Source organism: Hydra vulgaris, chromosome 08, assembly GCF_038396675.1.
Source record: "Hydra vulgaris chromosome 08, alternate assembly HydraT2T_AEP".
Taxonomy (NCBI): Eukaryota; Metazoa; Cnidaria; class Hydrozoa; order Anthoathecata; family Hydridae; genus Hydra; species Hydra vulgaris.
The window spans coordinates 54209371-54281459 of NC_088927.1; the positions used below are offsets into that span (position 1 = coordinate 54209371).

The 72089-nt window shown below is 27.9% G+C and overlaps 4 protein-coding genes across 4 annotated transcripts; 2 read left to right on the forward strand and 2 right to left on the reverse strand.

Annotated features, from left to right (window-relative positions):
- Positions 1–10495: 10495 nt before the first annotated feature.
- On the reverse strand, positions 10496–17952 carry LOC136083446 (intraflagellar transport protein 140 homolog). The gene is made up of 6 exons (XM_065802846.1): positions 17689–17952; positions 13652–13799; positions 13153–13274; positions 12744–12828; positions 10823–10866; positions 10496–10690 (listed from the first exon to the last, which is right to left on the reverse strand). Exons 1-6 carry the CDS (start codon positions 17950–17952, stop codon positions 10496–10498), a joined length of 858 nt encoding a protein of 285 aa, XP_065658918.1.
- A 5068-nt stretch (positions 17953–23020) lies between these two features.
- On the forward strand, positions 23021–30958 carry LOC136083979 (intraflagellar transport protein 140 homolog). Its single transcript, XM_065803954.1, has 7 exons — positions 23021–23069; positions 25884–26066; positions 26141–26341; positions 26419–26629; positions 29308–29474; positions 30089–30230; positions 30498–30958. Exons 1-4 carry the CDS (start codon positions 23037–23039, stop codon positions 26554–26556), a joined length of 555 nt encoding a protein of 184 aa, XP_065660026.1. The 5' UTR covers positions 23021–23036; the 3' UTR covers positions 26557–26629; positions 29308–29474; positions 30089–30230; positions 30498–30958.
- A 3828-nt stretch (positions 30959–34786) lies between these two features.
- On the reverse strand, positions 34787–36145 carry LOC136083447 (52 kDa repressor of the inhibitor of the protein kinase-like). Its single transcript, XM_065802847.1, has one exon. It carries the CDS (start codon positions 36143–36145, stop codon positions 34787–34789), a length of 1359 nt encoding a protein of 452 aa, XP_065658919.1.
- Positions 36146–46620: 10475 nt separating this feature from the next.
- Positions 46621–46971, forward strand: LOC136083448 (histone H2A-beta, sperm-like). The gene has a single exon (XM_065802848.1). The coding sequence runs from the start codon at positions 46621–46623 to the stop codon at positions 46969–46971; it is 351 nt and encodes a 116-aa protein (XP_065658920.1).
- Positions 46972–72089: the final 25118 nt, after the last annotated feature.

The following is a 72089-nucleotide window of genomic DNA, read 5'->3' on the forward strand; positions in this document are numbered from 1 at the left end:
GCTTCCATATCACCTAAGCTTTCAAGATACCACCATTTCATTAACTCCCTTTCAAGATACCACCATTTCATTAACTCCCTTCAAAAAATTTACAAAAATGTTAATTTTTAACATTGATAACTAGCTAAAACAACATTAAAAGCTAAACCATAGCAAGTCAGTAGGGAGAGGAGATAAAAATTTTATAAGTCAATAAGATGATATAAAAAATCATAAAGATATTTATAAAAAAATCGTTGTAATAATGTAAAAAGAAAACCTAGAATTATAATAATAGGAAAAAGATGTCATGTTTAAGAAATGATTTATTATTTAGCTGCCAAAACAAATCTATTTTTTTTCACATTAATGATGACATTAATCTAATATTTGATCAATTGCACTAGTGGTCTTGCGTTTTTGTTCTCTACCACACTAGCAACAGTTCCAATAAGATTATGCTTCTTAACAATTGAGAAAATGAAGTTATGATTTGACACAAATAACATCAGTCTTTTAGAATGGCCATCTCAAAGTCCGGACTTGAATCCAATAGAAAATTGGTGGTATTTTTTGGACAGAAAAATTGGCAAACAAGCATTTAGACGTAAGACAACTTGAAAGAAGCTATAATGAAGGCATGGGATAAAATAACAATAGAATAACGTAACGCTTGATATATACAGGCCTTGTTAAGAAGCGTTATGCAGCTCGCATTTTGCTTGCGAAAAGGCAATTAGCCTATGCCTTCAGCAGTTTTGCGCTATGCAAAAACCTTTATTTTTAAAAATATTTAAATTATCTTTTGATGTCGTTAACGTGACGTTTATTCAGAATAAATAAAGTCGTAAGTAAAAGCATTTAACTGCAATTGTAAACTAATAGATTTTTTGTTAAAGAAACAGTTTGTTTAACAATTTTTTTTTTGTTGTTAAAAATTAGTTAAAAAAAAACAAAGTGTTTTAAGTTTCATCTTAAGGAATTAAATATATAAATTACTTTTAAATATAAAAATTATTTTTTGACATAATAGTTTAAAAATTCCACAATTTATTTTGATTTAAATATTTTATTAATAAGATATTTTGTTTATTGTTAATTCAATAACGTAAAGTTTTAATGACGTTCGTTTAATTTATGAAAATAAATTATGATCACGAATATGTTATCGGTAACTGATAAATAACAAAAAAAACTCTTTATTGTTTAAAAATATTATTAAAAAGAGTTCACAAAATAAATAAGAAAAAATTTATTAACAGTTCATAAAATAACCAAAAACCAACTGTAAAATTATAAGAAAATAAATGAATATCATTTTACATTTTATGAAAAAAATATATTTTTTAAAATAAAATTTAGTTCATATTTGAAAAAAATAATAAAAATGATTTTTCAAATAGGAACTTAGATTTTATTTGTAAATTTTGTTATAGTGAGAAAAAAAAAAACTGTTTGATTTTTAACGTGTTAATAAAATAACTTTAATTACAATGTGATACTTGAAAAGACGCAAGTGACGCAGTATAACTTCTAACAATACAAAATATATTTGCAAAGTTGAGTTACTTAGAAATGCGTTACCTGTTTGCGTTACGCAGCGAAATCTTATAACAAGGCCTGATATATATATATATATATATATATATATATATATATATATATATATATATATATATATATATATATATATATATATATATATATATATATATATAAATATATATATATATATATGTATATATATATGTATATATATGTATATATATATGTATACATATAGCCTTCTTTAAATACCAATCTAATAAGTAATTGAACCTTTGAAAAGTTACAAAAAGAAAACTATTGTATTAATAGTTTCATAGATCTATTGAAGTATTTAGAATCAGTGTTTCTAATTATATCAAATCTTAAAGCTTTTATTTCTTTCAATTCTCCTCTGGGAATTAGGGTTTAACACCCAAATATATTTGAGCAATAAAATGTAGTAATAACATTTCTTCTCACGTACATAATTTATAGATAGATCAGAGATTACCAGATACCAGGTCTATTTGCAAAGACCTTTTCTGATACTTGAATCCAATGATCACACTCATTGTGTTATTTCAGAGAAACAAGTGTTTTCCAGGATTCTTTTTAATACTCTCTGAACAAATTATTTTCTCTCTAAGCTAAATAAATTAAGTTAATCACTGAATCTTACTTTTTCGCCTGCTGAAAAATGGCTCTTGTGGTTGTAATTTTTAAAAAATCTAAAGATTGCTCTGATCTCTCTAGCTACTGCCCAATTCCGTCTTTTTTTAATATAACACAATGTAACGAATTTTTGTTTTTGTTTTTTCCTTTTAATTTTTTCAATTCGATAATTTAATATAATGGAGATAACTTTAATCTTTACACAAAATTTCAAATTTATAAAGCCATTAAAATAGAATTTAGAAATATGTGGATTTATTATATAATCCTGTTTTTACAATAAAACTAATGTCAATCAAAGGTATTTTCAACATTTAGATTCGTGGCATCAAAAAAAAAAAAAAAAAATCAAGAATGAAACACAAATCTATGAACAGTTTTATAATTGAAAAGAGTTAGTTTCAGACTTTTTTTTATAACATTTTTTTTTAGCATGCTGTTAAACTATATGATTTATTTGAAAATTTAAAAAATTGTTATTTGTATTAATAATGTTCAACTGGCAATTTTAATTAAATAATATTAATAATGTTCAACAGAATTAGACAGTTAACAATGTTGATTAATTCTATTTATTAGATATCATGTTGTCTTATTCTCAGGTTAAAAGTAACTGGTAATAACAAAAGAAACATTATTAACAGATTAAAATCTTTAATAACTAAAACTCATACCTGTCTTTTCTTTTGAGAATATATGCTTGTAGTTCATCCACATCATCCATCATCATTCTTGGTACTTCAAAGCGAAAAGTACCAGATTTTTCAAAACTAAACATGTTAATAATTTTATTAAACTTTTAATATGTTTAACATGAATATTTGTACACTGAAAAAAAAAAATCATACTTTTCAACGGCACCTTCTTTATTACCCAGATCTTCAAGGTATTGTCCATAATAGTAGAAAGTGGTTCTTAAATGAATTCTATCATGCTTTTCAGCACATTCAATAGCCTATTACATAAATATTTTATCATGACGTTGTATTTGAATACAAGAAAATTACAAGAACAAACTAAAAGTACAAATTACAAGAAAAAACTGAAAGTACAGAATACAAGAACTAATTGAAAGTACAGAATACAAGAATAAACTAAAAGTACAGAATAAAAGAACAAAATGAAAGTTTAAGTTACAAAATCAAACTGAAAGTACAGAATACAATTACTAATTGAAAGTCAAGTTACAAGAACTACTTGAAAGTACAGAATACAAGAACAAATTGAAATTACAGAATACAAGAACAAACTTAAAGTACAGAATACAAGAACTAATTGAAAGTAAAAGTTTCAAGAACTAATTAAAAACAGATAGCAAGAATAAAATGAAATTACAGAATACAAGAATAAATTAAAATAAAATGTTACAACAACAAACTAAAAACTTTTATATTATAAATTGACTTTAATAATTAAAAAAACAACGTCCAATTAAGAGTCCAATTGTTTGAAGCTTGATAAAAGATATTAAGAAGATCATATCGATGACAATTCTTGTACAACTGCTCTGCTTCTTCCTAATTTAACACACATAATATAACTGTTATTTTAGTAATTACTAATATAACATTTATAATTATGTTATCCTCACCAATAGGAGAAACAGAAATTAGACCCATCAAATCCATGGAAGTATTTTAAACTTGTTTCTCTTTGTAGCCGCCTTGCTCAGTAAAGTTTCAGGGTTATGGAGTTAAGAAAGAGGTATATAACAACAAGTATAAATAAAAATTAAAACCCTCTGGGCCATAAGGAGGTAAATATATTTTTAAAATATTAATTATGCAATAACATAAAATCAACTAAGTTCATTCACCATATATGGTGATAGTTATTACTGTAGCCATTAAAAAATAAATTGTAAAAAAGCATAAATCTTTTTTAGCAATAATAATAATTTTGCAACATCATGTATATGAAACTTTAAATAAAGACCTTTATTTGTTATCTGCTTAATTAACTGATTAGAAAAATAACAGTTTTTAAACCATGGATTATATTGAAATCTAAAACAAGCAAAGTATTAAGCAAAATGATCAAGTTTAGTATTGTTAAGGTTAATGAAAATAATTACATTTTCAAGAAAAATATATTTTGATTTTCAATTGTTACAATATTTCATTTAAAAATTAGTGAAATTCAATCATTTATGTATTATGTGCCTATAGCTGTTGTTATCAAACAAAAAAATCAACAGTTTGCAAAAAAAAAAAAATTAATAACAATATAAGTTTTGGTTTCATTAATACATCGATTGAAAAAAATGTTTATTATGGCTGATATTAGTCTGTAATAATGTTTTTAATAAATGTAATAAAGTAATCATTTTTTCATTCTAAAAATAATATTTTTGACAAAAAAAAAAACAAACATTTCATAAGGTCACTAAACATATGAGATGATATAAAAAGTTCGAGCATTTTAAAGTATACAACAATTATAAACAGTATTTTGCAATACTAAACAACTTTTCTTTTAAGTACGAATATATCTTCAAACTGAAATTAACTAGGCATGAAAAATTACTGCTGACAGCATACTGTATGTCACATAGGCAGGGACATTCAATACTGCAGCAAATGTTAATTTAATGCCCCTGCATTAAATAAGCATTAACATTTAAAATGCTAATTTTTATCTAAACAGATTCTAAGACAAAGAAGAAAAAAATAATGAAAAAATCAAACTTTTATTGCCATAATAAATGTTTTCCATATTGTCGTCTCTCAGGTAATACTTCCTATGAGTAAAAAACACTTTTTTTTTTTAAAGGAGAAGTTTAAACTCATTAAGCTTAAACAACTACAAAAAATAATCAACAGAAAAAAGATAAATCTTGTTACAAGAAACATAATTTTATTAATTTTTGAAAATTTTTAAATTTAATGGAATAGAACAGAATTTGCATAAAAAATATTACTGAATTTTTGCAATAACTCTTAATTGAAGCGCACTGCTAATACCAGTACTTACAGTGAGTCAGCACAAGCCATACTTTACTAATTGGCGACATGCTCATCATTTAGCAAAATAACAAGCGTTTAAAATTACCTGACAGACAATGGTATGTAGATTTCAGTATTACACTATGAGTGACATTTTATGCACAGCTATATCTGGATTGATACGCAAGTGTGTGTGTGTATATATAAAAGAAATCCTTTTGCAATGTCAAAAAAAAATAAAAACTACTCTTGACCTGCAAATTGATGCTTTACCAGTTAGAAAAAAGCTTACTTAACAACATGTTAAAGCAAAGGTACCAAAGAAGTGTCCATTTTTATCACTAAATAATATTAAAAATAGGAAAGATTTTGCTAGAGAGCATGTGGGCATGCCATTTTCAGAATGGCAAAATATTTTTTGGTCATATGAGACCAAAATTAACTTGTTTGGGTCAGATCAGCAAGACCAAAAAAAAAAAGAACATGATTCTAGATATACTGTAAAAACGGTCAAACATGGTGGTGGAAGTATTAAAATATGGGGTTGCTTTTCATATTATGGAGTAGGCCTCCTTTTTTGGATTAATGAAAATATGACCAAAGAAATATACTTAAATATACTGGAGAATGTTATGCTACCATTTGCAGAAGAAAATCTACCTTTGATTTGGTCTATCAACAAGATAATGACCCAAAGCATACAGCGAAGGTAGTAAAAATTTGGTTCCATAATGAGATAATTTGGATTTTGAAGTGGCCAGCCCAATTACCGAACATTAACTCAATAGAAAATCTCTGAGCACACGTAAAAAATAAATTAGGAAAACTTATTAAGACCCAAAATAAAAATGAATGTTGGAAAAACATTTCAATAAGTACATTCCAAAAATTAGTTGATACTATGGCAAAAAGATGTGCAGCAATAATTGCAAATAACGGGTATACACCCAAATATTAATAAATTATGAGTAAATTAAATTTTTAATTATCATTGTTCATTATTTTTAACAAAATATGTATTTAATTTTAATTTACCTCTTTTTTTGCATAATAGATAATCGTAAAAATAAAATATAGTAAATAAATTTTGCTTTGTAATTGCTTCATTACATTAAAAATATTAGTTTATAGTTAAATTAATTATATTATAACTAATTAAATAAATAAGATATATATATATATATTAATTATATTATAACTAATTAAATAAATAAAATATATATATATATATATATATATATATATATATATATATATATATATATATATATATATATATATATATATGAGCACATTTATATATGTGTGTGTAAAGATGCATATTGCATATACTTTTTAAAATATATCTTACATGCATTCCCACTTGTATGGCAAGCATTGCAACATGGGCATCAACTTCAACTTCTGATAACTGAGCATCACGAATTGCTTTCACTGCTGCTGCATTACCCATGTTACCTAAGCACACAAATGCAACATCCAGACGCTTTGTCTTAACGCACATTCGTGCCATATTTTCCCAAACCGATGGACTTAAAAAAAAATAATCATAATTACTCATTTTTATCCATTTTTAAACTTTTTCTTAATCATTAACGCAAAACTTTATTTTTTTATAACTGAAAATACTATTTTATTTCTGGTAATTTGCACAAAACATTTAAACTTCCATTTTTTACAAAAATTAATTGACAAAAAAGATTGCTTCATATTTAGAAGACAATTTACAAGCGCCATACTGAATGAATGATCTTGTTAAGTAGATAAGGAAATTTTTATTTTTAAAATCTATGTTATTAGTAAGAGTCAAATTTAAATTATCTGTCATCAGTACTAAGTAGAAATCTTTTGAAAAAGTAAGTAAAATCTATTTCAAACATTTATTATTTCATTCACATACTTTGTATGTAGTTTTATATACTTTTTATTTTATATTTATTATTCCATTCACATATATTGTAGATAGCATTATATATTTAATATAAAATACAGTAAAATGGGATAAAATATAATAAAGGAAACTACCGATAATTCAAACCTCTTGGGGTGAAAAAAAAAGGGTTCAAGTAAATGTTTGGATTCAACAGGACTTTGAAAATACTTAAGTAGAATTTTGAGTTAAGAGAGAGGATTCCAGTTATCACGAGTTTACTATAGTTTTATTGATCTTTTTTACATAAAAAAAAAAAAACAATTTTTTTTGAAACTGTGCAAACATTAAAATATATTTGAATCTAGTCAAATATATTTTAATGTTTGCTACAGAAACTTTATTTAATTGAAATAAAAAACATTTTATTATATTCCTACATCATAGGAGAATGAAATATGCAAGTCAAAAAACAATTTAAAGAATGCCTAATTAAAAAAAGCAACCAATAATAACAAATTTAAAAAAATACAAGTAATTATCAAAACAAAAAACTTATTCCTGTGATGTCGAGTCATTGAGAGGGTCTAGAGGATGTATTGAGCTATCCCTTGTTCACTTTTTGGTGTAATAAAACCTTTCGTCTTTTACAATTACTTTTGGTATGCATGTTTGACAAAGCCAAATAAAGCATTTTCATTTTTTGCATTTTTACCATTCCCTATTTTGGCTTGTTGCAGCTTTGCCCAAAACTAATTTTACACTAGACTTGTTTTGTTGCTGTTGGAGTCACTGTTGTTCTTGATTTATTTGCTGCTCTTTATCAAAATTAAACTTACGCTGTTTTCAAGCATTCTTTGGCGCTTTTTTGCTATCAGCATCATTCAATCTCTTGAGCATTTTAAGTTTGTTAAGACACCTCCTTTTAAGTCTTCGTACCCCTACATTTTTTCATTTTTTTGTGTGGACATGTTGGATGCATAACATTTGTTGCATAAGCTGTGGCAAACAATTAGGCCAGTTGCAATCACCTATCAACTTCTTTTAAACAGCTTAAAATGCAATACTGAAGATTAGTTGCAGACGAGTTGACTTTAGGCTGATGCTATACAACTTTATGCTGATGTTGGATGTTTTTGATTTTGACGGTTGAGATAATGGTGTTTCAAATAAATTAGCAATTTGTAATTTTGATTTAATGGATTTTATAGATGTTGAGTGAAAATAAATCATTATTTTAAAATCTAATGACTACTTGCATGCATGTAAAAACTTCTCAAGAGATGAAAATTATGTTTGGAGCTGACTAATGCATTCTTTTGATAAATTGCAAAACTTTGTCTCTACAATTTACACTTTGCAGACTAAACTGCAATTTGCACTTAACTCTAATGATATGGCAACATCTAGTGGCTGTAGAATGTGTAACAACTGAACTAGAGAGCAAATTAACAAGATATTATTTTTAATGCTAATAAGTATGACATGAAAGGTAACATGTGTCAAGTGTCCATCTAAAACTAAAATAATAATACATGGATGTATATCTAGATGTTCTCAATATGGTTAGAGTTACCCCAATCTTTAAAAGAGGGGAATTAACAAAACTCAACTCAAAAATTTTAGAAAGATTTTTGTATAATAGAACGTATTACCATCTAACTATAAATAAGATATTATATATTAATAAATGTAAATTTAAAAAAAATAATTTGGCTGAACATGCAATACTTCAACTAACTAGAAGTATTTCAAATTTGTTTAAAAAACCACAATATGGTGGAGAATAACAATATGGTGGAGAATAACAATATGCTGGAGAATTCCAGAAAGATTAAATCCTTTAGATTTTACTAGATACTTTGCTTTTATTTACAATAACGTTCTTTATAAAGCATCAAATTTAACAACAAATGTTTAGTCATTCCACAAACCTTTTTTTAACTGACAATAATTTATCATATTATTTGAAAAAAATGAATAGTGAACTCCATGAAATAGATCCTCTTTTATCCAGTTTTAGAAAAAAAAATCTACTTCAGAATATTCCTTTTCTGTTTATTGATAATACTGAAATAAAGAGAGTCAATGTTAGAAATAATTTAGATGTTTATTTTGATGAAACTCTCATGTGGAAAAATTGAATTAACAATTTAAATAATAAAATAGCTAGAGGTATAAGAATGATATACAAGTCAAGAAATCTCTTAAGTAAAAATGATTTAACAGAATTTTACTACTCATTTGTTCATTGACATATTAATTATGCTAATACTGCATGGGGTGGTGTAAACAAAAGTATACTAGAACCTCTTTATCATTAAAAGAAGCTGCATGCCTTATAAACTTCAAAGACCATTTTAATCATACCAATCCTCTCTTACTTCAAATGAATCTTCTTAATGTAAACAAGCCTAAGGTTTATAATGTTCTTTGCTTTAAAGATAAATGCAAAACCAACACCTCTCGTTCTTCTTCTTACAATTTATACTCACATAAAGAAAAAAAACAAATACTATCTTTGAAATAAAAAGTTTATCTAACAACCTTTTTTGCACAAAAAATTTTTCTAGATCTTTGTATTTCTTATCAAAGAACTTTTTTATGGAACAAAAAAGTTTCGAAACATTTTAATTTTTCTCAATAATGGAATTACAACACATTTAAAACTTAAACAAATATTTTTATCTACTAATAAAATACTTTTATATTTTTAATTTTCATTAAGTAAAATCTTTTTAACTCGCTTCTAAATATTTATATATATGAATTTTGACATTCCACAAAAAAATATAGATTCAACACTATAAACGTGACAAATGTAATTAAAAAACAAAGCTAAGGGTCTTGTTGTCAATACCCTTAGGTTCTTGACAACAAGACCCTTAGGACTTCTATGAGTTTTTCTTTTTTTTATAAACCTATATTATACTTTTATTAACCTATATAATATATTATTGAATTGATTATAATTTTAAACGACAATATTGTACAACATTTAAAGTTTCTTTGATGGCTATTTTTATTCAGTTAAAAATTTAACAATTTATCAAAAAAATTATTTATTTTGTATAAAAATGTTACATCATTTTACTCAGAAAATGATTCTCAACAAAAAATTCAAAAAATATTTGTAAAAAGTTTATTCAATAAATCAATTAAAAGCAACAAATAAACAATGTCATAACTACTTCATTATATTCTTTATCTCATTCTATTCTGTTCTACTTTAATTAATTAAAAAAAGGTTAAATATTAACCTTTTTAAAGAAAAAAAATTATAAAAACTATAAACTGACAAAAATTTAATCTAACAATGTAACAATTACCGAGTTTTTACATCATGTCTAACCTGCATATTATCTTTAGAAGGAAAAACAAAAGCTTCTAATGTTGTGCTATCTAAACTACATAATACTTAAGAATATAAAAAATACTATTGAGCAAAAAGATATTTTACAAATCAAATTTCTGCATGCTTTTATGGGATCTTTATTTAAATTTAAAAAAAAATGTCAGCATAAATAAAAAAGTATATTTTGATAGACTTGATAGCTTTAAAAGCTTCATCCATATTACCAATTGCAGATAAATAGCTGTAACTCATCATGGCTGCTTTAGTTACCAGGTCGCCATTCTCAAATTCTACAAAGTCACGCATTGTTTTTCTTGCCACACATTGATCTCTATGATGACCCTGTCATGTAATTGTTTACTGAACTTATTTAAAATTAATCTTTTTAAACAGAAATCAAAATAAAAAAGTGAAAAATATTAACTTGAAAAATTAATAATTTGATAAAAAAAAATCTTGCTTTTAACAACATACTGATTGAATGAAGTAACAAAAAGGTGTATCAATCCCCAATAACCCTGTACATTAAAAAAAATATATTATTCAAAATAATCTTTTAAATTTTTTCAAATAATGACAAGTGTAATAACAATAACTTGAAATTAACTTGTTAAAGTACCAATTATTGAGGCATAAAAATGATTAACCAAGCTATGGAAAATAATAAGGACATAAAAATGATTGACCTAACTATGGAAAATAATTAGGGCATAAAAATGATTAACCTAACTATAGAAGAGATTAAAAAGTAGAAAATAAAAAATTAGAATAAATTGTTTTTTAAAAAGCTACATTTATGCATGAATTGAAAAGTAAAAATTATCTTATAATTAAAAAATAAACATTTAAAAATGTATGAACTATACATAAAAAAATCTAGCCATAAATCTAAAATAAATGTCATCAACAAAGAAGTAGCAGTCAGGAGGTAAACTTTATCTTTATCTTCTTGTAAGATGTTATAGTTAAAAAGTTTCAAAATTAAAAAAGTATAGAACAATTATTTTCTACTTTTCTGTTTTAAAAAGTTTCTAATAACATTTGTTTAGAGCATATAAAACTTACAATTATAAATAAGATGACAATTAACTGACAGTATTCTAAACTGCTTCAATGAGGTTTATATTATACTTTATAACTAAAAAAAATGCATAAATGGCCCGTTACATGGTGAGTATTAATTTTTGAATAGAGTTTAATAGTTTAATAAAACAAAACAAAGACAAAGTACTTAAATATGTAAAAAGATAATAAAAATTATGGTGTTGTAAGATCCAATTAAAATAAAGTAGTGGACTAATGTAGGTGAAACTCCATCCTCAGGGACACAATATACTTTGTATAATATACTTTATAAATACTTTATTTATTTATAAAGTTTTGGACTTAGAATAACCTAGATAATTTAATGAACACATCTGTATCAGTTTTAGGGCCAAATATTGCTTTGAAAACATCTCTAAACACCTCATGGATGAGGTGCCTGCAAACAAGCATAGTAAATTTTTTTGGAGTTTTTTTTCAAAAAACAAAAACAAAACAGTTAGTCTGTGTAACTAGATGTCCTGCCCTTTCAGCATTTTTTGGTATAGCAAGAAGTTTTTCTACCTCTTTTCCCAAAACAATATTGGTAACTTTTTTCTCTGATCCGCCAGGTATGGCTGGAAACTGTTCTCCATCAACATAAATAATCATCAATATAAATAATAAGATTATCAATATAAATAATCATCTACCTATCCACAAAAAAATTAGCTTTTGAACTTGTGAAAAACTAAAAACAGTTCTAGATCCAACAAAAATTACAAACAGATAGTGAAAACTTAGATTTTAATATAATTTAACTTATACTTTAATATAATTTGATCTATTTTTTGAAAAAAGATATTGATCACTCTTAAACAGACAAGAGCTGTATTTCCAACAGTATATAATATATATATATATATATATATATATATATATATATATATATACACATATATATATACACATATATATACACACACACACAGATATATACATCTATATATATATATATATATATATATATATATATATATATATGTATATGCATGTAAGTATGTATGCATGTATGTATGCATGCATATATGTATGTATGTATGTATGTATGTATGTATGTATGTATGTATGTATGTATGTATGTATGTATGTATGTATGTATGTATGTATGTATGTATGTATGTATGTATGTATGTATGTATGTATGTATGTATGTATGTATGTATGTATGTATGTATGTATGTATGTATGTATGTATGTATGTATGTATGTATGTATGTATGTATGTATGTATGTATGTATGTATGCATGTATGTATGTATATGTTGTTTTACAATATAAAATTCAAAAAAAAAATTGAATTAAAAGCTACCAGTATAACTAGGATCTATTTTAAAATGATCTTGGACAACCAAGCCATATTTAGGACAGCTAAACATTGTAACAATTAATGAATTCTAAAGTCAAAAAGTTATTAAAAATTATTCTCATAAAAGTATAACAATTTAACTATCTATAATAGTTTTAACTATCTATAATAGTTTTAACTATCTATAATAGTTTTAACTATCTATAATAGTTTTAACTATCTATAATAGTTTTAACTATTTAGTTATAATAGTTTCATTAGTAAATTTAATAAACATTTTAATATTTTTGAAAAACATCAAAAGAATTAAAAAATAAGAATAAAATAGATAAAAAGGAGAAAATAAAATAAAAACAAATCCTAAAGATAAAAACAATATTTAAGGAGGCGAATAAAAAATTCTAAAAATTACATTATCATAAAGATCTTTTTCAATACTTGTTTCTTCTTGGTTAATAGAACTCATTCGAACTGTCTCACATACTAAAAGTTTTGGCTCAATAGAATCCCAAAATACTGATTTAGGCACATAACCTAAAACATAATAAAGGATTAAAAATATATATGATGTATGTTTGGAAACACAGTGCAAAATAAGGTAAGCCCATTAAAGCATTTAGATCAGCTACTGAAAAAAATACATTTACTGATTTATTCAAACATTTAACAACTTTGTTAAAAAAAGACTTTATTCAGATGGTTTAGGTGAAATTGCTTTTTAATATAAGTAATATAATTTTGAGATTAAAAATTTATTTTATACATAGATATTAATGGTCAACACTCTAAACCCATTAGTAGATGTGTGTACTTGCCTAATACTACTTTCTACTTAATATACAAAATCCTGCTGCCCCCCAACCCCAACATTAATCTAAGTACTTAATAAAACATATAAAAGTAGTAAAAACCTTTGATAGCATCTGTTAGCTGTTGTTGTGTAGCTAATAAATCATCAAGTAATTCGTAGTTACTTTCTCCAGACATAAAATTGAAAGATTGAATTTTATCACTCTCTACTTCCCACACATACAAAACAGGGGCAGTGATATAGTTGCTCTAGTAAAAAAGCAAACCTTTATAAACTAATTTAAAAAAAATTCAAACAAAAAGAATGAAGACTAAAAATTTCAAAAAATACAAAAAAATGTTTTAAACAAATGTTTCTAATAAGGGCTGGATCTTGAAACAAACAGACCGCCATTGTGATTTTTATTTTTATTATTGTGGATCTTGAATTTTTGCAAATTTGTGAGTCTTAGGGACCTTTTCAATTAATGTGCTTGTATGCTGAGCTCATGCCACCAGACATCTATGCAAATTATTTTGTGTTAGAAAAAAATTACACTCATTCTTATTTACAAATAAATTGCTAGTAGTAATAAAGTGATAATAAATTTCTTTTATTTTAGAATTTTTTTTTTTAGAAAAAAAGATTTCATTTTTTTAAAAAAATGAAATCTTTTTGTTAAGAAAACAGAACACTTCTTAATTCAAAATTTTGTAATTGAATCTCTATATTCAGAGATTTGGCAAATTTGCTTTCAAAATCGTATTTAGATATCTGACCTATCGTTGATTGTAAATTTTAAACAACTACAATCATCTTTAATCACTTTATTAATAATATTCATTGGAAAAGATAAGTTTTAGGAAATAGTTCTTTGAGTCATATCCATTTGAGAACAAAAATTGGTAATATTTTTTCTTACATAATTATGTTAATTCTATCACTTGGAATTTAACCAGTTCTATTTTATTTGAAAAGCTTTAAATTATTCATACAAAGATTTTCATGCTGTTGAAAAAAAACCATCGAAAACATCACCATCCAAAAACAACCATCAACTTCAAAAGATTTATCATCAAAAAATCCTTTACGTTTAATTAGTTAGAGACTCAACTAAACTTTTAAACGTTAAACTAAACTTATATTTGCACTATCGTTATTCAACAAGACGCTCAATACTTTATTACATAAAGTATTGAGTGTCTTGTTGATTATTTAAGTCTTATGATAATAGTCTTAAATAGCAATTTCATTAAAACAATTATTATTCTTTACTTCAGTTACACTTTTTTTTAACAAGAAAAATTTATTAAATTTTTTTCTAAAACTTATTTCCCAAACAAATCAAAGGGTTTAGTATTATTTTATGCATCTTTAAAATTAGCATGTTCCGATTCTAATCATTTGCTCAAATTTTTACTTTATTTTATTCAAATTTTTATTTTATTTTATTAATATTAACAAACAACTTAAAACAAAAGCAACAAATTTAGCAAAAAGCAAAACTTGGTTTCACTACTTAAAGCAACTAAAATCTATTAAGTAATTCCCTGACTTTGCAACAGTGTTGCATAATATTAAATGACCAACTTTCGTCATCTTTTGGGCAAATTTTATTGAATGGTCTTTTATTTCTTTCTGTCTCTGTCATATCAAATGCTCGACACATTTATTTTAGTTTTTTTTTTAAAATTTTGAGAACTTAAACCAACACTGACATGAAAATAAAAAAAATTGAGATTGACTTTGATAGTGAGGTTAATTAAAAGAAAAAAAACAAACAATAACATAGTGAAGTTATACAAAACGAAAAAAAATCATAGTTTAGTAGAGATAATATAATAGAGATAAATTAAAGAAAAAAATGAAACAGACTCATAACATGGCGACATCAATTAAATGACAAAAATCAAACTCATAACATGGTGACATTATTAAAAAGAAAAAATAAACTCATAACTTTAAAACATTTTAAAAACAAATAATGTCTGAACCTGGTTTAGATAAATATGAATTAAACTAACAAGTCAGGACTTCATGTGCCAGCATAAATAAGGCAAATTCAGTTTTTTAAAGCTAATGTTTGAGATTATCAAGCAAAAAAGAAAAGCAAAAGAAACTATTTATTGCTTTACTACCAAAAAAAAATCAAGAATCTGACTCATACATTATGCAACTTAAAATCATGCAAAAATAATAATTATAAAAATTATGCAAAATAAAAAATAAAAACTAACTGACAAGGAATGGAAAACAGTCAAAAATGGTCAAAAATTGCATGACCTAATTTATCGACGACCTCTTTATTGTTAGCTTTTAATTCATCTTTGATCAATGACCAATGGCTTAATCTGGTCTCTTCAGAGTAAAACTAAAAGTTGCAAGAACAATACCTCTGTAAGATAAACGATAAAAATTGCCTAAATATATGAACAAAAAATTCCTATTTAGCTTAAAAAACAATGTTTTTTTTAAAGAACTTTTATAAATATTTAACATTGAGTTATGATACAACACTATTTTTTAATTTTTTGCAAACAAATAAATATATCTTTTACATTAGTTTTTATTTCCTACTAAATAGTGTATTTTTTAATCTTTTACAAACATGCAGATCCAAATAACTTGTACTTCAAAAGAAATATTTGATTGTATTTTTTTAACAAATAATTAAAAAGCTTGACTTTGAATTCAGAGATTGAATTAAGAGATTTTAGATCAGGATGTAGTTTGTTCCATGAGGTAATAGATTGAAATTTAATGGATTTATTTCTGTATTTAGCAGAGTGGTGTTTTGGAATAACTAAGTTTATGCTACTGATGGAGCGAACTATTTGTACTTGTAAAGAAATTGTTGAATGATAGGGGAAGGTTTTAGTGATGATAACTCCAGACAAATTAGCAGTTAAAAATTATCACAAGGTCGCTTAATTTTAAAATATTGGAAATTAGGTATACCACAATAGATTTATAGTTATTGTACTGAAAATATATTATTTTCAAAGCTTTATTTTGGAGATGAGACAACCTTAAAATGATTTTCTTATAGGATTGTCCCCATACTTGACATGCATATCTAAGATGGGACCCAAAAATAGCAAGATATACATTTAGCAGAGTTTCTAGATTTACATAATGGCGGACTTTGGCTAGCATTCCATTAGATCTGCTGAGTTTCATTGCTAAGTCATTCAGATGGCCTTGAAAAGAAAGATTAGAATCAATTTTAATCCCAAGATACTTAATAGAGTCTAAAGGATTAATTTTTTGTCCGCTAAGCCTGAAATTTATGTGCTTATTAATTAGTGCCAGATTGGATTTAAAGATGATCAGCTCTGTTTAGTTAGAATTGAGAGAAAGTATATTAGAACGAAGCCACTGAACAAGATTTCCAAGATCATGATTAATATATTTGTTGATTTTTTTAAGTGATTTTTCAACCAGTAGCATGTTAGTATCATCAGCAAAATGGTAAGCAGTTGCAAATTTAAAAGAAGTATTTAAGTCATTAATAAAAAGAAAAAAAAGAAGTGGTCCTAAAACGGAACCTTGTAAGATGCCATTTGAGCAATTCTGAAAATCAGATTTAGTGCCATTAATGGAAACAAAATGTGTTCTGTTATGGAGACATGAAGTAAATCATTTGAGTGGGATGCCTCTGATTCCATAGTATTCCAATTTTGTGAGAAGGATGGAGTGATCCACAGTATCAAAAGCTTTTTGCAAATCTATAAACACCCCACATGCAAAGTGCCTATTATCTAGAGCTTTTCTAATCTTCTCAGTAATTTTAATAAGTGCGAGGATTGTGGAATGTTTGCTTCGAAATCCATATTGATGTTGGTACAAGCATTTAAATTTTTCTTGAAACTTGAATAGCCTGTTATGCATAGTCTTCACAAAAAGTTTGCTTAGGTTGGAAAAAAGAGAAATGGGTCGATAGTTAGAAAAGTCTGGTAAGGAGCCTTTTTTATAAATTGGAATGACTTTAGCTACTTAAAAAACTTCAGGGAATTTGCCACTTTTAAAAGAATTATTTATAATAATGCTAAGAGGTTTGGAGATTTTGTGAAAAGTAAGTTTAAGAAAAAATGTAGGTATGCTGTTAGGTCCTTAACTTTTACCACTTTTAAGAGCATTATTAATAAGACTAGATACCTCATCTTCACTCAAAGGGTCAATAAAAAAAGAATTAGCTTTAGGCAAATTAAGAAAGTCACTATAAGTACGTTTTGATGGCATGATTTTATTGAGTACTTTTTCACGAATAGAGACAAAGTAGATATTAGATATATTTGAAACAGTGGCATGGTCTGTGATGATATTTTCGTTCAGATTTAGCTGAGTAGGTGTTTTATGTAATGATGCTTTAATATTTATGATATCTTTTATGCCTTTCCATGCATTTTTTATGTTGTTCATGTTGTTATTAAAATATATTATGTAGTACGATTTTTTACTACTTTTTAATAAGTTGCTAATTTTATTTCTATAAAATTTAAATTTTGTGAAAAGTTCATTTTTAGTATTAATGTTTTTACATCTTGCAAATTTTTTATAGAGTTTATTTTTTACAGAAATAGATTTAAGTAAGCCTTTAGAGATCCAGGATTTAGATTTAAGTTTGATTTGATTTTTAGTCAAAGTTTTATAGGGGGCACATTGGTCTAAAACTTTATTAAATGATTTTAAAAATTGATTGATGGATTCATTAATATTGTCATCATTTTTAATCATAAGCTCCCAGTTGATTTTAAAAATTTCTTGAATAAATTTGTTAAAGTCAAATTTTTTTAGACATCATCTTGAAATTTTAACTTTGTTTTGTTGGTTGGATGTGCCAGCAACACAGACAAATTGTGCCACTTGATCCGAGATAGAAATAGTTAGGTTACCTGAGTGACTTCAGTGACTCAACAGCTTTTAAACTATAATTATAAGTTAATATAATGCTTTTTAACGAATTTGTTTTGAATAGTGATGAAAAGTTTTCATTAAAATATAGAATTTCTAAAAAAATATTGCCTTACAGTCTAATTTCCATGTGATAATTAAACATTTTTAGCTTTTAGTTCAGTGATGCAACCTAATTTTTGTAGATGTATTTGTGACAAAAAAACACTTGAATTATTTTTAAAGAGTAAAAGCTTTTTTACTCAAGACATTTATATAATCTCTAAGACTATTTCTAAACAAAAATATGGATATGTTTTGTTTAAAATGTTGCAACAGCTTGCCCTTAAGGTTTACTCACTTTTTCGAATAATAAAAAAAAAGCTGCTATCATTCATCAAATTTATTTACTCGGTTTAAATATTTTCTACTCAAAATTTATTTTAACAACAATTTTAAGGTGTTTAAACTAAAATTAAAGAAAAATTTTTTTTAGGAAAAATAAACTTTTTATACACAAAAACTACCTCTTCCATTGTGGAACTAGCCATACATACATACATATATATATATATATATATATATATATATATATATATATATATATATATATATATATATATATATATATATATATATATATATATATATATATATATATCGATCTCCCAGAAATTCTTACATCTAAAGTGCTATTGTTTGCTGATGTACTACCATTCATTCTTGTCTTGATAAGAACCCAACACTCTCTCATTGCTTGGAGGGGACTTTGAACTGGAAAAGGTTCTCACTTCTACTACGGCATGGGCTCCAGTGGCTAATGAAGATAAAACTCAATTTTTTTTAGCTAATTGTTATTGCAGCAATCTGGATCTTCCTATATTTATGAACGGTTATGTACTCGAGGCATCTACCCATTGTCTTCTCTAACTTCAAATCTTTTTTAAAAAACCATATATCAAATCAATTGCAAAATTAGCTTCTAACATGCTAAGGTTGCATCTCTTTATCATGCTTGCCACTCTCCTACTTCGGGTTCTATTCTTTGTCTCTATAAATCTCAAATTCTTTCTTGTATGGAATACTGTTGCCATATCTGTAGCGGATCTTCAAATGAGGCTCTTTCACTTTTAAACCATTGTCAAATCTTTAATATTGCTTCTTTTTCTCTTTTATATACTATTTTTAATACTACAATGGGTGCTGCTCTAAAGAGTCAACGCCTCTTGTGCCATCTACTAAAATTTACTCTTAATTTATAATTCTCATCATTTAATTAAGTGTTATCCTTTTACTGTGAATATTCCTAAGTGCTCCGAAAATCCTAGTTTGTCTAGTTTTTTTCCTCAAACTTCATTTTTTTGGAATTTGCTTACTTCATCTTATTTTCCTGATTCATATAATTTGCAACCTTTTAAGTTGCCTGTTAATTGTTATCTTGTTTATAAACCTCATCTTTTCTCTTCCAGTGGTTGCTTTTGGCCTTGTTGCAAGTGAAGATGTTTAAAAAATTATTTTTTTCTCGCTTCAAGCACTATATATCTTATACTGATAAGAAATAAATATATATATATATATATATATATATATATATATATTAGGGATATGACTTTTTAATTTTTTTTCAAATAAAATGTTTCCTGTATCATAAATCGATGAACTTTTACCTAAAATCATGGAAAAAGGCCCAAAAAGCTTTCTGCAACAAAAAAAGGTCACCCCCAAAATAAAAATTTGATTTACCATTTTTATACATTCATTTTTGACCGATGTTTTAATCTTAAGCTTAATTCTCAGCTTAATTCTATTTATTTCATTATTTTGTTATGAATTTATAAATATAACGCCACACGTTACCATGGCAACGAAACGGCCGTGTGCCGGCAAATACTTGGAATTGTTATGTGATGACGTCATTGTGTTACCACGGTGATATAGACGACTGTAACAGACTGTAGAAGATTATAGAACTTAGTAGAACATTCTGGAAGCTCTAAATAATTATATAAGCGAGCTGCTGTCAGAGCTCAGTGTTGATAATGTGAATAGTTCTATGAAGTACTCTGCGTGTAACTGAGCTAATAAGGAACTACTGTAGCGAACTAAAGACGCTGTAAGTGTACGAAGTAGGAGTCACATTTCGTTAGGACGACTGGATTATCGAACTGTTATCAACATTGACTGGATTATCGAACTATAATTGGATTACTATACAGTTAAAGTATTTTATTATTATTGTTTTACTGAAATCAATATTTACGCTCAGCTATCCAAAGTCGTAACAATATTATATGATGTCTCACAAAAAGTTATACCACAGTACCAAAGAACAAGAAGACTTGGACTAAAAATTTGGTGAGATTTCAAGAGTCACACAGAAGAAGAGGAAGCGTGGCTGTAGAAGAACATTCACTCGATGAAAAATCCAGAATACCACTTCAATTGCAGATCGTAGGAAGATACCAGTTTCTCGGAGCATATGTTAAAGGAAGAAAAGAACGATAGACCAAATTTCTAAGGAAATTACAAAATTGTGGGACAATAAAATCAAATCTTCCACGTGTCTGATCAAGTGATAAGAGCAAAGCTTATGAAGGTGCTGAAGGTCTATGATGAATGTGTCAAGCGTGGAAAATATGATGTTCTCAATGCATTATTTGGCATCACGAAAGTGAATGGCCAGTGGTTATCCTCGGAAGATAAACGTCTATACCACCTACAAAAAGAAAATAAAGGACAGGTGGGGTAAATTTAACAGGACAAGTGGCAAGTAAAGAAACCATTCACCCTTCCAAGAGAAGGAAAGTCCAGTCTGGAACAGCAATACCTTCCACATCACAAGTCCTGTCTTACCACAGACAGTGGTACTGAATCTGAAAACTGCAAAAGTAAGAGTGAAGATGATGAAGACGACGACGGTGATAAAGACGATGATGAGGACACTCAAGAAAAAAACTAGAAAGCACTACAAAAGTAAATTTGCTGTAAGTATGGTTACATCAAGTGGAGTTTCCACAAAGAAAGCTGCTAAAATATGCAATGTATTATCACAACAAGGTATTGATATTCCAACTCCAAGTCAATCAGCAATTTACAAGTCCATATTCAAAGAGGCAGGTAAATTAAAAAAAGAAATGATACAACAACTTAAAAATGGAACAGTGGTCCTTACACTTTGACGGCAAACGAATAGATGATAAGGAATATCAGGTAGTTGTACTTCAGAATGAAATAAATCTGACGGTAATTATGTACTGCGTTTAAAAGATGGCAAAGCTGAAACTGTTGCTGAAAAAATTGCCAAACTTATTGATGAATACAATTTGTGGAATTCAATTAAGATGATCATTACTGATACAACAAACGTCAATACTGGGAAGAGAAATGGAGTTGGTGTGAAGTTGCCACGGATGTGTAAATGAAAGGGTGTCACAATACCACAATTTATCGGTTGTCAGCATCACGTACTAGACAGGATTCTCCGTCTGGTGATGGACGAAGAACTTGGGGGTGATACCAAATCTCCAAATATTTGAATACCCATTTGTGTCTGAACTGTTGAATAAGTATGATGAACTGAAGGATAAGTTTGTGAATGGAACTGTAGAAATTCTTGATAAATCAGGGTGGAGAGACGATATGAAGTTTTTGTACCATTTAACAAGAGTGTTTAGGTTTATGAAGAACAAGAGAACTTCCCTCTGATTCACTTTCAGAACATTCCTAATATGAGCAATGCCAGATGGAACTCAAGAGCCATTCTCGCCATTCTGGCGTTCATTCTTATGCCTGAAGCGAGAAAGAATTTGGGAGAAGGTTTGCAGGTTCATTTCATATGAGTGGGCAGAACATTGGTTTAGTAGTCAAAAGTACAATGACAATGACTTCAAGAATTTATCTGATGTATTGAAGCCTTACAAAAAGGCATTGCAGTCATTCAAAAATCACTGGAAGAAAGAGCCATCCGTCATCGACATACCACGAAGTAATCAGATAGCTGAACGTGCAATCAAGGTGATGCAAGACCTGTATGCTTCCTGCAGAAAGAAAGACAAACTGCAACTTCGATTCATTCTAAGTAATAAGCGCTAGACTCTTTATGAGATGTGAGCATCATGTGGCCCATGATGCAAGACAGTAGGCCTATAGACACAGACAGTTATGTATATTGTTGTACTAGACGCTTTGATACTGTTAATTTTGTAATACTTGTATAATTATATATCACATAATGTTTTTTGTTATATCACAGTACATGTTGCATAAATAAATAAAATAACAACAGGAGTATGACTCTTACAACATCTTCAGCCTTTAATATTCATTTACTGTACAAAAGTGTACCTATTGAAAATTCGATTTTTTGGTTTTGGGGTGACCTTTTTTCAAAATATGTCAAAATGAAACATCTATTCGTTCTTTTTACATAAAAGTTCATTGAATTACGGTACAGGCCTAGTAGGTTGCAAAAAAGTCATATCCCTAATATATATATATATATATATATATATATATATATATATATATATATATATATATATATATATATATATATAAATTATTGACCATATAATATTGATTTCTTTTAAAGGTATTTTGAAGAAAAAGGAGGTATGGATGATAAAGCTATTGCACTGTATCACAGGGTTTGTAGTCTATTTCTTTTTTTTTTACATACTTACTTTTAAAAGATTAGGGAGGCACACTTTTTTAAATTGTTTAACCCTCTCTAACCTTAAACTCTTGTTACACAATAATAAACAAACAAGTCTGCTGCACTGAGAATTGTTTTGAGCTCTGTACTTCTAGGTATTTGGCAGACTAGAACTCTGTACCTCCTTTATGATGGAAGCATTCTACTACTGTGCCACTATTTTAATAAGTTAAATATATGATAATAAGTTTAACTTGATGACCTGAAAAATAAAGGCGACACAAGCATGCAAGTACACATAATAAAAAAGCATGGACAACACAATTTTGCAAGTGCACATCAAAAGAAAACATCTAAATTAAGCCTTTAATTAATTGATATACTTTAATTAAATGAAATACTAACTGCACTATAGTTTCATATTTAGACTTTGTACAAATATGACCATGGTGAGTAAAACCAAAGTATTTATAGCTGTAAATATCATTACAAATATAGTAATTACAACCTAAGTATATATATTAATAAAAAGTTCAATATAAATATAGTAAATACATCCAAAGTATGTATTTATATTTCAATATAATTGTAGTAATTACAACGTTAGTATCTATATCTCAAAGAGATTTTAATTTAATAATGAAGAACTTTTATGTTTACAACAAAAAGTTGAAAATATTCTCTGATCTTTTCAATACTTTATTTAAACAATGATGGAAACATTTTTTTTTAAATAATGAAGATTTTTTATTATTAAGATTATTAATTTTATTAAGATGTTATTCTTAACATATATTTTATCATCGACTTCATCTTTAGGATTATCAACTTCATCCTTAGGATTATCATCTTCATCTTTAGGATTATCATCTTCATCTTTAGGATTATCATCTTAATAATTGTCATTATCATCAACAAAACTGAAAATCAAAACAAATAAATTTAAATGAATTACAATTTTGTTAAAGTTGTATGAAATATCCATGTAATAAAAATCTAAATTGCATCCTAGCAACTCAGCAATTAAGAATATAAATTTTAATTTAAGTTATCACTCAAATAATTATCTAACATGCATAAAGGAAGACCTTGCAATAAATATATAGACAGATACAAACTTTCATTATCTATAATTCTTGAATTCATTCTTTCAATAATAAAATAGTAAAATTATTCAATTGAAACAACAAAAGCCAAGAGAGCTTTTAAATTGACAAAAAGCTCTTATCAATAAATCCATTAAAAAATAGAAAATAAAAGATAAACAAAATATTAATAGTTTAACTGCACTTATGATCAACTTGACATTTTTATGGTAAATTCAAATACATACTTTATGCTTACTTTATATGTATCTTATGTACTATTTTTATTTTATACATGTTTAAAAAAAAACAAATGCTTTTGCATGTAAGATCTTTTTTTAACAGTTTAACATTTCATTGTTGAGCTTGGAACAATGAAATGTTAAGAGTGACACCTTAATTACATAACTAGTCATTAGAATGACACCTTATTTACATAACTAGTCATTAGAATGACACCTTAATTACATAACTAGTCATTAGAGTGACACCTTAATTACATAACTAGTCATTAGAGTGACACCTTAATTACATAACTAGTCATTAGAGTGACACCTAGAGTGACATAAAAAATAAAAGAACAAAAAGTAATAAAAAAGATTTAAAAAAACAAAAAGAACAACAATAGTATTTAAAATAGTAAGACTAATATCAGAAAAAAGAAAATGAGTGGATGAGATGATATGAGAGATAATGAATGAATGAGAAAACACAATGTTTAATGAGATATGATCAGAAGGATGGTAAAATATAAAAATAAAACATGGATATATTTAAATATTAAGATGAAATATCATTTGTATTATAGCTACAAATGTAATAAGCAACAACATTGCAAAAATAAATACACACACACACACATAAAATATAAAATAGAGGCCACTGCCAATACTTTCATAATTTCTATCAATTTAAAAATTAAACCATCATTTATAGATGTGAATATTTGACATGTTACTACTTACAAAAATAATAAAGTACCAAAAAAAACTTTATTCTTTTAATAAGCTATTACCAAGGAAAAATTTATTATTTCCAAAACGTTAAAGATAGAAAAACATTTGTTATTTTTAAATCCTGAAATAACAAACATAAATCTTAAAAAAGTAGAAAGCTATTTTGTGAAAAAGCTAACAACATGAAAAAACAGTTGTTTTTTCATATTTTCAGAAATCCTGTTGCCCTCTCTTACCTCTCTCTATTTACCCTCTCTTATTTCCCTCTATTTAACCTCTTTTACCTTGCTCTATTTCCCTAACCTCTCTACCTCCCTCTGTTAACTCTCTCTATCCTCCTTATTTAACCTCTTTTACCTCCCTCTATTAACCCTCTCTTAACTCCCTCTGTTAACCCACTTCCCTCTATTTACTCTCTTATCTCCCTGATTAACCCCATTGTACTTCTTTCTATTTAACGTCTTTTATCTCCTTCTATTTACCCTCTCTTACCTCTCTCTATTAAACCTTTCATACCTCTCAGAAATTTTCGGTACCAAGAAAATGTGAGTGTCATGTTTAAGGAGATTAAACTTTAATATGTCCAAGATTACTTAAAAATGTTTCACTGTGTATCAAAAACCAATTTTAAAACACCTACTGATATTTTTGGTAAAACAACAAAATTCAGCTATTTATAAGAAACTATTATATAGAAGTTTTAGCTTGTATGACTGTTACATTTTTATTTATTTAATATTGTGTTTTTAATTTATTCTGATTCAGGGAGGAAGTGTTTCAAAAGCTATTGATCTTGCCTTCAGTTCAAAGCAGTTTGGTGCTCTGCAGTTAATATCAGACGATCTTGATGAGAATGTTGATCCACAAGTACTACATAAATGTGCAGATTTCTTCATAGAAAATGATCAGCTTGACAAAGCAGTCAATCTTCTTATTGGTTCAAAAAAGGTGAAAATGTAGATTTTTAGAAAATTAAAATTTTATTTGAGTTATTTTTTATTTCATAATTTATTCTTATTTAGTTTGAAGAAGCACTTCGAATGTGCCTTGATCATGATATCCAAATAACAGAAGAAATTGCAGAAAAAATGACTTTTCCCAAAGAACACTCTGATGCAAAATATCGTTTATACTTACTTGAAAAAATTGGAGAATGTGCATACAAACAAGGTTCTTTTCACCTTGCCACAAAAAAATTTACTCAGGCTGGAAACAAGATGAAGGTTACTGCGTCTAATTTTTATTATTTTAACATTTTCCTGTTTTTGGTTTTGTTATATGTTTATAATTTATTTCTTAGGCTATGAAATCGTTATTAAAATCAGGAGATACAGAAAAGATAGTATTTTTTGCTGGTGTATCAAGACAAAAAGAAATATATGTAATGGCTGCAAACTATTTGCAGTCTTTAGATTGGCAGAGATTGAGAAATTCTTAGAATATTTATTAGTTTTTATACTAAAGGACGTGCTCTTGAATCATTATCAACATTTTATGAGTCTTGCGCTCAGGTATGTTTTTTTGCTCTACAAATATATCAGGGGAAAGTGGGGTGAGAATGAATGTTCGTTTTCATGTTGTGTTTTTTTCCATAAAGTACCATAAAATTTGTGTTGAATTTATAGACTAATGAATTGTCATGGTTACAAAACTAATTACTTAATCATTGAATTAAAATCATGGTATTAATTTTTTAATGTGACACTGTTTGTTGCATCATCCTGTGTCGGGAATGGAGTATGGGACAAGGTTGGAGTGAACTTAGAAAAAAAAATTTTCAGGTGTTTTTTTATTCACTCTTTTCTATTCATAATATACCATAACATACCAATATTCATAATATACCATAACATATCAATATGCATAAATTCATTCATGTCAAGCAAAATAAAATATTTTAGGAGTCACTTTACTTTTCTTATATTGTTTTATTTATAAATTTTTTTTCCAAAATAAAAAAACATTAACATTAAATAAATATTGAGATCTTATAAACATAAAAAATGTCTTCTCCATTTTTTTAACAAAAAAAAATTTATTATAAAAATAAAAATATAGTAAATTTAAGCAGGAAAGAATTTAATAGTTTCCCATTTCATTTCACGCACCCTGAAATTTTAGGACTTGATACTAAGAAAATATCCAATAAAAACCTTTCTAAGGTTAATTACATTTTCCGGTAGATATCTATTTCAAGTGGTTTTAAAATCCTATAATTGGGATTTTTTATATTTTTCACATGTAAGATTTTATATGTCATTGTTTTACTTTTACACACAATCTAACAATAAAAGTAGAAAAAATACTTGAAATAAATAAAAATCAAACAGTAGAGATTTATGAGTTACAATATTTTTACTCATTTCAAGTGTTTTTTCTACTTTTATGTTTAGATTTTGTGTAAAATGAAATATAAAACAATTTTTGTATAAAAGTTTAGGAAATAATAATAACTACACTAGAGTGTTTAATTAATGGTTTGTTCTAAGAGTTTGTTTTTTTTTAATTAATTAAATAATTATTTTTTTATTTAATTATTATAGGTTAGGGTCTCATTAGGGGACACCAACCTATGATTACCAATAAAAAAAAATTTATTGTAAATTTTTTGCTACATATTAAATTCTTTTCTAATCAATCTCTTTTTTGATATTTAAAAAAAAAATTAAATTATTAAATAATTTTTCAGTGTAAAAACACTTTATCAAGAAAAAAGTTTGAACTTTAGTAAAAAAGGTTAAAAACTTCAAAACAAAATACCAAAATGTTCTAAAACTCATGAAGTGTGCAGAAGATCTGTTTACACCATCTGCATAAAGAAAACCAATGGCAAATGACAAAACTTTACCAACCAAAGTATGATGTTGGCTCCTCTAAACTAGTATGATGTTGACTATTGAACCGTGGTCAGCTTAAAACTTTTTGTAATATAGTCATAAAGATCTAGTTCTGGGTACATATGAAAACTTCAAGAATGTTATCCATTAGCCATTGCTTGAGTTTTCTGGTAACAAGCTTTTGCTTGAAGCTATTCCACCCATGGAGCTTTATTTGCTACTTGGGGTAGTGAATCATTTTGTCAAATAACAAAACATCACTGCATATTCCAATTCGACCTTATTATGGAGGGCATTTTAATAGTAATTTTAAATATTATGGAGGGCATTTTAATGGTAATGATTGTGTGAAGCTTTTTAGAGAGTTGTATCCTTTAAAGAATCTCTCTGAAAAAAATCAACTTCTATCAATATACTTTGTTCATCTATACCTTGCTTTGTTCAGAGATGTTGTCAAATAATAACTTGGATCCTGATTTTGAAAAAAATCTTTCTGTCTCAGTCACACAAAAAGTACATGTTATTTTCCATCATGTACCACAATTTTTTAAAAAAATTATCATTGGTTCAATTAGTAAACAACAACACTATTCAATGTCAAACCACACTGGGAGAGATACAAAAACCACACTGGGAGAGATACAAAAACCATACTGGGAGAGATACAAAAACCACACTGGGAGATAAAAGACATACTTCTCATCTTGATTTTTCAAAAAATCAGGAAAAATAAGTGGAAAATAAATAAGTGAAAAATAACCTCATTGAAAAATTATGTAATTCCCTAAAAAAGCCTTTGAATTAGACACAGGTATATATTACCGTCTAAACTTTTATCTAAAGAAAATGTTTTAAATTTCATTTTAAACAAAATTTAACCATACCAGTGGAAAGAAATGCTTAAGTTTAGTAAAAGTCCTCAATAACTTAAATATCTCTCACAGATGGTAATTTAAGATTTAAAAACTACATAAATAAAAATAAAAGCAGGCAATACATGAGTATTTACTATTAGTGATGTTTTTGAAGTTCAAGAAACTTGTTGATATTTCATATATGGGATTTCATATATGAAAAATCATATATGTATTACTGTAGCGGCCTTCCAGACCTTGAGGAGGTGAATTAACATTAAAAAAATATATACATATATTCACAAATAATTTGCAAAAAAAACCAACTCTTCTAAAATTCAAAACCATAGTAATGTTAAATAGTAAATAGAAATTTATAACTAATTAATTTTTACGTTTAAATTTTCCCTTGAGATATTCCCATGTCCTCATCTAATGTCTCATCTAAACTTTTTGATTTTTTAATAACTACCTTTATATAAATGTACTATTATTCAGGTTGAGATAGACGAGTTTGAGAATTATGAAAAAGTATTTGGTGCACTTACTGAGGCTTACAAGTGTCTTTCAAAAGCTAAACCAAAAAATGTTACAGTTCAAGAAGAAAAACTTGCATTAATCAAAACAAAATTAACTCTCATGAAAAAATATATACATGCAAGAAAGTGAGTTTTTTCAGCGTATATGAATGTATGTATGTGTATATGTATATATATATATATATATATATATATATATATATATATATATATATATATATATATATATATATATATATATATATATATATATATATATATATATATATATATATGTTTATATGTAAATTATGTTAGTGTATTTTACAAATAGAGTGCTCAATGTTCTTAAAGAACAGAGCAATAATAAATTAGTAAAAAACACTTATCTAACTTTTATCTTCTACTTTAAGTATAACCATTGCTGGATCATCAGGAAGAGTTCCTTCTTGGATATATATAACTCTTCCTGATGATCCAGCAATGGTTAAACTTAAAGTAGAAGATAAAAGTTAGATAAGTGTTTATTACTAATTTATATATGTATGTATATATATATATAAATTAGTATATATGTATGTATGTATGTATATATGTATGTATGTATGTGTATATATATATATATATATATATATATATATATATATATATATATATATATATATATATATATATATATATATATATATATATGTATATATATATATATATATATATATATAGATATAGATATAGATATAGATATAGATAAATTTTTATAGAGAGTATTCGAGCACTCCTGATGAAAGCGTCAGCTCTTGTGAATTGCTTTTAGAAGATCCGGATGTTAATGTAGCAATACAAGTTAAACATATTTACACTTTCTTAATAGAGCATTACGTTAATGTTCGTAACTATAAAAAAGTAAAAATATTGTTTTATTAAGTGTTTTTTGTAGTTAATTTTCTATTGCATCGTTTTGTAGAAGTTGTGATGTTCTTAATGTTGTAGGTCACGATGTTGGTGTTATTGTCAATATTTTAGATTATTTTTTGTAATTTGTTAATAATATTATTGACATACACATGATATTGTTATGGGAAAAGTTATTTTTGTTAATCTCGTTTTTCTTTTGTAGATGTTCTTAATGTTTTGTGTGTACTTCCATTAAACTTCTAAAATATTTATTAGGCATATCATTTAATGGAAGATTTTCGCAAGTGCTGTCCTTCCGTAAAACTTGAAAAAGTTATTTCTAAAGGGCATATTCAAAAAGTATATACAGAACTTGGAATCGCATTAAAACCAACTAAAGACAAAGAAATATTTAAAGATCCAGAGGAAGAGATAGATGAAGAAGATGGATACATTTAGTTATAAAAGATGAAAAGATGGATGCGTTTAGTTATAAAAACTTTTTTTTTTCAGGATTAAGAACATTGAGGATTTGATTTTCTTTTCTCATAAAAAGAAAAGGAAATTGCAAATCAATAGTTTTAGTTACGTTGATATGCGCCCACGTACGCACACAGCTTTTTAATTTAAAAAAACTATAATTTATTTGTAAATTTTTATTGTAAATAAGAATATTCAGTGAAGGTTTTTAAAACATTTAACATATATAATATAGAAATACCAAGAAGCTTTTTTTTACTTCACTGTCTCCTTATTTGGTTTGTGTCTGAAGTCAATTTAAATAACTTAATCGAATATATTTAAATATGTTAAATTGACGTAATGAATTTAAAAAAAGGTTCTTGCTTTTAATGCAATATTCCAAATACTTTAAATAAGTTACGTCTTACGTCCATAACATTATTATAAATTTGTATTCCGGGATTCCCGATGTGTATCAATGTACTTAAGGACATATCTGTAAAATACGTTATTCTTAAGGGCTATAAAAAATCGAAAAGTAAAATTTATGTTTTACCCGTTCTAAACAAAATAATCCAAATCAACGATCGTTGCTTCTCCTATAAGAGGAGCTATTTTGATAAGGATCGTTGAAAAATTCTTTTCAAAATAGCTCTCTTATAAGAGGAGCTATTTCGATAAGAATCGTTAAAAAATTTGGAATATTTTGGAACCTGATAAAATAGAAGCTTTACTTTTTTATCTCCTTTAATAATTACGTATTTTTAACAGCGGAATTTTACTTAAGTTTTTAATTACGGAATATATCTTAAGCTTAAAATATATTCCGCTGTTAAAATTTTGAGTAGACTTGAAATCTTTAAATACTTTAGGTTGTACGAGATGTCGTTTAAAACATTCTAATTTGTTTGTTTCGCTTAACAAGCAAAAAGTTTTAACTTGCCATACTTTCCAACGTTCTTGTTTGTAACTTATATTAAACAGGGGTATGTCAAAAAGTTTTTTATTATGAAAAAAAAAAAAATTTCGGCTGTTTTTAAATTACTGTTCATAATGTTTTTTTGAACTTTTTTTTATATAATAAGTATAAAAATTAGCGATATTGTTGAGATTTGAAAATAATAAACTTTATCCTAAAAAACCGTCCTTAACCATTTTGGTAAAGTTATTTTCTATATCTCGGGTGTTTATCATTTAGTTTTTATCATTAGTAACTTTACCTCAGTTACTTAAATACCTTAAAACTCGTATTTACTATATAAGTTGGAAAAACATGTTTCATTCACCAATTAAAGCTGAACATAACACATTTATTTCCAAATGGAAATCATATTTTTTAACAATACAATAATCTAAAACAAACAGCTAGAAAAAAATAAAAATATTCAAAATGCTGGAAAACCCGACTCTGAGTGGCGAGCATAATCATTTGATTTTATTCGGTTAACAAACTATGGTTTGTATTAGACCTAAACTTAAAAGTAGAAATAATAAAAATAAATAAACAAGAAATAAATAGTCAGAGAGTTAGCTTAAAACATCCTTGAACCTGTACAAATACACTATAAAACTAAAATTTGATATATAAGAAACCGAGTTTAAACAAAAACTACAATAAAAAATATTCTGAAATAAAAGTTTTTACATTTCATGGATATTTACAAATAGTTCAAGCTTCTAAGGTAAACACCAGTTAAATTATAATAGAAACCATATAATGATATCTTATCTTCTTAATATATATAAAGGGCAATGTGTGTTTGTTTGTTCTCTATAGAAATCCAAACCGCCGGACCGATCTCGATGAAATTTGGCATGGGGGTAGTCCTCGAGGGGGAGAAGGTTCTTAGCTGGGTTTTGACCCCGTACCCCGATCCCCGGGGTCAAGGGGGCCAAAAAATGGGCTCCCCTGACCCCGGGGTCAGGAAGACCATTTTTTGGGCCCATTTTTGGGCCCATTTTTGTGTACAGATATCAGGTAAGCCAGTTTAAATATTGGCCCGGGCAACGCCGGGTAACTCCAGCTATATATATAAAGGGCAATGTGTGTTTGTGTGTGTGTTTGTTTGTTTGTTCTCTATAGAAATCCAAACCGCCGGACCGATCTCGATGAAATTTGGCGTGGGGGTAGTCCTCGAGGGGGAGAAGGTTCTTAGCTGGGTTTTGACCCCGTACCCCAACCCCCGGGGTCAAGGGGGCCCAAAAATGGGCCCTCTGACCCCGGGGTCAGAGGGGACCATTTTTTGGGCCCATTTTTGTGTACAGATATCAAGTAAGCCAGTTTAAATATTGGCCCGGGCAACGCCGGGTAACTCATGCTAGTATGATATATTGTTCATATTAGCTTTTTTCAAAATCGGAGTTATATTTGCTGATTTCCAGAGTTCAGGTTTGTTTTTTTCAACAATTGTTTCTCAATCAACGATTTATATATATTAAATTTAATGATTCACAGAGAGTACTATGACATTTACTTAAGACATATGAGCTCATTCCATCTACTCCAACAGCTTTGTAGACATCAAATTTTTTAATTTATTTTCAATAGTATAACTAGTTATTATACTGTTTATATCTATCTTGAATAATTTTAGTCTTCTGCAGCATATTTGGTATGTTATGCTTATCTTCATTTTTAAAACTGAAGTGAAACTATTGTTTAAAATATTTGCTAAAAATATTCGTTACCGTGTTATTACATTAATCAGAAATTGAAACTATTCCTCCTTTAACTTTTTTCTTTAAATTAACATAACTGTAAAATAATTTTGGATCTTATTTTGATGTTTCACTTATTCTTTTTTCGTATTCAATACGTTTTAACTTCACCAAGTTTTTAACTAATTTACTTTCTATTTTGTATTGTTGAATCAAGATGGGTGAATTGGATTTATTTGATATTAATTTGTTCCATTAGGTTGTATTATATCTAATTTCCCAGGAAAAAAAGTTTTATAGAATTACTATAAACTTTTGGAATATATGGTCTTTAAAAATTCTATAGAATTCTATAGAATTTCTATAGAATCTCTGTTAATTTCTATAGAAATTCCAATAGAACTTTTTTTTCTACTTTTTGTTTTATAGAAAAAAAAGTTTTATTGCAATTTCTATAGAAATTAATAGACATTCTATAGAAATTTTATAGCATTTCTATATAATTTACAGGGGCGGATGCAAAAAGTTATTTGGGTACGTCCAAAAAAAAAAAAAAAAAGGTCCTCTAATTCTAAATGTTCTGAATTCTAAGAACATTTAGGACTTTAAGATTATGGTGTAGGGGGCCCATCCCCCCTGGATCCTGGCTGATACCCCATTATAAGTTATACGATTACACATTACTGTTTCAAATTTATATATTTGTTATTTAAAAAATTCTTTACATTAGGTATTATAATATTATAATGAACAGCCGTGATGTAATAGCTGCATGTTTCAGAAGCAAGATATCCCTGGTTCAAAGAAAGCTTTGGTAAAGGAGGAGGCACAAATTTCCTATTAAATCCTCTTCAGCTACGCTTTGTGATAAGACTGTTACAACTAAGGGGACCAAAAATCAAAAAAAAAAAAACAATCAATATGGAGTTATATAAACATATATTTAGTGTCACATTCTAGTATTCCAGTTAGCTAAAAAAAAAATTGTAAACCCATCTTCATTCTTTTCAACCTTGCTGATAAACAAATCTAAAAAAAATTAAATCATAACATTTGTAATCATAACACAAAACTTTAAAAGAATGAACCGCATCAAAATCGATACACCTGAAGGTAACAGCAAAAAACATTGTATGCCAATATGTTCATGCCAAATTATCTTTTATAAAAATGTGTGGCTATGAAAATAGCCTTTTTACCTAGCAGTAATGAATTTCTTTTTTTTTTAATTTTTTTACTTTTTTTATTTTTTATTATTTATATATTAGTTTTCTATTTTTATTTTTTAATATTAATTTAAAACTTAATCTACGATTATTAATTGCAAATTTGTCAATAACTTTTTCGATATCTATTACTGACTCTGTATAAATATTCATCAAAGCTAAACCATTTAAGCGTTCCTCTACCATTGTGCTTCGCGTATAATTTTTCAGGCGCCGAAGCTAAGAGAATGTGCGCTCACATTCACATGAAGTTAAAGGAAAGGTAGCAAGTAACAGTAGAATAATTTTTATGTTCTCAAAGCCAGGAAAATTTATTGCTTTTAAAGTCTCAGTAATATTAAAAGAGACATTACCTTCAAAATTTAACCAATAAACTTCCCATAGGTCAAGCTCACCAGGTAAAGCTAGTGGATTTGGTAAATCTGCCCTGTAAAATTCACTAAAAGGTACTATACATTCTTTCCAACTAGTGTCACGAGAACTTTGAACTTCTGAAATCATTTTAGTAGGAACTAGGACAAGCGCTTTATAAAATTTTATGGTAGTGTTGTCAAACCTTGTGCCTAGTTCAGTACTCAGACGGTCTAACAAAGGAGTGGTGATTGCTATTTTAATATAATCAGAAACACATTCCAAAGGAGCATTATTTCTGTTTTTTGAAATAAATGAATTTCTTGGCTTAGCTTCAGTAACATTTAGCTCATGGGCTATTTTTAGAGCTTGTTCATAGCACATTTGATGGTGTTGATCAGCTATACTTCTAAGCGAAGATATAACATCTTTTAATGCCCGAATAAGATTTAAACCATCATAAATATCATTACTCTTTGACTGCAACATTCGTGTAACTGGAAGAGTAATCTCAAAGACATTTCTTGTTATACATAAAGCAACAATAAAGTCAAAACCTGTTAATAACCTCAGAAGCGAGAATGCACTGGAAGACGTTGAGTGATTAAAACTCTTATTAACATTTAAAGACATTTCTTCAAGACAAGAAACCAAAGGAATAAAAAGTTCTTGAAAAGTATCCAAACAATTAACTTTTTCTACCCAACGTGTTCCGCAAACATCTTTCAATTTTTTTTTACTAGCAACTGGAGCAGTTCTTTCAATGTGCTCCTCTAAATTTTGTTGCCTTGTAGGTGAAAGATTAAAATAGTATGATACATCTTTAACATGCGCTCGAAGATTTTTGACATATTGAACATTGCATGATGCACAAATGGCAAAATTAAGTCTATGACTGTAACAATGAACATATATAGCTTTTTCATTAAGATTTAAAACACGAGATGATAACCCTTTGGTGTGTCCAGACATTGTCCCAGCACCATCATATGACTGTCCTCTACAATTCATGATATCCAACAAAAAATCTGAAATACTTTTTAACAAAACACTAATTAATCCTTGACCAGTAACACCGTTAGTGCAATGTAAGAAACTAATAAATTCTTCTCTTATATTGAACTTGGAATCAACAAATCGTATTACTAATGATAGTTGTTCTTTGTTATTACTGTCTGAGGCTTCATCAGCTATAATAGAAATACTTAGAGTTTTTAATTTCTCCATTTATTGCGTCAGTAACAACTTCTCCACAACACTTTATTAGTTGATTTTGTGATGTCTTAGATATGTAGGAAGCATTTTGTTAATGATACTTGAGATGATCTTCAAGAATTTTATTACCAGCTTGAACACGGAAATGTAGCAGTTCAATAAAATTTCTTGCAGTGTGATTAGAAAATTCACCATTTTCAGGATGAAACTTAGAGTCGTCTCTATGCCCACGTTAAGAAAGCCCAAGACGCTCACAAAGAATAATTGTTTCAATAATAGGTTGCAATAACTGTCGATTTTTGGAAATCTGTGATTAAACAATTTTGAGATATAATGTCTATTGATTCTGTTTTACAAGACCAAATTGATGATAATGAAAATAAAACTTGAGCAGTTTTTACATGTAAACCTTTATTCTGCAGACAGACTTATTGTTTTTGCCAAATACATGTTTCTGAAAGTAACGAGAAGCATCATTCCAGCGATCATAAGGCTTACTAAATAATCTTTCAGCTAAACTACATTCAGATGGAAAACTGTGCCCAAAAAGTACACATGGTAAACAGAAAGCTCCATCAAATATATTTGAGTATGTAAGCCATGGAAATTTTTCTATCCATATAAATTGAAAACTTCGTCCATTTTTATTTTTAGGAAAAATAAATTTCTTACTAGGAACAAAAACAGATTGAACTAAATTTTGAAGTTCAGAAATATTTAAGGTTTTTGCAACATTTGAATAACTAGTATATTTAGAAACCAAATAACCAATATCGTAATTATTGGAGGGTAAAGAAAATGGTTCCCAAAAAGTAATTTTAATAAAAACTGGATAAAGATGTAGATGATTGACTAGAAATTAGCATAGATTTATTTTTTATTTTTTGTTTCAAAAGATTACAATTTTGATGTTTAGATTCAACATAGAAATTTATATAGTCTGTAACTTTTTGCCAATTCCATCGCAAATTTCGCGTTTTAAATTCTCTCTCATTAATAAAAGAGTATAATGGTTGTGTTGAAAAGGAGAAAAAAAATTTAAAATCCCTACGTAACAAAAAAGGAGATAAAAAGATTTAATATTGTTAATGAATTTATACGAGGTAAAATAGTATGGCTAAATAAACTTTTATACTTTGGTAGACCAAAATCTGGGTATAAACATTTTATTTTTTGCTGCAAACACTTGACAATGCAAGAATACAAAGGAAAGAAAACCAGTTTTTATCATTACAATTATTAACAGCTTCCTCTTGTACCAATTCTTCACATTTTTTTCCTGTATCCAAAGAACTTAGGGAGACTGACAAAGGAAGAATGTTATCAAAACATAAAAAAGAGCTTGGATTATTATTAAAAACATTTTGAAAAGTTGGGTGGTTATAATAAAAATCAGCGTTAAGAAAAAGTTCAATTGAGGTCAATAATCTTAAATCATTAAGATGTCATTGCAGTGTTTTAAACAAAGTTTGCATTGTGTTTTTTTACGTATTAAAAATCAATAACATTTTTAGAACATAATAATTGCAAGAATTTATTAAAACTTACTTTGTGTTTGAACCTAGAGCAAAATCTAAATTTTTACTTGAAAGTTGTTTTTTAGTATTTAGATATGTTCTATAGGCATCTGTTATTTTAGTATTTACAATCTGGTTGTATCTGGTTTTTTAGTATTTAGATATGTTCTATATGTATCTGGTATGCCATCTTCGGGTCACACCTTAACTATGGGTGCCAGATATGGAAACAGAATGATACTTTAAATAAAAAGAATCTTATAAATCTACAAAATAAGTCTTTGAAAATATTCCACTTTCAGCCAAATAATTTTGACTCTGATGTTATTTATAGTATTTCAAAAATAATGAAATTAGATTAAATGATCGACTTGTTGAACAGTGCCTTCGCATGGGACGTTATACACCAAAATATACCATTGGTATTCAACAATTATTTCAAGTTTACAGCTAATATCCACAACCACAATCTTAAATCTGTATCTTACAACAAATTAGCAATCTCATCAAAGCAGACATTTAAGTATGGTATCACATCAATAAAAAATCATTCAATTCACTCCTGGAAATCCCTACCTATTGAAATTAAAAAACCTACCAAACAAGTAAATAAAAAAATATTTATTAAACAAGTAAAAGATTTTATCAGGCAAATACCAAATGAAACTACAAAACAAATATATCAGTATATGTGTATGTATATGTATATCTGTGTAGAGTATATGTGTGTATGATATATGTGATTGTTTATATTAATTATGTGTGTATATATATATGCATACGTACGTATGTATAAGTATATGTGTGTATATGTATCCGTGTATATGTACATATGTGTTGTATGAGTGTGTGTATATGTGTGTATATGTATGTATAACTGTATTTATATTTGTGTGTATGGGTGTTATTTATGTTTGTGTGTATATGTATATGGGTGTATTTGTAGGTATGGGTTTATGGGTGTTTTTGTATGGTAGTGTTTATGGGTGTATTTGTAGGTATGTTATTTATGTTTGTGTGTATGAGTGTATTTGTAGGTATGTGTTTATATATTAATATATAACAACAACAAACAAACAAAAAATGATTAAAATATATTGAAATAATATAATTAAAAAATAAAAAATTAAAATTTCATTTAATATATTAAACAATATATTATCACATTAAATGTTACATTTTATTTTTAATTAAATGCAAAAAATTTAAATTTAATGTATAAATTAAAAGTATATAAAAAATTATAAAAAAAACTTACTTCTTCTTACTAACAATACAATATGCCTTACCATATCTTAGATATTATTATTATTATTTCCTACTAACCACTATTACTACTTTAACTGCTATTAATTAATTCTATTTACTGCTACTGTTATGATTTGCCTCATTCAATCTATTATTATTATTGTTTATTGTTATTATTATTATTTATTATTATTATTATTTTGTCATTATTGTTTTTATTTAATATTATTATTATTTATTATTATTTTGTTATTATTGTTTTTAGTTAATATTATTATTATTATTATTAATATTATTTTTATTTTTTACAATAATTGTTTTTATGCCATCGTAGGTCTTTACGCATCATCAGTTTGTAACTGTTAGTAAATGTCCCTCACTTTCTTTTTTTTTATATACAGTTATTAAGGTGGAAATATATTGATTGATTGATCTGCAAGCGACTAATGTACTCTTAAATATTTAACGATAATTTTTTAATCAAATAGAGTTAGAAAAAGATAACATAGATATAGCATAAGAAGGAAGCCAAAAGAAAGAAAGAAGAAACTAAAAAAAAATTTATTAAATGTAAAGTTGAATGTTGTTGCAAACAAAGGAAATGTCAAGCTTTTGGCCTAAAGCAATTTCCTAATTGTCTTGATGTTCTCCGTTTAATTTGCAGCATAGTGAGTTGCTGAGTTGATGGTGTTAAATCATCTGATATACGACCATTATAACGAATGCAACGACAATCAATAATCTTTTTTTGAATTAAAGTACTCAGTTAAATCCATTGGTAATACACAGTGGGTCAAAAGTGACATTTTCTAGTCAAAACCTCTAAAACCAAAATTTTTTTATTTTTTTAAGTTAGAAACAGTTTATTATATTGAAAAACATAATTTGTGGAAAAAATAACATTTGCTTTTTAAAAACTTCAAATTTTATTACATAATTACGCAAATTACTAAAAAACTCATTTATTTTCCATTTATAAAAAAATCTAAAAACCTTATCCAAGCATGCAAAGTTGAAACGCCATGTTTTATATTGCCTTCTAAAGTTTTTTTTTGAACAACTAAAGATAAATTGTTCATTTCGATTGGAGATGCACCACACACTGAACAGCATTGGTATGAGTTGGTTGCTGTGGAAATAATAGTTTGAATTTTTCCATCTATCATTGTTAAATTTACAATATGTTGTATTCCAACTTCCTTTGTTGTACCGTCCTCCAATAAAACAGGTACAACAGATAATGTTATCTCTTTAATAGAAGCCATAATTGACTCATATTCTGCAAGAATTACTTCATTTGATTCTTTTCCATATTTAAATCTCAGAGGTCTGCAGTAATTAGTTGACGATGGTTTCGGATTTCTCCAAACAACCTTTTTTTTGTCATCTTTGAAACAATATAGTTCTAGAGGAACCAAGCAAGTTATGAAAAATGATTCATCTGTATGAAGTTCACTAGAAACATCTGACAGTTGTTTATAAACAGATTGTCCTGTTGCACCATCAAAACCAGCTTTGTATATTATAAATAGTTTAGTACAATCGTTAAGCACAGGTGAATTTAACACAACACTATAAGCTGAACATATTCTTGATGCAGTATAAAAAGCAGAGCTTGTAATGGAACCTCTGCAGAGTAGTCACTGACCTGAATGTTTTCAGGGTAGCATTTATTTTTAGCCTCTTTTACAATATGATAGGATGCCCAGTGGACACACGACGTTATTTCAACGTTGATTTACGGTTGATTTTTAGTCGCGACGTCATATAACCAAAAATCAACATTTTATCAACGTTGAAAATTCGTTGAAAACGATCAACTTAACGCGATGTTGCATCAACGTTAATTCAACGTCTATATTACGAGTTCCACCGTTCGTTTTGCATTTTGAGAACTCAAATACGCATGCGTGACTTTAGGAGTCATTGATTAGGCCATCTATTGCCATTTCATGAGGTTTTGAGTTTGTCAATTTAACGATACCACATTGCTTAATTTGCGATGCATTAGTGATAAATATTAAATAGATTTTTTGTTTTTATTTCATCAGTGTGTATTGCATAAAGAATTTGCTTGAATTTGTTTTAGAGTTTGTTTAAGTAAGTAGTTTTTTAGAGTTTGATTAAATTGTTTTACTATGCATGTTAGTATATTTGACTATATTTATTTTATATTATATAAATGTAAAATATATATTATCGATGTTATATATATATAAACATATATATATATATACATATATATATACATATACATATATATATACATATATATATATATACATATATATATATATATACATATATATATATATATATATATATATATATATATATATATATATATATATATATATATATATATATGTTTGTAAATATAAAAATAATAATAATAATAATAATAACAATAATATAATATAGTATTTAGATTATTATAGTCTATATGATATATTATTAACATATCATACATTTTATGTATATATCATATGTTATATATATATATCATATGTTATATATATATATATATATATATATATATATATATATATATATATATATATATATATATATATATATATATATATATATATACAGCATATAAAAAAAAAAAATAAAAAAAAAAAAAAAACATTTTATTAAAAAAAAAAAAAATAAAAACATTGTTTATATTGTTAAAAACATTCTGGTCAATTAAACTTGCGTTTTTGTGGTTTTTTAAAAAACGAATAATTTGTAATTCTTCGTTTAAAAAGTCGTTTAGTGATTATGACTGTAGTTTAAGCGATTCCCAGGTGAAATCTGAAGAGTGGTAGGTTTCTTTAAACCATTATTTTTCTTTTTGGTTACATTTTAGGAATTAGTTTTACTTTTTTTGTTTTCTTTATTATTATTATTCATGGATCAAATACAAATACAATAATCTATTTATAATTTGATGAAGAGGTACTACACCAGGCCCCCTATGCTGAAGAACATGGAGATACAGAAGCTACAGACAAAGCAGTAATTGTATCTATAAAGTTACTTTCTTAAGTTTTTTTTGAAAGCTTTGATGGATTGAGCGTTCACTGCTTCTTGCGAAAGCGCATTCCATGGGGCGATAATTCTATTTGAAAAAAAGTTATACAGCTCCTCGCAGTTTCTTACCATCTGACGTACTAGTTTATGGTTATGGCCTCTTAGAATATACTTATCTTTACTTTTTGAAATTTCGTTTTTTAACATTTTGTTAATCTACTTGTAACTTTTTATAAGTGTACTTTATAAATGTGATGATGAAATAAATGTGAATTATTTTCTTAAACCTCTAGGTTAACAAACTTTCTAAAATTGGAGGTAAAACTATTAAAAAAAATACAAAAAATGTGATGAAAAGGTTAGTTGCTAAGGAAGTTATTTTAAGTAGATGGGTGATATTGCATACTTTGGTAAGCGCTATGACGTCACACTGATTTAGGGATAGTTAAGGGCTTCAGTACATACATCGACTGATTTAGGGAGAACTTGCAAGGGAGTTGATAACACATCGAAGAGTTTGGGTTGGGTCAGGGATTAATTTATTTTCATTATTATTCCTTTTCCCTCTTCTTTTTCTACTAAAAGTTACTTAAAGAAAGGTAAGCAATTTCATCACATTTTGCTTACCTATACATGCAGATCTTTATATATATATATATATATATATATATATATATATATATATATATATATATATATATATATATATATATATATATATATATATATATATATATATATGTATATATATATATATGAAATGTTTTCCAACCGTACAAGTTTATAAATATATATAATATATTTGATTTTTAGGCTTTTTTAGCCATCACTTATACAAAAATTAAAAAAGGTTTCCAAAAAATTTAAAAATAAAAAATAAAAAGCAACTTAGATGAAAGCAAATTAAGAGGGAAAATTAAGGGGGGTAGGGGCATATTCTGGACTTTTTCCGCAAACAATTTTTCGGATTTTTCAAATTTGACCTGGATGATCTATTATATATATGTATAATTTTTATTGAAATTGACCTATTTATACAAAAAGAAAAAGTCATTGAATTTTTGAAATTTTAAAACCATTCGGAATTCCGCGGTATACGCGGTGCCATTAGGCTACCTAACCTGATATAGTATCAAAGTTTAATATATTTATAAAAATAATAACTTTTTGTTGTAGGTTGATGACCAATGGTTTACAATCAAAGTTCAATATAGCTAGCGGCAAGGATAAAGAGAAATTTGAAGGCACAAACATTTGTAAGGTTGTTGTTGGTATGTCATGAGTAATGTTATCTGTTATTGAAAAACACAATTTGATGCTTTGGTGCTGCTTTAATTTCAAGTTCTTGCTGTATTTGTTGCAAATTACTCAGGTAATACCTTTTTTTATAGAGAGCGTCATGCTTAGTAAAGCGACTGCTACGGTTGCTGAAGTCAGAACAGATATCATGAGTTTGTTGAAATATGCCCCCGACAGATCCAATGGTGGTGGTCGGTGCGTAAATGACGATTCGAATATGTTAATATAAAATGTATAGATAAAATGTTAACATTCTATCTATTTCTTATATAAACTCCCTTAAAATAATTTTTTGAACATGAAATACTTTTAGCGCAAAATATTGCTTTTTTATTGTCTTTTTTTATCGCAATCCAAGTCGAGACAATTTAACATGTTAACGGTGACAATTTAACATGGCTGCAGCCTATTGGATATAAGTTATATCCAATAGGCTGTATAATTTTTATCAAATGACCAAAATTTAACGTTAAAATTAGGTTGTTTGAACGTTGTTCTAACGTCTTATCGACAATATATCAACCATCTATGGTTGATATATTGTCGATAAGACGTTAAAACAACGTAGTTTCAACGTTGAAATTTTAATTTTCATTTTATCGAAGTTGAAATATGGATGATATGTAGTCGATAAGACGTTAGAACAACGTTGAAAAAACGTTTTCATTGACGTTGTTTCAACGTCGTGGTTTTCAACGTCGGATTTTGTTTCCAATTCCACCAAATTTCAACGTTGTTTCAACATTGCATTTCGTCGGTTTGCGACGTTGTTTCAACGTTATTTCAACGTCATTGTGCCCACTGGGTGGGTATAGAGAGCTGAATGGAAGAGCATTGTTTCTTAAATGCTGATAAGTTTCTTTGGATAAATAAGCATCTAAGACTAGCGCTAATGATTGTTCTGAAGTAAGTGATTCTGTCGATAATTCTTTGTTGTATATTTTTTTAGCCACTTTTGCTTCTACAAACCTTTTATCCCTTTTCAAACTTTTGCTTGCTGCAAAAAAAAGTTCGTTTAAATTATATTTACTCAAAAGCTCTTTAATTATGCGATCTTTAGTTCTCACAGACGCATCTTCAAACAAAATCGAAGGGCGTCCACCTTTAAGTATAATATTATTTTATCAATTATTAAATCGTCGTAATAATAATACAAATAAATTATACACATTATAATAAATTTACACATAGTTAAAGTAAAGTTTTTTTTTTTTACAGTCAAATATAGTTTGATTTAACCAAACTTTATATCTTTTAATCAAATACTGCACTTGTTCTATTCAATTTTTTCCACTTGTTTTTAGCTTGGTAAATGAATTTCGAAATAATTGACAAGTTATCATTAGATTCTTCAAAATTGCTTTGGGAAACAAAACTCAAAATTTTTGCATGTAAATCATCATTTTGCAGTAAATTATTTTCCATTATATAATTCATAAGATATCTCCTTTCCATTTTTAAGAGATTGTCTGTTCAATAAAATAATTTTAATTTGAAAGAAAGTAATTTAAAATGTTTTTAATAAAGTAATTTTTTTACGAGCAGTAACTATGAAACTCAGTTCCTTTCCTTTATTTCTCATTGGTTGTTATCGTGTTTTTTATCGATTACATATAATTTTATTGTTTTCGGAAATTATAAAATAAATAATAAATATTATGTCCCAAACTTGTACTACGTAGAAGTATATAATTCATATTTTATCACAGTCTCTGAGTTTTTATTACTTTAAAACGGTAGCATAAAAAATTAAGAATAATGGTTTCAATGCGATCTAAATGTTCATTGAGCAAATACGAGGAAGTTACTGGAAAGCAATTAAAAAATACAAAAATGTTTAATTTTAAACTTATGTCTTTAATAAAAATTATTATAAAGTCAAACTGCAGTTTTTAAATTTCAAATCTTCTTAAATTTTTTGTTATCGATCAAAAACGCATTAACAAGAAACGTGGACGTAGTTAATTGAATTTAAAAGTGCATTCGTTTAGGCAGCTATAGGCAGCCAATTTTTATACCACAAGATCAATGTCATATTGGTATTCAATTGTATATCATTTTAAGCGGTTGATACAGGTTGATCCGATGGTTTTAAATGATATTTTTGAAAAAAATAAAAACTTATAACTCAAAATTATTGATGTTTGCATTGTTGAAAATATTTATATAAAATGCAAAAAATGTTTTTTTTTTATGTGATTTAAATATTAACATAATACTATATAAGTCATTTAGGAGTTAAAAAATAAACTTAAACTTCTTTAAAATAAGAAATCAAAGTTTTCAAAAGATGTAAATAAATAAAATTTTCACACTTTTTTGTTGTTATTGATAAAAAGTATTTAAGGAAATATTTAAACAACAAATATGGGGTTTTATTGAAAAATTATTTTTTAATAAAATATAATTTCTGGCTTATTAATATATTGAGCAAAATTTGCCTTTTTCAAAATTTCAAAATTTAAAAACTTTTTTGTATGGTTTTGCCGGCTTCTGACCCACTGTGTAATAGAAAAACTATATTTTGCTAACTTACTATCTGATACGGCTTCTTGGCTCCTACAAAACAAAAAAAACTACACACTTTTATACTTGAAATGTTTACTCTAGTGCAAATACCAAAGTATTTAACAAAAAATAAAACCACTAAAGCTGCTTTAATTTAAAGGCTGACATATTAGCTATCATAATATATCAAGTTTTTTAAATCCTGAATCTTTTTCTACATGCTAGATCACTTTGTGACATAGCATGTAGAAAAGCCAACATTGTGGTTTTTGCGGTACGGTTGTTTTTTAATTTTTTTTTTAATTTTTTTAAGGTTTAGAGTTGTATATTACTTTTGCCTTTAAAAAAATTTATTTTTCATTCAAACCACTTTTTCACACACGGACGAAATAGTCTGATTTTAGAATTTATACCAATGCGACAGCCTATTTGTTTACTATACCCAAAAGTTTGTGTTTGTGTACTATACCCATTTATGTACTATACCCAAAAAGGTTTTACGAGGCACACAAAGTTCAAATTAATTTTCATTTTGTAACACTGTGTATGAACGCAATTTTAATAAAAGCTGTTTTTGGTTTTAGTTTCAGACCTCTTAAAATATAAAAACAAATTAAAATTAAAATCTTTTTTTTTTCGTTGAACTAGCAAAAAGAGTTCTAAAAAAAAGTTAAAATTCGAAATAAAAATAATTTGAAAATTCGATTTTTAAAAAAGGTAGTTTGAGACCACTTGCTTGTTTATAAACAAAACGAAAGAAATTGCAACAAACACATTTAACAATTTATTGGAACTGATTGGTTACATTTCGTTATTTTTTTATTAAAAATAAGGTTATTTTATAACTAAATAAAAATTTCAGAGCGTGGTAAAAGTGGAAAAACTAATAGAAAAGCAATGACTCGATCCTCTGGAGCCGGCCTTCAGTTTCCATTTGGACGCATTCATCGGTTTTTGCGCAAAGGACACTATACAAATCGTATTGGGTCAGCGGCTCCAGTTTATTTGGCTACAGTTATGGAATATCTTACTGCTGAAACATTAGAATTGGCTGGTAACGCTGTCCGCGACAACAAGAAAACAAGAATCAATCCTCGTCATTTGCAGTTGGCTGTCCGAAACGACGAAGAGTTAAACAAACAATTAGCTGGAGTTACAATTGCAAATGGTGGTGTGTCACCAAATATTCAGTTTGCGTTGCTTCTTAAACATAACGAGAAAGACCATAAGTCACTAACTAAGCACTAATTTATTTTTGGTGCGTGGAATGGCTATTTTCATAGCCACACATTTTTAAAAAACGTTTTTAAGCGTTTTCCGGATTATCGTACAGGTAAACAATTATGTAAATTTTGCTTGTCCGTTTACTTCAATATTTTTAAATTAAATTTATTATAGAAATAAAGTTTTAATTAAACTAAATTTTTTTTTGCGTTTGTTAACCAATACAAGTTGTAGAATCGCATTCATATTTTTTATTTAATTGTGTCTTTAAAGGTAGATTTCCATTAACAGAAAATTTTAAATGGAGCGGAAAACAAAAATAAGTAATCATGTAACCACGGCGATCTATACTGCAGGCCTTGCCAACGCGCAAACGGCGTTTTGACTGGGGGCCTATTTTATAAACAGCAAAAACTCAAAAAATCTGTTTAGTAATTTTTTATTAACTCAAAAAACTTTTTTTTCTCAAAAAGATTTACTTTATAATTAAAAAATGAAATTAAAACAAAACATAAATTATATATATATATATATATATATATATATATATATATATATATATATATATATATATATATATATATATATATATATATATATATTTATATATATAATCAACAAAAAAACTTTAAATAAAAACTTTAATTAAATAAAATATATATATTTTTTTGTTTTTAAATTTGTCAAAGAATTCACGACAATTTTAATATTTTTTTTAGCTGGTTCTTTATTTGAATGCGGAGTCAGAAGTTTACATAAATTGTTCAAAAAAAATTTGAAAAAATATTTCCATGCGGTTGCTGCATCTTAAAACTCTGAAATCATCATTAGAATATTGCTTAATGATATTCTGCACACTTTATCCTTAATTGCATTGAAAACTATATAAGAAAATATTACCCATTGACAGGTATTATCTGTGGGAATATTAGGCCCACCACGGTCAATTGAGTCTATGTTTTGTCCATACTTTTGGTGGTAAAAAGTGGTTTTATCTAGTAATTCGTTTTCCGATTGTTCTTTCTCTTTACGAGTTAAATATGCTGATATAGATATAAGAGCCATATTTGTATCGAGAGAAATAAAAGATTCGAGATCTGGTAGATTGTCAAATATCTCAGCCGAGGGCTCATCAAATAGAAAACCACAATTTAGACAAGAATGGGTTGTATCAAGACTTATCTCTGGGTTATAAAGTGACAGCAAAAGCTTAGCTCTTGAAATATTCAACTTTTCAATCACTTGTTGTACTGTTATGAAATATGTACCTCCTGAACCTTGGCGCAATTGGCTAAATTTTTTTTCCAATGGATCAGTAGAAAACTCACTAAGATATGTCAATTGATGTGAGCTATCCAATAATGATTTACATAGTTCAACAATACCATTGCATGTGTGGTAAATTGACTGTGCAGTGTCACAAGTAAGTTGTTTCTCCCTTTTACTTTGCTTTCCAGCCATCTTTAAAGCCATATTTCCAAAATTCAATATATTTTCTAAACTATTATCATTAGGATCTCTAATTACTGCTTGAAGTTCATTATTGAATCTAATATCAGCACCTGTTCCCTTAACATTGAGAACTTTCTACCATGACACACCAATCTTAATAAAATCTGATGCATCTTGTCTATCTCTTACATACTGCAGTCCTGGATGATTAATTAAAGCATGGTAAGTTTTGTCACAAAATACCCTTAAACAGGTAGAAACTGATTGCCTCACAATTGGCTTTGGAAATATTAAAATTTCATTTAAATTGGATAGTTTAACTAAATTTTTAGATTCAAGTTCATAAAGCTTTTAAAGATGATTCCATTGAGCTACTTTAGATACTCCTTTATCTCAAAAAATAATTTGATCAGTTTTTCAGTAAACCAATTATTTCTAAAGTTTTTAAGCAAATAGACATAATCGAAGATTAAGAAAATACCATCATTAGTCAACCAAGGTTTATCTGGAGCTGATCTTTCATAGATTTAAAAAAATGCCTGATTAATTCTGTTTCCATTGCATATTATAGCTTTAATTTGACCCAAAGACTCCTTTATAGATTGGATAGTAATATTATTTTGTTCAAAAAGAAGTTGAGAGCTTAATTTACTTATAGGTATCATTTTGGAAATGAACGATGGTCCATCAAATAAGCAATTAACCATTAAACCCAATATAGTTTTTGCAAGAGAAGTTGAACCATCGATTGCTTTTCCGAATAATGTACCACCATGGTATAACAACATTTTTTCAACATAAACCTTATCGTGCAATAAATAACAAAGATTATGTTTTTCTTCAACAGATTGAAAAATATTAGTCAAAAAATGTTTCTCATTTAATTGAAAAACTTTTGAAGTTATTCTTGTCAAAGTTCTTACAGAAGGCAATTGGTAATCTGTTCGCAATTGATTATACAAACTTCTGGATGTAGAAAAATACTAAAAAGATCTAATAATAACCTCCTTAGAATAAATCATACTATCAACACACTTTGTACCCATAGAAGCTAAATGTTTCTGAATTACAATTTCTTTTCAGCCTGGAACTAAATTTTTCAAATAACACAAAACTTCTTCTAATATAGACCATGTGTTGATTTTTGAAATTCTGTTTTTAGAAATTGTAGGAACTTCGACACCATAATGATAATTTTCGACACCATAATGATAAGTTTCAAAATACAAATCCTCACTAATCGATTAAAAAATATGTAACTCTATTTGAACAAACTTGTGATTGTAAGTGAATAGTGTTATTAATCATAAAGCATACTAATGGAACACCTAAATCTCTTTCATTACTTAAAAGAACTTTTTTCATTTCAGCAAAAGTTACTGTATCTTTTTCTAAAAAAGTTGACAGCTCATCTTGAGCGAAATTTCGAAAACTTGAAGAAGCACGAGTTGTTGAACGTAATGGAGGAAGATGGGTAGGAATTTGACAAGACGGTATGCCTGGCCAAACAGATGGTGGAAATTTAGGACAATATTTTCCTCTAACTATTTTTTTTTCAAAATTTATCGGCCAATGCAACTCACAAACTACAGTGTCATTAGTTACTTTTAAGTTTGCATTTGGAATTACTTTAATCCACATTTGTTTTTCTTCTTCATTTTTAGGAAATCGATATACTGAGAGCTTTAAATTATCAGATTTCTTTTTTGCAGATAAATAATTTGTAGTACAGCCATAAATGCAACATTTTTTACCCATATTTTATTATCACTAAAATGGCGACGTACAAAAAAAGTTAAGCGAAATTTAAAATAGGCCCTCAGTCAGATACGCGGTTTGCATGCTGGCAAGGCCTGCAGTATAGATCGCCGTGCATGTAACATAAAAATTGTACATCTTAAATTATTTAGGATGATTTAATTATTTCCGCAGAAAACATCCTGTAAATGGATATCCGCCTATAAACGTTTGTATCGTTTTAGCCGCGACGATAACATTTGATTTTAAATAAAAAGTACAAATGTTGCGACAAACATTTGAAACATAATAACAGCTGATAACATTTTTGTAAAGTTCTATTAATTATTATTATATTTGTTAAACAATCACTATATAATACAAGTATGGTAAATTAGTAGGATAAATAAGTTAAATAAAAAATAAACGTAATATGATCATTTAAAATGGATATGACTGGTGCAGCGGGAAATTCCAGGAATTCAGGACTTATCCCCCATTAACACTAAACCTGATTTGAAACAAGCTGCGTCTTATTTGTGTCTCATTAAAACATCATTGCGAGGTTGTTTTATTTAAATAGCTTTTTGCGTTTTCTGCGTCTATTTAAAACCTAAATTAGATGCGAATGAAAAGATATAAAAGGTGTTAAAATGCTACTGTTAAATCTTGTTTTATTGTCGGTGTAAATGGGGTATGGCAAATTCTTGTTTTGGAGTAAACTTCAATATTATGGGTCATAAATTAGCGGAATATTATGAATGGAGCGGTTAAAATATATCCTACAAATCACAAAATGTATGACCTGCAATTCACAAAGAAATTTAAGCAGAATATAAACGGCAAGAGTTAACTGCTGTAAATAAATTTTTAAAACGTTGAGGTTAAATAAACTCATAATGATAAAAATAAAAATAGATATTTCCTGCAATAAATAATGAACATAATCTACTTCAATGACAATTTACTCCTTGTAAAGAATGATGCATCGGACACACTTTGGCGCTTCTTACATTCATTACAGTATCAGCGGCAGTTGTCTTGTGTTTCTTGGTAAGCCTTTAATCCAAGTGATCAATTACAGGGTTTACTAAAAAAAATTACTAAAAAAAACTTTTGAAAGTTTTTGCTGCGCTTATTGCTGTAGTGCATGGCTGGTCAACATACTTTTCAGTTTTTAGCAAAAATCTTCAGTTGTTGCACAATAACATCTGTCATCGCTATGTTGTCATTGGCTTTCACTTTCACTATGTTTCACTCTGAATAGTCTTATAACTTAACATCTGTTTCAAAATATATGTTTAGAGTTTTAATCCCTTGTAAATAATGGTAAATTAATTTGTTTGTTTTTAAAAAGTAATACTTCATTCAATACCCCGACTGTTGATATGGTTACCAAAAGTTTAAGAAACTTTTTAACATCAAAAACCACTCTTTGTTAAAAAAAACTTTAAAGTAAACAAAAGCGTTGATTTTTTTTTTGCTGTTGAGTTGTATTTTGAGCAGCCAGAGCCGTTATCTTTTTCCTCTATGCTATATGTCAAAGAAACAAAAAACAACCTATTCGTTTTTAATTAAAAAAAAAAAAAGCACGTAAGTCGTTATGTTTCAAAACCTTTTTTACGTACCTTAAATATTTTCATCCATCTTGTTTTACAGTAAAATAAGGACTATGCTCCAGAATTATTTTGTTATTATTAATATTTTGAGGAAGGGAAAGGGAGGGGGGGAGAATTTTTTTTGGTGTTGATACTAAAAAAAAAATCTAATTAAATTTACACAAAGATTTCTAAATTTGAAAATGGGCCCTCTAAATTTGCTAGACCCCTGGGAGGTTTCGAGTACCCAAGCTCCGCGGTGCTAATTTTTTACCTAATATAAGTGCGCAAAAGAAAGTATATATATATATTAGTGAGTAAAAAAGTTCAAAACCGTAAAATGGTATCAATTAATAAAACAAAATGAATGTCAACAAATCACATTTCCGCAGAATTTCTTGAATTTATTTTAATATTATCTGTTAATTGATTTATATTTCATATTTTATATTTTTGTAAAAATCATAGTATATGCTAAATATTTATATAAAAACTTTGTAAAAATTATGAAATTATAAAATGGTGCTTGGCGATACGGCAATATTAAACGATTTTGGAGTTTAATATTGCCATACCGCCAAGATACGGCAATATTAAATTTTAGAGCGTTGCCACATTGAAGAATTGTTCTTGAGGGTTACTAGTTGAACTTTGAATTTAATATCTTCATAAGAAATGTCACATAAAAAGTAAGAAGGTTTTTTTTAATTTAAAGTAAAAGTAACGCAAAGATTATTTGCTTATATTTGTAGATTTAAAACATTTGAAAATAAATGTTAATTATATTGCAAGAGCTAAATAGCTCTTGCAATAAAATCAAATTACCTACTCGCATAATACTCAAAATTATTTACTCGCCTAATGCGAGTCGATAATCAAGCATAATGCGAGTCGATAATCTCGCATGTGCGAGTCGATAATTTTATTAGTTGTAGCAATAGAAATTAATTTCGCTTTTATTTTTTTTTATATTTAAAAAAAGAGAATATTTTAGAAATATTATATTGATAAATATAAAAATTAAAAGTTATATTTCCTGTAAAACTAAACTCAAAACTCTTAATTTACAAGCAGTAACATTTAAAACGCCAGGAAAAAAATCTAAGCATCTAATATTGCAGAGCTTAACTTCAATCAACTACTACCTTGTAAAAAATCTGTAAATCCGACTATTGTCATAACTGTCACAACCTGACTACTCTTCATCAGCCTACTGTCTTGTAAAAAGTAAAGATTTTAAGAGTAAACAAAAAGTTTCTGCTGATCAGCCTCGAACCTCTGACATAAACCGGTGTGACATAGTAACAAAAAGTCAACAAAAATTTTTTACTTACCCAAAAAGTCTTTGCCCAATTATTAGAGAGAAGCCGGATGATGTTAACATCTGCATTAGATAAGTATTTTTTTATTTAGTTTAGTGAAATTATTATCTGTCTGCCTTTACCGAGAAAAGCTAATCCAACAAAACAGCAAAGCATGAAGTAGGTTATTTATCGAGGTGTAGTAATCAGGGCCGCCGAGAGCTTTTAAGACGCCCGGGGCATGTCAGCAATTCAGGCGCCCCTATAAGCATTTTTTTTTAATTAAATGCATTTACAATTATACAAGTTAATTACTGTGTTTTTATTTCTAATACCATTACTTTGCATCCATATTCTCATAAACCACATATGGAATAAATAGCACTTATGCAACACATGTAATATTCACTTATTGCAACATATTTAACATTCACTGATTGCAATACATTTAACATTCACTGATTGTAGCACATTCACTTATTGCAACATATTTAACATTCACTGATTACGATTGCTAAACAGAACCTTTGTAATTAATATTGAAAACAATCTTTTCTTTCTTTTTCATTTGCAAAATTTATTGTTATTATGATAAGATGACATAATAATATATTATCATGTCATCTTACAACAGAGTTGCTTCCAGAGTTTTATACAGATTTGTTTTCATTTTCAACATATATGTCCGATAGTCGCTCCTGCTCTATAGTGGTCCTACAATCATTTTTTAAATCAATTTTAGTTTACTTAAAAGTCGTCCACCTTTTGCAATGGGGATAACAGGTTTGTTGTAACAGGTTTGTTGTAACAGGTTTGTAATAACAGGTTTGTTGCCCGGGCCACAAGCTGTCGAAGAGTCTATGCTGGAAATCACTTTAGATACAGAAGCTGGAGTGATACGAATGTCAAGCAATCGATCAACCTGTTTGTTGGCAATATCAGGTAGAATGCAACTAGTGGAATCATGAGATGATATTGATGAAAATTTTTTAGCAAAAAATTCAGCTTTGTCTTTAGGTGAGGTGACAAAGTCTGAACCATACAAGAGAGGTGGAAATAAAGATTTGCCCTTATTATTGATACAATTAAAATTTCTCCAGAAGTCACGAGACCCTAATTTTTGAGATCAGATACGAGATTTCATGACCTGAGAATAGCGGGCTTAGGCGTTAGACAAAAAATTTTAACAAGGGTTTCTAGCAGTAATAAACAGACGTCTGTTTTCTGGAAAATTTTTTTGCTGATAAATATGGAAGTAACGGTTTCGATTAGCAATCGCAGCAGCGCAGTGTGAGGAAAACCATGGAGGAGAGTGAGGCTTGACCTGGAATTGTCGAGAGGGAACAAAAGATTCCATGCCAGCCTGAATCAACGAAGTTATGTAAGATGCGCATTTGTCGACAGGAAGACAAGAGATTTCTACCCAAGAGCAATCACGAAGAAAATCACGGAAAGAATTCCAGTCAGCCTTACTGTAGTTGTAAGAGGTACAATAATAGGGGATTCAGGTGATGAAGAAGATCAAACTGTGATCAGAAGCACCTAAGGGTGAATGTGGAGAAACTGAGCACTGACTAGGATCAGAAACAAGATATAAGTCGGGTAGCGAAGGTAAATCATTCGGGTTGCCAGGAAAGCGAGTTGAAAAGTTGACAACTTGAGTTAGGGATTGTGAAAGGCAAAAGTTGTGGGCTTTAATGCCTGCAGAATCACTGACACTAGAGCCAAGCTATTCAGAGTGGTGAGCATTACAGTCACCAACAACAACTATATAAGCTGATGGATAAAGAGAGAGGGCTTGATCAATATGATCAGAAATAACATCAAAAAGAGTGCAGTCTTAAGATGAAGGAGAGCGGTATAGAACAAATAAAAAGATAATAGAGTGAAGTGGTGCTAAACAAAAGCACATAAAAGAATAGTCTGTGGATTCAAACCTAGTTTCACGACAAATGGGTGAATTCTTACGAATGTAAATGCCCAGGCCAAGCATGTGACTATTGGAGTCTTTACAAATTAAAGGAAGATAACCATCAACACTAAGATCGCAAGATGAGACAGCTGAACTCAAATTAGTCTCACAAAGAGCAAGTAGGTCTGGTGAACTTTGCAAGAGATAAGACTCAACAGAAGAAAAGTTACTTCGATGACCACGAATATTAGTGAATGATAGGTTTAGAGAACTTGGTGATGATGATGGTTTTTTGTGTTTTATAGGTTTTGGTAGTTTATTCATTTTAAAATTAGATTGAAGAACTTGACTCAAAGCATAGATAGTACTCAGAACACTATTTAATAGCCCAAGCAATTGCCTCATTACTAATAATAAACTCTAAGCCGTAACAAAGGGCTCCAAATGTGGCCTCTGCAATGCACACCAAAAGTACAAACAGAGACATCATCCATGCGCAACATGGCACTGTTAATACTTTGATATTTTTCAGCTGTTGATGGAATCAGTCTCTATGAGAGCTACCACAGAGTTCGGGAAACCTGACTACCAGCCGGCCTCAGAACCGTAAAACTGAGTTTTAGAGCTGTACCCTCATTAGGAGATAATGAAATGAGTTGCCTAGTCATAAAAACAGAAACACAAGCAAAACCCATGCATTGAGTCAAGAAGATCCAGCATTCAACATCCTAAACTGGAAACAATGTATTAAAAATACATCTGCGCCAGCCTTATAGATGAAGAAGGGGTGCGAGGCTGGTCAACAGATAGAATCTGTTTACCCCTTAAGTCTTTTCCTAGGAGGCCTTCTACAAGACAGTAGCCGGATGCTTTTAACATCTGCCCAAGATGAGTATTTTTATCGAGACACGATCTCTAACTTTTACTCAACCAAGAGCCCAAAGGCAGGGGGTGTTTTAAGTCGGAGTTGGCATCTCCTAGTCTTTGCCTAAAAAGGCGTATCCAACAAGGCAGCAGGACGGAAGCAAATTAAAAAATTGATTTTTCAAAAACTGACTTTTTATGCACCAACTTAATGCTTCTTAGTGTAAGGTTTTGTAGGCCAATTGAACTTCATTTCATCAAAGAAACTGCCGAAGTCGTTTTAGGAAGAAAACGTCAAATAGAAAATGAAATTTTAGATATGCATTCAGTGAGTATTGAATTGGTTAATGGAAAGTTTGTTATTATTGATTTCAATTTTATTTTGAGCATGATTGATGGAAAGGTTTTAGCAATTATAAAAAACACATCGTCAACGCATTGCTTTTGTATTTGCGGAGCTACACCAACTGCAATGACTTGTTTGAAAAACTTTCTAAGTGGATTTACAGCCAAAAAAGGTACACTTATACGTTACATGCGTGGATAAGATTTCTAGATTGTCTTTTATATATTTCATACCGACTCAAATTATGGCGGGTTACCAAAGAACTCAAGACAGTATACGATAACAAAAAGAAATTTATCTAGCAATTAATGTTCAAAAGGAAGCATCTCCGAGTTGATTTTCCCGCAGTTAGTGGAGAAGGAACATCTACCACCAGAATTGTTTGCAGAAAAGCGTTCTCTGACCCAAAAGAACTAAGCGAAATATTAGGGATTGATAAAACAATTATTAAAATTTTAAAAAATATCTAAATTGCAATAAATTGTCAGCAAACATTGAATCCAGAGTGCTTCGAGCTATACTGTAAAACAGTATACCGTCTATATTTAGATCTGTATGATTGGTATAAAATGCCGTCAACAGCTCACAACGTTCTTGCACATGGAGCAGAAATAATGATAAACTCACCAGTTCCCTTGGGAGTTTTAGCCGAGGAAGCATCTGAATGCCGAAACAAATATTACAGACGACATCGTGAACTACATGCTCGTAAATGTTCAAGATAAGCAAATTTTAAAGACGTTTTTAACTGTGCAATGAGGTCATCCGATCCTCTTATTAGTTCTATCTCCTTGGAATCTAGAAGGACGAAGAAAGTTGTGCTTAAATATCCAAATAAAGTAAAGAGTTTTTTAATTTTAGAAGATGACAATAAGGAATCAATAAAACTGACAGAACTAGAATCCTCAGACTTAGATTTATCGGAACCAACAGAAGTTATTAACTTTGAAGATGAAATAATGAACGATTTAGAAGTTACTAATGAAGATTATTTGGAAGATGAAAACATTGATGTGTGAAATAAATATAGCAATATTAAAAGTAAAAAATACGAAAAATTATCACTTAAAAGAAAATTTTTTAAATATTCTATTTTTAAAAATTAAAACAAGTTTGTACCCTTTTACCAACTACTAGTGTACTCTTAGGTATTTATGGCCTAATTTTTTAAATTGTTATTATTAATAAAATTATTTGGTGTCACTCCGTTAATCAGGATTCTGCATGAGTGACTCCTTCCTCAATCAATTATTTATATTTATTCTTAATAACTATATTTTGATTTTCTTATTTATAATGTTATAAATATTCTTATTTGAATTATTTCAATTCTTATTGTAACTGTTGTTATTATTACTGTTGTTATTATTGTTATTATTATTATTATTATTATTATTATTATTATTATTATTATTGTTATTATTATTATTATTATTATTATTGTATATAAATTTGAACTAAAAAATTTAAAAGGTGTGAAATAAAATACACCAAAGCATATTGGGACAATATCAGTTTTTTTTATACTTGAGAATTTACTCGATTTATTTTTGTTGTTTACTCCCGCGTACATACAAGTACCATAATGCATAGCATTTATAGGAAAAGGTCGATTGCCATACAGAGGCCACACTACCAAGGCCCGCGAAGACAAGTTCAGTTCACTAAAGAGCATCATAACCCACTTTGCAGATTAAGAGTAAGTGAATATTAGAAGAACGAAGGATAATAGAGTGAAATTCAGAAGAAGTTGAGTCAGAAATAGAGCATAGAGAAAGCGGATAGATATTGAACTGATGAAAGAATGTGAAACTAATTAATATCTTATATTTTATGAGATATCTATTTTTTTCAAGCTCTTTGTTATTTATGGCAGAAAACAAAACAGAGGCGGTTTGTTTAAAGAAAATATCTCTTATAATCAATTGTGGAGCAATTTAAATTTGTTTTTATATATTAAAAATGTGTTTTTTTGGCAAAAAACCGTATAGCAACCCCTCCTTACTTGAAATCTACTCGCATCAACCTACTTTCAAAGATATGTATGCATCAATATCTCTAGCAATGACGACTGAATTATAAATGAAAGGTAGATATCCATTCTTAACGAAAAAAATAGATGACATCATGTTTTCCTAACTTGTCTTTACAAAACCAACTTGATTCTTCCTTTTACATTTGCTTATGATGACAGTAGTTTCAGTAGACTAAAGATCACTAATTATCTGCGATAAACAATGACAAAACAATTTCTTATTGGATTGCTACTAATTTTAATTAAATGTGAGCTTGCTGAGAGCATTGACTTTGCATTATTAATAAATTGTTTTGTTTCAACATAGCGGTCACAGACGTCCGTATGTTACAACAACATGTCCGTATGTTACAACATGTCCGTATGTTACAACAAACGTTACAAGTTCTTATGATGTTCTTAAGCCTTCTAACGAACGTTCTGTACCCGCTGGAAATGAAATCTCGCAGAAAAAATTTTATAAACTAGCAGAAGAGTAAATTTTTTTCTTAATGCTTGCTTTCATTAACATGTATAGTGTAAATATATTTTTAAATAGTTAAACCATTGCAATAATATTAAATGTTTCTTTTTTTTGTTAACAATAATTGTTAAGCAAAGTAAACTTAGCAAACTAAAATTTTAGATTGTTAGTATCTTAGACGTACCGAATAGTTATGCTAAAATAATAGTTATGCTAAAATAATAGTTATGCTAAAATACTCTTCACCATGCTTAAGACGTTTTATTTCACTAATAAATGCTTCATTTAAAAGAGAAATAACTGCATAATATTTACTTATATTATTATTTTTCTAGTTAAAATCATTGGTCTCTTTTTTTCAACTTCATTTTTACAAATAACACGTCCTGCTTGAACCTCATCATACAATCAAATTAAATCGCCTCAAACTCCCATAGAGACTGTATATGTAACACCTACCCATAAAATGTCATTATCCTTTGAGCATAACTCCATTTAAATTTTAGAGCTCAAGTTCACCAGACTCCTGTATAATTATTTTTAAGTTCAGATATACGGCTAACAACGTCTTTTGCATTAAAAATCATTTTTGTACATTATACGCATTCTTCCTCTAATTAAATTTTAAATACAAAGAACTTCCACAGATCATAAGCAGGCTAGCCTGATTCTAAGTTGACAAAACATTTTTTTTTTTTGTTATTACAAAATAATAAAAATTTACAAATTTTATATACTATTTTCGCATAATATATAAAATATATCCTATACAATAAGTTTCACATTTTTTCCTCTTTATATATATTTCCGTTTTTATATTTTTATAACATTTATAACATTATAACATTTATAGCGTTTATAATATTGAAAAAAGGTTTTTCACACAACTTTAACATTAATTACTCCGAAAATAGATAAAAAATATATATGCTTATATTTTTAAAATAATTTCTTGAGTCTCTCTCTATATATATTTTTTAATTTTTAATTTTTTTTTATTTTTAATTTTATATTTTTTTGTGTTTTTTATTTGTTTTTGTTTTTGAGCGGTTGTGCGGTAACAAATCGAAAATATGGGAAAGGTTTTAGAAGAAGTTGATTAAGATTAATTAAATACTTTTAGTAAAGAAAGATTTTATCAAGTAAAATAAAAAAAATACGTGACTTTTACAAACACCACGTTACCAAAGTTACAGAAAACATTTAAATAACAAGTTCTATAAATAAGCGCTGGCAGTGATTGTCTAATCTTAAATAACTGTATATTTGTTGTAAAAAAGAAAATATATTTGCAGGAAACAGGAACACTTAACTAAACATTTAGTTCTTGCTATGAGCCAGAGTATAAGTTTTGCTCATATGTTTTATAGAATATAAGTTTTGCTCATGTGTCATTAGTTTCAGGCTCCCATTCTCCATTTGATAAAAAACGTTTTTAATTAAAAAAAATTGACAGAAAATGTCCGCAGTGTTTCTACGAACATGATATTTTTATTTTAAAATAATAATACTCCTGATGTTTCTAATTATTATCCTGATCACTGTCATTGGGTCAATTTTCGAATTGTTAAATATATGGTGGCATCTACTGTTCCATATTTTACTCATAATGGTTTGAGTGACAGTCAAAAGCAGCTGTGAAGTAGGGTTTTTCTCCGATAAATTCGCAGTTTAAATTGAGAATATCGAACTTATTGGAGAAAAACTGTTTTGGAATGTCAAGGAGTTATCTACATGTTTAAAGTATTTCCATATTGTAACAGGAGAACAGTAGACAAAGATGTACAGATTGTCCTCAATTTTTCCGCAAGTTTTACATTTGTTGTTTTTAACAATCTGTTATCTTGTGCTTTTGGCAAGCAAGACAGCAGAAGGTAAGCTGTTATGAATTTCAGCAAAAAGCAGAAAAAAAAGCAGAAGGTAAGCTGTTACTTCCAAAACTTTATATTGGCAGTCAATTAATAAAAAGAGAACAATCATTAAAATTTTTTGGAGTACTCCTTGACGAAAACGTTACTTGGACAAATCATATACATTATCTTGAAAGTAAAATCTCAAGAAATATTGGTCTACTTTATAAAGCAAGGCCATTTTTAAATCAAACTAGTTTAAAATTGTTATATTTCTCCTTTGTTCATAGTTATCTGAATTACGCAAACATCGCTTGGTGTAGCACAAATCAAAACAAAATTAAAAAACTTTTTAATAAACAAAAACATGCAATGAGAATAATATCGAATGTAGGCCGTTTTACTCACTCCAAAGAACTGTTTATAAAGCTTAATATACTCAATGTTTACCAAATAAATATTTTTCATCTTTTAATTTTAATGTATAAAGTTAATAAAAGAACAACACTAAACATTTTTAATTCGTTATTCAAAATAAATAAACATAGATACTTAACCAGATACTCACACAGCACCTATATTCAGCCAAAATGTTTTTATGCCGCAACTGTTTTCATTATCCATTAGAGGACCAAAAGTATGGATAAAATCCTATCTAATAAACTTAAAACTCTTGAAACTCTTGACGAATTTAAAATAAAATTGAAGCAAATGCTCCTAGTTAGTGATGGAGTCTTGACTTTTTCGAGTGACACAGATAAGTTTTTTCGATTTAGTTTAAAGTTTATCTTTGTCAACCCTTTTATGGTTTTGGTTAAAGCATGCTTAAATACATATAAATATATATATATTTTTTAATTGGAAAGGTTCAATTTCTTCTCAATTCTGTGTTTTATTAATAATTTTAGTATTTAATCTTAATTAATTAAAAAAAAAAAAAAAAGTTGTTAAAAACTTTTTTTTTTAATTTTTTTATTTTATTGCAAGTTTTACTTAGTGCAAATTTATATTAATCTTTATATACTTATTTATTTAATATTTATTTCTAAGAGTTTGTTATTTTACTTTTTATTGATTATTTTATTACTTTAAAAGAAATTTTTTATTTCTAATTTTTTAATTTTTTTTTTTTTTTTTTTTTTAAAAAAAAATAAAATTCTTTATGACCCTGCAACTTTTTGTTTTTGCTCTATCTTTTTAAAAATAAAGTCTTATTTTATATATATTGGTAACATTTATATACTCAATACAAAGTTATTTATTTTTTACGGAATCAATCTCGGGGCTTGGCGATAAGACAAATTGTGTCTTCTTCTTGCCCTGGCCATCTGTATAAAATATTGGAAATATTCTACAGTATACTGGAAATATTGGTTGTATTTATATTATTATGCGGCAAAAAAAAAAAATAAAAAAAAAAAAAAAAAAAAAAAAATGAAGAAATTGTAAGAGGATGTTTCGTGTCGGTCCATATTCATGGGAGGTAATTTTTTTTTCCATATCTAGCTCCACGGCATTGTTGTTTATATTGAACTGTTCCAGAATAGTTTTTTGTTGATTTTAGGGGGATATTAAACAGGGACCTGTATTTGCCTCAGATTTCAATTGTAGTTTTGTAGTACTGAGACATTTTGTTGTCCTAGTGTTTTGGAAAAGTGTTTTGTCTTTAAAAATTCCAGCTTTGATTTTGTTTAGTAAATTTTCCAAGTGAACTTGCCACCCAATACTTTGAAAAGTAGTACAAATCTTAGGTTTTGTTCTCTTCGCATTATTTATTTGCAAGAGCATTTTAAGGTGGAGCGCAAGACTTTGCTCCTTTGGTGATTACACGTTTGCTAGAAACCACAGTTGTGACATTTCTAGCGTATTTATCAAAATAGTCTTTCCCCTAAGTGACAAAGTACGCAGTCCCAGAAACTTGAACTTTTTTTCTATTTTGTTAAGAACTACTTGCCAGTTGAAATCAATAATATCGCTTAGTCTGGTATAAAAGGTAACACCTAAGTTTTTGAAACCGGTTTCATTGTTCCACTATATGATACATACATATACATACATACACAATTATGCATACATGATTGTGTATGTCTGTGTACATACATAATGCATATGTATGCATACATAATGAAATACATACACAATTATGCATACATAAATGACGTTAAAAGCATAAAACAGACAAAACATACATAAAGGGACTTACGGGTAAATTAACACTGCGCCAAAATAACATCTGACATAACACATTTAGGGTGGAATGCATGAAGCAAACTTGAGTCAAGTTCGACTTGAACTTTGCATTGTAATTAATAGCGGCAGAGTATTTTTGAGGGGAAACCCATACTCTGCCGCTATTGGTTACAATGTAAAGTTTAAGTCGAACTTGACTCAAGTTCGCTTCTTGCATTCCACCCTTTGTCGTAAATTGCAGTTTAACTTTTTTTTATTGTGGTTTTATAATTTTCAAAATAAGAAGTGGAAAACCCTAAAACAGAAAACCCTTAACTAACGAATACAATCAGCAAAACATTTTGCTAATCGTTTTCATTCCATCCATGGGATGGCCGTTAAATAGTACTAAACCATGGAGAGGAAAATTTTTCTGAGGGGGTTACAAATTGCTTTCTAGTTGGATGCGGAAAAACTCTTCGAGAGAGGGAGTAAAAAAGCCCTCCAGAACAGTTGCAAAAAGCTCTCCGAAAGAGAGTGGCTTCAGAATCCGATGCTGAAGTGTCGCCAAACACCCAAATTCATACTACCGTAAAATCGAAATTACTTTTTTAAGTAAATTACTTTTTAACGGCTTACCAGTAAAAGTACTTTTTTTACTTTCTTAAGTAAAAATAAACGACATTTAAAGTCAATTTTAATGCGTACTTTTTCAAGTAGCAGTAACGCATTTAAGTAAATAAATTTATGTAATTAAGTTTTACTTGTAATATGATTTCTGTAAAAAAAAAAAAAAAAAAGAAGTGCTTTTAAATGTAAGGGAATTATATATTTTAATATGAATTATATATTTTAATATGAAAGTAATTTACGCTTGAAAGTAATTCGAGTTTTTACATCAAAATAAGTAAAAGAGCCAAGCCTGGCTACGATAAAATATTATTCAAACTTACACTATTCAAAAAAACAGAGTTTAAAAAATCAAAAAATAGTATTGAAAATAAAAATAACTTCATAAAAAAGAAAATAGCTGAACTTGAAGACAAAATCCGCAGAGACTTATCGGGGATTAAGGAGGAAGTTACTTGATGAAAATGACACTTGGGAAGAAAGAGAGCAAAATTTCTTAAAACAAAGCTTAATTTTTAAGATCAATTTGTAATCAGTAGAGCTTATCATTTATGCTAAAGTCACTTAGTAAAAAGTAATTATTTTATTTTGCGGATTTTCAAACAACAAAAATGGATTCACGTGAGAACAAAAACTTAGAGTCAAATTTTTTTAAATTTTTACAAATTAGTGGTTTTTTCCTAGACAATGAATCAGATACTGATCTAAATCATTTTAATGCAGCTGGAACCTTGCAAAGTAAAGTAAATAATTTTTTACCCGTTCGAATGACGTAAAATCTTTTACTAAACTATAAATAAACTTGTTTAATTTCTTTAAGAATTTCTTTAAATTTATCGTTTTTTCTTGCAATTAGGTATTCCTCATTTAGTAATTTTTAATTGGAATTCTATCAAAAGCGCAATCCTTGAAAACTTTTTTTTGGAATAACTTTTGTCTATTACATAACATTTTATATAAACACTTGTTTACTATAATTTTGCCAGCATTATATAAATATAAACTTTGTGGTGATGCAAAAAGAAATGTTTTGAATGTGTTTTTTAGATGTGTAATGTGCGGGTAGATTATGTTAATGAGTGCAGTTGAGTATTTTATTATTTGATAAACTTTTTTGCAGGTGTATATTATGCGTAAAAGGCTTATATTGTTTTATTACTTTTTTTAAATGTCTTTTATTACTTTTTTAAAATGTCTTTATATCGAGTGGTTTACTGTAATTTTATCATATTTTTATGAGTATGCAAGATTTTATAAATTACTTTTGGTGGTAGTGATTTGGATAGGACGGTTGTTTTTTATATAGGTAGATGAGATCAGCTCACTAAACAGCATCATAACCCGCTTCGCAGACCAAGAGTAAGTAAGTTTGAGAAGAACAAAGGATAATAGAGTAAAAGTCCGAAGAAGTTGAGTAAGAAAGAGAGCATTGGGAAAGCGGACAGATGTTGCACTCCTGTAAGAATGTGCAACTAAAAAAAAAAGAAAAAAACTTTGGCTAAGTTTTTTGCTTATGGTTTTTTATATATAGAAATGATATGGTTGTGTTGTGGGCATATTTTTGACTTGCAGTGTTGATTCTTAGTTTCCACAAGGACGATTTAATAGATAGACGTTTAACTCATTGTTTAAAAGCCAAGATATGCGCGCTTGCAATTGTTATAAGTACATGGCCGTCTGTACTAACAGGCCTCATAAACGCATTAATCGGGGCCTGGGGCTGGGTGCTATCAAAAAACAACAACAACTAAAGAAAACTTAATGATTGTATGAACTTTTGCTTGTAAAAATTCATTAACATTTAGTATGCATGAACCATAGCTAATTTTTTTTATCTTACTAAATGAATAAGACCAATTTATAAATAACAAGTTGACGCAAAAATAAAAAAAAGCGTTGCCTAACTGTAAAGCTTTATCTACAAAAACTAAACCTAGTAAAACATTCCCTAGCAATAAGGTGCCAAAAATCATACATAATCACATAATCATTGATTGAACATGTACATAGAAAATATAGGTAATATATCGAGGTGGCAACATACAAAAAAAAACCTAGGTATATTTTTAGGTGCAAAAATATAAATTTTATATATTTAGTCAAAGAGTAAGTAACAGCAAGATCGTAACAATTTTTTATAAAACTCCTAAGCTATAAATTAAAGTTTATTTTTTACCAAAATCGCATAATTAGTAGAAAATTCACAAAACATATATGCAACATAAAAGTTGTTAAAAATCGATAGGTTTACTTTGAATGTTTCAAAATCTTTTGTTGCGACTCTTTAGACGACCTTGGTGCATATAAATTAACATAGTTTTAAAAAGAAATGTTTGAAAGTGAAATAGCATGTTTTCTTTCCATATTAAAGTTGAAAGACTTTGATATCAACATTAGTACATTGCAGAGTGACTTTCGGCTGACTTTACCAACAACTTCATGAAATAATATATAAGAGAAAATAGTCCACTGACAAACATTGTCATTTGGTATCGCCAAACCTCCACGATTTATTTCTGCAGTATAATCACCAAATTCTCCATAGTAAAATTTAGCTTCTTCTTGCTCTTCCACTTCATTTCGCACAATACATCCAGCAATATATACTAATCCTGCTTTTGTATCTATTTGTAAACTTTTTTCTAACTCAGGCAAATTATCAAATATATCAATAGCATTACTGCTAAGAAAGTATCCACATTTTTGGCAGTTATGTCCACTTTCTGCAGATAAAGAATTAATATCTATACTAATGTTGAGACTTAATTTTGCTCTTTGAATTTTAACTTTTTCTATGACATTTTGCACATTGATAAAATATGTGCCTCCAGATCCTAGTCGAAGTTTTCCAAACATTTTTTCTAGTGGATCAGTTGTAAATTTGTAATCCTAGTATTACATACTTAAAAGAATGTTGCAACACAAATTTAGTAATGGATACTAAACCACGACACGTATGAGCTAAAGCTGCACCTGTATCTCTGATCAACTGAAATTGTCTGTTTCCCTGTTAGCTGGACATTTGTTCTGTCATTGTTGTAAGGGAAAGTAAAAAAACCAGTCTAGCATCTTCTTAAGTTGATATAACTGCTCTGTCTGGATCTTTATGTCAAATATCAGCATATGGTCCTTTTGTATTGACAATTTTCCAGAATCTTACAAGTATTTCAATAAAAGTAATGGTATCGCCTGCTTCTCTTATGCTACTGTTTGATTTTAGAGCAGTTGCGGTTTCATCACAAAAGACTTGTAGGCAAGTAGACACTTTTTGTCTCTCAATTTAAAACATGAAATCTTATCAGCAGCTAAAAACATATCAAGTTCATCGGCTATAATGTTTCGGACAGATGAAGATGCTTTAAAAGTTGTTCTTAATGGTAGTGGGAAAGTAGGTATCAAACTAGGCTTGACAGATGTGAAAACTAATGGAGGATCGCGAGGCCTTTTATGGCCAAATTTGGTAATTGTTGGATATCTAGGTGGAAAGTGTCTTTCGAAAACAACTGCATCAGGGCTGTCAGGTACATTATCTCGTGGTATGGCATTCATCCAACGATTATATTCTTCTTTTTCAGACGGAAGCCGAAAAACTTTTTCTTTATTTTGCTTATTGTAATTACCATTACAGTTGGACACGCAACATTTTTTAGGAATTCTAGATAGACTTTAGATTCAAACAAGATAATACTTTACTTAATTTGAAAATTAACCAAGATGTCGCTAGAACTTACAAGATAAGTTTAAGAGTATTAGATTAGATCCCAGTCCCAGGCCCCGATTACGAAGTTTACGAGGCCTGTTAGTACAGACGGCCATGTAAGAATATCAATAGCAATAGGAAACATTTGCGCCACAAAACAATGGGAAACATTTGCGTCACGTGGAAATACTTTAATATGATTATACATCAAAATGACAACTGTCTCATTTATCCATTTATATAAAAAAACTTAATTGTGCAAATTATTGTGATTAATATATTTTACTATTTTGTTAAAAACTGTTCTATCTATTTAATTAGCCTTGTAAAACTCCTGTAAAACTACATTATATTACAAAAAGTTTTTGAATCATAAGAGTATTCTCGAACCCTACTAAAACAAATTCAAATACCAAAAAATATCAAAACAAAGTTGTGAGACAAAAAACGATTTGATTTTCATCAAAAGTGAGAAGTTTAAATCTATAAGAAAATGGTAAATTTAAAGTGAAGGGAGAATTGGTCTCTTGTTCAATTTTTAAGTGATTTTTGATATAACCTACAACACCTAGATATTTCTTTTTACTTTACAATATTCATATTAGTATATCATTTATTACATTTTTACAAAAACATTATTTTCGACGTCAAAGTTTTTTTACAAATAAGTTAATATTACCTAGCAAACACTTGGTTTAAAAAAGACCAAATGTTTACTGGATAAATATCTTAAGGTGGTTCACCTATAAAAAAAATTTTTTGATAAAAATAAGCCCTACCGAGATAATTTTTATATAATAAAATAAATATTGAAGAATTGAAAAAAAAAGTTGAAAGTAATTTGCCTCGATTATCCATACTTTTTTGTACACTTTAGTGTAAAAAAATGAAAATTTCATCACAGGACAACTAAAAATGTTTACTTCAGATAGTGCCAAAAATTTACATATTTGTTCTAAACTACCTTATCTCTCATTTGCGCCATGGTTTTTAAAAATACATGCTCCTGTGTGATGATATTAGTATTTTTTTTAAAGATTGCCTTAAATATCAACATTATTGCGTGTTACATTGCATAAAAATAATATTTCCCATTATCAGTATTATAAATCCATGGCATAAATGAATCTCTTAACTATAATGAACAATCTGTGAAAATTTCAAGTCAAAAGCAGGTGTTTAACTAAAATTACAATGTTTTGAACTTCTGAAAAATTGTAAAAACTAAAAATCAAGTAAATCAAGTTTTAAAATTTTTTTTTATAGTTTTAGACAATTACAAGTTGAACAAACGCATCAAAAACCCCCAGCTTCATATCCCAGTTGTTCCTTTTGGTTTTCAATATCAAGATACCCTTTTTTTTATTGTTCTTAAAGTTTTCCTACGCTCTTTAACAGGTTGACGAGACTTGTGTTCCATACGTGTTATTCGAAGAATATCTTGTTTCTGAGTTTTAGCGGCTGTTACAAAACCATCACATCCAAATGATGATAAAACTTCTCTAATACCATTTCCTCCATCATTAAAATGTAAGACTGCAGAGTATACTGCCATTTCAAAAACCTCTCTGGTAACAAAAACTGATTTTGGACACTTTTGCCACACTAATGAATTAAGACATTCATTACCATTTTGAGTTTCCCCATAGAGACATTTTAATAACAAGGTATCAGCAGATAAATCAAAGAATATAGGCTTAATTATATCATGAATCCACTTTGGTAGTGATATTTTGTTTTTATAGAAAGAAGTTCCTTTGATTTTATCATATTGCCATTTACACCATGTGTTTTCAGACCGTGGGCAAAATGAATGTCTAAAGTTTTGATCCGGAAACTCCGTTGAGTGAAAAAGAATAGAAAAATCTGCTTTCTTCATAGCATAGACATTACTTAAATTTTTTCTTATGGCAAGACCATAATAATTTTTCATACTGTTTATAGCAGACTCAGTCAATTTATTTCTACCATGAATTGGGGTCTTCGTACTTTTATATGACTGTACAATACTGCTACCTTGTGTTTAACAGACACAACATTCTGCTTTTTTGCTTTTGTGAATTGATTTCCATGAAACTTTTTCTTTTTTAAAGGCAAAAAGTTCTGTTTGTTAGAAAGTTTCACAATCTCCATATTCCTAGCATGAAACGTTTGTATAACAAATATATATTAAGCTGAGATGAAACTCAAACCAACTCAAAGAACAGCTGAAAGCCTAATTTTTAATCTTAAAAAATGTGCTTTTGTTACTTGAAAGCATGACTAAAAGTGTTCATAATTTGCATAACAAATAAAGAAAAGTATACATAACATTCATATTTCAAAAAATATAATTTAAATGAGTTAAGGATAGGATGATACAAATAATTTTTTTGGTTGCCAGTATGTTGCTATGTGCGTTGCTATGCGTTTTAAAAGTACATAGTACAAGATTTTGTTTAATAACAAAAAAACTAAAATATATTTTAAACTTTTTTTTTCACAATAAGAAAGCTGAATAAATTTTGTACAAAAATCATCCAACATAGAAAAAACGCTTTTTTTTTGAATTTTGGGCCTTTTTTTTTATAGGTGAACCACCTTAAATATGTCTTTTACACGTATTAGACGTGTTTTATTATTTTATTCGAAATGTTTGCTGGGTAAACAAAGCTTACATATTAATTAAAAAGTTTTCAAATGCATGAGACATTCTTAATTACATAAAATGCATTTATATTTTTAAAAATTAGTATTTTACGACTATTAAAACATTTACTGAATAAAGTTAGCCTAAACAAAAATATCGGTTAATAGCCGGTTTATTTTATAAAACTATTTCAAAAAATGACGCTAAGAATTTCAACCCGCATAGAAATTCAGTAATTTGCGGCGCCTCTGATCTAGAACAATGCGTTAAACGTCTAATTAAACGTACATGGTTTCCGTTGCGGCGGTAACAATTTTATAATTTTATAAAGTTGACGAGGTTTCATACCTACTAATTGTTGATCAAGAAATCCCTACACAAATACTTCGGAAATGTCTGCTAATTTAATTATTTTGTTTTTCTCTGCCACATCTTTCCAGGCTTTATTGTGTTGTCGATCAAAAAGTTTTAAGATTTAGCTGAGCTGTATTGACTTTTAGTCGTCGATAATATAAAGGCCACCTTTTTTGATAGAAATTTTGGAATTTTTTTTTATTTTTATGGTATTATTGTCGCATAAGTATTTTTTAATTTAGTATTAAAAAATACTTATGCGACACAGTACCATATATAATAATCTTTCAATGGATTTGACTTTTTAGCATTCAGCAACGGAACTGATACTGTAAAAGCAAGACGGTATATGCTGCTGAGGAAACTTTGGTTAATTACAATTCTTTTCTTTTAAACAATTTAAAACGTTTTCAACTTATTATTTTTGTCAATTGTATTAATGCATTTAACTCATTGTTGTTGGGTGTCAAGTTTGTGTTGGAGAAGACGACACCTAAGCTATTGAATAAATGGTGTTTCTAAAAGAAGTTCAAATAAATTTCTGATTTTACCCAGCCAGATACCCTGGCATTTATTTAATTTTATCTTAGTTTATGTTGTAAAATTATTACGAGCAAGGGCTTCTCTAAATGCAATGATTGAATTATCAGTTTGAAGAAAAATATTGGTATCGTCAGCATACTGTTAGAGTTTCGTTTCTTTGTTGTTCATAGTAATGCGTTTTATTTGTGTATTTTTTCTGATTTAGCTTGCAAATATCTCCGCTTTTATTATGTACAGAGTCATAGATATAGTGTTCCCGTAGACAGGTGACTTTGAAAGTTTTGCCATTATAATAGGATAAAAATGTAAACAAAACCGATATTAAAAAAAATTAATTTTGCAGTATTTTAAATAGAATTTAATTCCAAGCGTTTTTTTATTTATAAAACATAAAGTATTATTTTTATTACATAATAGGTATCATATATATTAAATAACGATATGGTTTCTTCTTGTGGAGTGTTTGGTTGCTCCGTAACTGAAAAAAAGCAACCAGATATCAGAATTGACAGACTTCCTGGAATTATTAATTATGACGAAGAGTCGCGCTCCCTTTCAGAGGAACGTAGAAGTAAATGGTTAGCTTCATAAAACAGAACTAAACTCAAAAACAGTTGTCAACAATTTATTCAACTTTACTAGTTTGTGGAAAACACTTTATCAACGGTGAGTTTCTGTATATACTGTGTATATAAGCCTTGAAAATAGATTGCAGTTTAAATTTATAATAAAGTTAGTATAAAACCTGCTCTAGATACTTCTATACTTTTATGTTGCGTTATTTTAATTGACGTATTTTGTATTTTTGGAAAAACAGCAAAATATTTGAAAAAGATTTTGCAGATTAGGTTCCAACACGTTATATGAGTAGGAAAGGAGGTTTAATGTCAATGAAATTAAAAGATGATTTAGAATTAAAAGTAGATAGATTAAAATGACTTAAAAAAATAAAGGCAATGCAAATTCCTCAAGTTATTGATAATAAAAGAAGTAAATTTGACAAAGGTACTTTTTCGTTAATGAGTTATTAAGGATAATCTTAATAACTGATAAATCAAATTTCATTTTGTTTTACTTTAAAAAGTACGTACATATTTTTTGTTTGTTATTGTTTTAGATATTGAAGAAGTTGAAATCAATTTATGCCAAGAAAGTTCATCAGAAGTCAGTAAAGAAAAGATAGTTGATAAATTGAATGATGAAATCAGAATGTTAAATGAGAAATATGAACCATTTATTGATCAAAATCAAAAAAATTTAAATGATGCAACAGAAGCATTGATTTCTAAACAACTTTTTAAAAATAATGCTGAAGCAGTCATATTCTTCACTGGTTTACCAGATTATAAACCTTATGTGCTGTGATTGAACTTGTGAATAGATAGTGCAATTATTCCATTTACTCTAAATAGTTTTTTGTCAGGTAGTTTTGTGTCAAATGAAACTTCGTTTGTGATCTGGAACAATTGATCTTGCACACCGTTTTCGTGTTTCAAAAACGTGTCTCAAAATTGTTTCTTCACATGATCAATTTATTTTTCATTAAACTATCACCACTC

Bases quoted from the DNA above. Each gene is read 5' to 3' on its own strand.
- LOC136083446 (XM_065802846.1), bottom strand. From the start codon at position 17,952: ATGAACAACATAAAAAATGCATGGAAAGGCATAAAAGATATCATAAAT. The intron at 12,829-13,152 runs GTAATTTTTAGA...TTTTGACTTTAG, and splicing joins AAAAAGATCTTTATGATAAT to AATTCATTAATTGTTACAAT. The intron at 10,867-12,743 runs GTAGCTTTTAAT...TTTAATGTACAG, and splicing joins AATAGATCCTAGTTATACTG to GGTTATTGGGGATTGATACA.
- LOC136083979 (XM_065803954.1), top strand. From the start codon at position 23,037: ATGGATGATAAAGCTATTGCACTGTATCACAGG. The intron at 26,067-26,140 runs GTGAAAATGTAG...ATTCTTATTTAG, and splicing joins TTCTTATTGGTTCAAAAAAG to TTTGAAGAAGCACTTCGAAT. The intron at 26,342-26,418 runs GTTACTGCGTCT...TTTATTTCTTAG, and splicing joins AGGCTGGAAACAAGATGAAG to GCTATGAAATCGTTATTAAA.
- LOC136083447 (XM_065802847.1), bottom strand. From the start codon at position 36,145: ATGGAGAAATTAAAAACTCTAAGTATTTCTATTATAGCTGATGAAGCC.
- LOC136083448 (XM_065802848.1), top strand. From the start codon at position 46,621: ATGACTCGATCCTCTGGAGCCGGCCTTCAGTTTCCATTTGGACGCATT.